This window comes from Typopeltis vanoorti, chromosome 22 (assembly GCF_054136105.1).
Source record: "Typopeltis vanoorti isolate ZY-2024b chromosome 22, IOZ_Tvanoo_1.0, whole genome shotgun sequence".
Lineage (NCBI taxonomy): Eukaryota > Metazoa > Arthropoda > Arachnida > Uropygi > Thelyphonidae > Typopeltis > Typopeltis vanoorti.
The window spans coordinates 52,119,789-52,191,877 of NC_143570.1; positions in this window are offsets into that span (position 1 = coordinate 52,119,789).

Genomic DNA, 72,089 nt, shown 5'->3' on the forward strand with positions numbered 1-72,089 from the left:
GTTCACTAGTTTATTAATGATGCTGATAATGAAGGCGGAGAATAGAAACGCCTTCAGGTAAGAGGGGTCACGATACAGCAAGTATACTTAACAGTCTCCCAAGTACCCACTTTAATTACTTCAAGAAGAAAAGGAACAAAAACATACATGGAAGTAAGAACAAAAAAAAAAAAAAAAATCACGTGACACTCCTTAAAAAATTCGTCATTTTCCTTTGATGCCGAACTTGATGGGTGGAGAGCTTCATTTTCCTCTCCGTATGTCTTCATCAAAGTCTATTAAGGAAGTCGAAGTCAAACGCACTTGCAATGCGATGTTAATTAATGTTTATGAGTAAGATAAACCAAGCATTCAGTGCCAATGAATTATGTGTCGCTTCTTCTTCTAAGCTTTTTTTTTCTTGTTGTTACTTCCCTTACATCCCTCTTGCTATTGATGTCTCCCGCAGTGAGATTTATGGGATACTTTCCCCTTTTTGGTGTTTAATAAGGTAAAGAGGCTACATCAGTTCCCTCAGTGCCGCTAAAAAGTATTTCTTGATCACTTTGTAAGGATTAGAAGTCAAATTGCTCATAATCTGACTGGTGGTGTGAGATCTCAATGATTTAGTTGGATATTAATTATATAAAAACTAAAATCTTGTAACAAAATAATTGGTGTATGAAAATACAGTTTCAATAATTGCGAATATCCTTTTTATTTCAATAAGAATTAATTCTATCTAAATATACATCAATAACAGTTTCTAAAAGCTTTGGTTTGCACTCAACTTTACAAAATGACAGTTATTTAGCTTTGTTCGGCATTTACGAGTTAAACGTGGAATTATTTTAATGTGTTGGTACTGCTTCAATTCTCTGATGATTTCACTATTTGTACGTCATCTTTTGAAATGGAATGAAAAGTTCCGGTTGACTAAAAGTGCTCAGTGTTTCATGATTACTTCAAAGTATATGAAGGACAACGGGGAGTCTTGTATCATTAATGAGTGCAGGAAACCAGCCACTTCTGCATTAGTTTGATAGCTTATTTGGCCTAGCTTCCTGCATTAGTAACACCTTCCTTTCGACTGCTAAAACGTCACCAACCTACAGAATACAAGGAAATAGGTGCGTGAGAAATATGAAGGTTAGCAAGGCAGGTAATTTGATGTTTTCATATAAACATCGAACGGAAAACTGCCTTTTGATGCACTGTGTTGAAGTAATGATCGGGATGGCCCTATAGTTCAGAGACCCTAATTGGAGATGCGACGAATGGATGTGTCATTGATATAGCATCCTATTGGACATGCAGGTCTTGAAATTCAAGGACCGGCCAGACCAGTACACTCAAAGGTGTTTTAATGGATGAAGATAAGGTCCCTGTGTCGATCAGCCAAATTTTTCCACATCAATTTTCAAAAAACTCTGTGGTAACCGCACCTACAGTGATGATGTGGTACAATGTAAGAAGTATCGCATCATTCGCAAGTGATGCATATTTTTCTGCGTTGATCTTCCGGCAATAACTCAAAATTCGAATCGTTACTAGGAGAAATAGCTGCATACCATTACGCATCCACCACTGAGCTCTGCAGTAGGGAAGATGTAGTCGAGTGTTCCCGCATCTGTTATACCAATAAGAAAAATGCATGTGAGTGATTCATCGCCTCAGGAACTCCGACTCTTTACGAATCACTGAAGATGATCTTTAACATCAATATAATCTCCCTGTTGAGTAACATGGTTGTGGTACAAGCTGAGACCGTGCATCTTAACTTCTTAAAAGAACTGGGCGATGGACTGAGTCCTTGACTCTTTATCCCGTCATCTGAATGAAGAAAATCTGTGTGGATGGGGTGTTATTGAGCTAAAAGATCTAGTCATGGCTGGGTAACGGCAATAGCCGAGCTTCCGTTAAAACTTCATTGGCTACAGCATTGCCATCCGTTACCCTGGAAGTTCTAAAAAGGACTCTTCTTCTCCTTTCCCAAGTCACCGTGCATCTTTTTTTCCCGTAGTATTTATCATCTGAAAGTAGCCTCTAAACGACTAGTTTATCGTTTGCATCGCACAATTGAGATTTTTACCCCCCCCCCATGCAACATTCTGTCGATGGGTATTAAGTTTCCACGTCTTCTTTTAGTTTCTTGGCTAAGATAGCATTCGCACATAAAAATAAGGTGATTTAGTAATAAGAGTTAATTTTGGGTTATGCAGCCTTTTACCAATGCCTCGAACGGGTGCATAATTGACATGGCAACCTATGAAAACCCCGAAGTTCTCCAAGTGCGACTGATCGTTTACAGATGTACAGCAATATAGGCCAAGCATGATGGCAAAAATATACACATAAATATGTTTACACAGAAAACGGGGATACCTCAATACTATATATTAATATATACATGTCACATATGGTAGAAATCTATCATATGACATATCAAACGGAATTGCCAAGATGTACTCAACGCGTCCCTCTATCTTTTTCTTAGTGTTATATACTAATTAATTTTTTTTATCATTTACGGAAATAATATTTGTTAGCAGAGCACACAGATGATTATCAAAGTTGATAAGGGTTTAGACAATCCAGTTCTTATTGGATTGCTATCCAATTATTATTACTTTTATTATTGTCATGAAAGATTATTGCTATTAAAATATTCTTATAAAACAAATATTTTTTCTGCAGTCTTCACTTTATAACAGAACTTAAGAAGTACGAAAACGCAAAAAAAAGGCATGCGGCTCAATACAGTGTTAAAAATAATATTCTGTGCTTGTCGCCGAATTATTTGTTGTTTTTTCCTTCCATCAGGAGACATGGCTCCATCTAGGATGGCAACGACATAAACCATGTATTATCCCAGTTTCTACTAAAGAAAGGCGAGATAGTGTTGCTAAAAAAAGTGGGGGGAGGGGCTGATGGGAGGAGAAACCGGAACAACACATGGAAAACCAATCACACAATCGACATCGACTAACTCATGATGGAGATTAAAAAATATACCATCTAACAGTGAAAACATTAACAGATATAATCTATTACTTTTCTTCAAATTTCAAGATATCTACCAGTATTGGCTGCTACCAGCTTACCTTCACCTTCGGACACGATATTTGCCATTAAATAACGATACTGACTGCCGGTCTGGTTGAACCGAGTGATTAGCGCATCCACTCTCCAGCCAAGAAACTGTGGGTTCGAATCCCGCCTAGAGAGTGGTTGTCTTTCACCTTCACATGTTCATTCATTCAAATATGTATACACTTTCCCAAGATGGACTGGGTCACCATGGGAGAAGTAGATCCATCTCTCCCGCAATGTGATAGGCCTTCACTCTGCAGTGGATAAAAATACAGGCTGACCATCCAGTATATTCACTAAGTAAGCTTCCATCATACTTTCTACGTGTAGTTCGGCTGTTTAGAATTATTAAAGCTAGAACTAGAAAAAAAATCGTCTTTCAGTTACGTGTTGTTTGTGTTGTCGGTTGTCTAGCAAACATGTGAGCATGCAGCAGGTTGATGTGTTGTTCTGATGGAAGAAAGACTTTTTTTTTATTCCGTTTCGGCCTCCGTAGGGTAGTTGGAGCACAACACAATACCTGGGCTTCACTTGGAAAGACCAGTTTAGGAGGCGAGAAACTTTATACGAGCTTTTCAACTGAAGATAGCATTTTACAAGCGGATATGGACATCGCGTGGCATTTTTTTTTCCGCTCTCTCTCACAAAAACAAACAAACCGATTGTAGAACTAGAAAGAAATAGACTGTTCCTTCCTTGCATGTGTCTCGCTTCTGATGCGATTCAGATCAAGACCTTCCCATTAAGCCATTCTTCCGATTGTGCTACAAAGATGCCTTTCGCGTACAGTTGCGAAGAAGAGATCACCCGGAATACTAGTCTAATAGTGCTATGGTTTATCCTTATGAGGGAATATCATTAAAATCTTATTAATCTCTGATCACATCTGAGCATGCGTATGAAATATTCATTTGTTGCGGCTTCTAATTCAAATAATATTCTGTTTGTTGATTTCATTTCAGTAATCTACAATTAAAAACAGGTATAGTTAACTTTGCGCCAATGTCTTCACCTTGGTAACATTTTAATTACCGATTCAGTCCCACTATTCTATTTAAAGCATTCCCGACCCCGATGGTCTTCTGTAACTACCAGCGGATATCTTCCAGCAAGAATATAATTAATGATCGTAGATTTCCGAGAATTTTTTTTCTATTTCATCTGGTGACTATAATAAAATCCAAATCGCTTCCCTGTCGTGCCAGTTGCACACTGAAGAGAGCAGTGATGCGTGCCCTAAGACTTCCTCCCCCTCCCTCCATACCTTCCAGTTTACCCTCAACCTGCTCTATTAGGTTGGCTGATTTTCAAGGTTCCTTTCCGACCTTGAGCCCAAGTGAAACAGACTTTCCCACAAGTAGAAGGCGAAGGGTCCGTTAGAGTTGTTTGCATTCCTCTCTGTCAGTGCTGCGTTTCCATCATAAATACGTTAAACGCCTCGACCGGCAACTGTAAAAAAAATAGTTTAAAAAAAATATACTGTCGTTACGCTTAGGAGTTCGCGTATAGAATTAACACAGTTTCTTGCCGAAAGCGGAATCACGAATGGTGTGATGTGTCTATGTCAATAATTTACGATTTTAGATTTACCAATGTATATATGCGAAGCTATTAATATAGGAGATCATTCAAATGCTACGAAAATGTCACAGGAGGATGCAAATGTCTACACTATATAACGGGTATACTTTATTTACAGTGTGAACGATTATGCACACTGGATGGTAAAGAAATATATAAAAATGATTATTATTAGTAAAAACGGAAGAGGAAATGACAGACTAGAAATAGGGAATGATCAAAAAGTGACTCATTTTGTCCACTAACTTTGGTTATTTAAAATTATTAGAGTCAGATCAGTCCGCGAAGCATCACTGTCCAAACTCGCGTGGTATCTCATGATTTGAATTTAAAAAAAAAAAATTTTTTTTTCGTCATTCTTAAACCAGCTTCTGCCTGGATGGAATTTGAACTCTTTCTGTTCAGAAGTGATGGACAGTTGTTGTTTACCATTATCGCTTGCGTACAATATAACAAGGAATGTCATTGGTAAAGAATTAAGAATGACATGCTACGCAGATGAAGTATCATCAGGTGGTAGCTCAGCAGTGAAAGAGGAAGAACACGCGCATTCCTCTTCGCTGGAAAGACCTGAGCCAGAATCCAGTTTAGGACGCGAAAAAACATTTAGATGGCTTCTTTAATTGAATGTGAGTTGAGTTAACCAGTCTCATACGGATGGGGAAGGATTTTATTATTTTTTTATTAGCATATTAGTGCTGTGGATAGTTAGGGATTAGTTAATGAGTGTGTGTTTGACTCTATCCTAGAAGAAACAAGGTTTTTTTTTTTTTTCTCTCTCTCTCTCTTCAAACTATTTCAAATCTCCGATAAGAAAGATGGTGGTCTCATACCCGATGACAACATAAAATATAGGGGAAAGCTTTTACACAGATCGCGTGCCAATATATATTTATCATTGGGTACATAGAAATGGATCTCCCTTCCTTATAAAGGATGTGAAATACCAAGAATTAAACATTAAAGTGTGTGTGTGTGTGTGTGTGTGTGTGTGTGTGTGTGTGTGTGTGTGTGTGTGTGTGTGTGTGTGTGTGTGTGTGTGTGTGTGTGTGTGGTTATGTATTACAGAGAGGAATTATGCTGCCAATTGTTTTTTTCCGGTACTAATATGAACGTATATTCACATAAAATTTATATTAATTTATTAAAATTAAAACCAGTAATCTTTTACATGGAAGATGGCTCATTAGGTGAATTATATTTGATTACAAAACACGTTTAATAGTTATCTTCAGCAACTAAGCACTCGTTGACTCGCTGGATACAAAAGCTACAGATTATTGCAGCTTCGGTTATCGCAAACCAACAAGTTTTTTTTTTTTTTTCATTTTTAATACATTAAATAGGACGAATGCTACTTCATTGCAATTTGCGCTGACCAAAACTTGCCTACCTTTTCCCAATGAAGAAGAAATCTGGAAAGAATTTGAAAAAAGGTGAGATCTTACAGCTAATTTTCTTGATTTTATCATTCATCCATCTATTAATTTTATCATTCATCCATCCGGGAGTTATTAAAAGTTCCTGCAAAACAGCTGTATGTACACAATGATCAGGAACTTCTTTTTTTTTTTTTTTTGTGGCGGAGACTGGAGTTTTACCTTACTGTTCTTTTAACTCTCTGTGTCTATATTTGGAAACACTCGAATCCTCACTATTTGGTGCTATTGTAAGAAAACATTAGCCCAGTTTACTTCAAGCTGCGGTCTCCCACTGCATTTCAGTCAGATATTTGGAATGTTTGACTTATCTACTACAGAAATAGAAGGTTATTTGAATAATGTTGCTCCAAAATAATATTATTAATCCATTTTTATGATCTTACACTGAGACATGAATAAACATGGACAGAATTCTTTTTATTTTTTTCAGTTAAAACAAAGTATTGAGAACATACAGCCGGATAAGCCTGTTTATATAAATAGCGCATTTTCCTTATACATATTAATCTGGTATTTTAGATCAATAGACAAAAAATAGCCTTTTCGATCAATGTAATTTTAAGCCATCGTAGGCTCCGTGGTCAGATGGTTTTGTTTACTTGTCGATTGCTAGTGGAAAGGGATTCGGTTCAGATCCTCTCCTTGACGGTAGGAAGGGAGGAGATATGCTAGGCCGTATTCAAGAAGGACAAAGTCAGCTGATCTTAGACAGACGTATACTTCTCTCATCAACTTGGATTTTTAATTCTAAATTAGATTGCTCGACATGCATCTGTCAAGATTTAGAAACGGACATGAAGAGGACGCCAATTTGAGCTGTGCATGAATGCCTACCTTTTCCCAATAAAGAAATTCAAAAATGCCTTTCCACTTTATATTTCCCTTAACTGAATTTTTTGTGGATCTCATTAAGAAAAAGCAGAGTGACAGCGAGCACGAGAGAAAAACTTCTGTATAACATTAAAATTTCTTCTACAGAACTTTTTTTTTTCATGGATCGATATTTATCCACTTCCTTAAGGTCTGACTTATTAATATTTCATAACATCGGTCTTGCGCGCGCGCGCGCGCACACACACACACACACAAAATATAGGTTGCCACAAATAGTCCCGACCCCTCCTCCTACATTACACAACTGATATTCTTATTGCTGTGTAGTTTACCGTTTCTCAGCATGGTGTGCCCCCTGCCGGTGAATAATTACATTGTGATCGTCTCTTGCTTTTGCAGCCCGGACCCCGACTTTGTCACAACACGGTTCCGGTAACAGTGGCTTTCGTGTCATGAATGGCATGCCGTGCGTGACCCTCTGCCTCAACCCTCGTGTTTACTGGGCCATGTTTCCAGCCCCCTTCAAGGAAATGGGATCCCAGAAAAAAAAAAGTCACGAACCCATTTTGTCTCGATTCACTCCATAAACTTTATTAGCGGAATGACTCTCTTGTCACGCGGTCTTCCTCTCCGAACACTGGGGCACTCCGTATTTAGCGGCAGGAAACACCACTGGCTCGCTCGAACGAGACTGATTGGGGGGGGGGGGGGGCACCACGTGACCAAGAAATTTCTCAGGAAGGCAGACGGCACAGAGTGTGATGAAGTAGCCCCGAACACCGTGAGATCGGAAGGTAGCCGTCCAACCCACTTCTTTGGTCAAGGGATCTTTATACCGCACCAAACACGAGTCACATGACCTGTGACCAATTGGTGCTTTCTTTTCTGTTATTTGGATGTCTTGTTTATTCGGCGATTCCACACGATCTCAGATTTCACTTTTGCACGTCTATTCTCTCCCCTCCCTCCCGACATACTGTTGGACTCTCAGCACGCTCTGACTAAATACTGTTTTTAGTGTTTCTCATACACCACTGTAAAAAACGCTATTAAAAAAAATTCTCTCTTTCGTTCTCTCTCTCTCTTTCGATATATATATATATATATATATCGCAGTTCCGAATAAACTTATAATAGGAATAATACCAAAAATCATGTGAATAAAGGCACAAACATTATATTCATACCCAAACCTATTCAATGGAAGCAAGTGCAATCACCAATACAACGTACTTTTCTTCAAAAACTTGTAAATAACCAACCAGCAAAACGATAAAAACCGACTGTTGTTATTTTCCTAGTTTTGTACTCTTTCCCTCCAGAAAGACTTCATATATTTCTTGATCGATGTTTAAACAAGCTAATGACAGATTTCATTTATTGTTGAGGTGAGGTATTGTTTGAACAACAATCAGTTCTCCCCTTCCAAATTTCTCATCACGTTCATATATTAAAACCAACAGTGGCAATCCAATCCTCTTAATCAAATTATTTACATCCAGTTGGATTATGTTAGAGAATAGGATCCACCAAATTTTACGCATAAAATAATATAAACAAGACTGCCTTTAATGGATTATTTGAAGATAAATAATGACAATAAAAACAACCATAAAAGATGAATTTAAAACCTATGTCTCTACCGATATATTGGTGCATATTTGATTTCTTTTTCGACTTAAAAAAGTGCTCCCTTCTTTCACTCATATAGCATAAGATGACCATACTTCGTGACACTACAAGAAAACACTTTTCATTATATTCTGGTGTCAAGTCTACAAATCACAGACGTCTATTTTATGGCTTCTGCCACTAGGAAACATAATTATGATCATTTATACGCAGTCTCGTGCACATTAAGTTGATAAACACGAGACTCTCATGTTATACTACGTGCAGAATTTCGGGAAAGAATGCATTGTGGCAGTGGAGTAGTCGAATTTTATGTTCTCCGGAAAACCATTTGTTGTGGTGAAGCAAATCACCTTCCCTTTACATTATTTTTTAAACAACCCATAAAATCTAATGATTTTTTCAAATAAAATAAATTTTAAAAAATCTTTAGCGTATACTTTGTTTCTTTTTTTTATCCTTTGGGTGAAGTTTCGTCAACAAGTTACGGCAGTGCTAGTAGAGGCCAGCAATGGCATCGAATTATGGCCATTGCATCCAGTTTACGTGTAGAAATCAAGGTCAAACCAGAGCAGTCCCTGACCAGAGTTGCAAGTAAAATAGCCACCCATGACCTTCGGTGCGGAGGTGATTTTCCACATGGGCGACTACAGCAGGATGTGGAAATAAGATTACACAAAATGCAGGAATTCATTTCTATTTCATTCACAAGCGGACCTGAAAGCCATTCTTTAGAATTGGTATTTAGTGGTAAAGGTTGGTTTCCCAGCAGAATGTTCCCCTCATCTCTTCCCACTTAACCGAACACGGAAAGGCAACGCAGAAATGTTTTATTCTGCATATTTTCCACTTCGTTCTTCTATAGGTATTCGCTTTACTAATTAGTGTGTGATAGAGTTAAGTACGAGAGTACCTAATAGTTCTTTTGTCTTCTGTTAAATGAATGTTTTTATAACGCGTGTTGTCATGGAAACAATAGAGATTGACGACATAAAAACAAAGTGACTTGGAGTAGATTAATTTGCTTTGAAAGTGATTATGTAAGCAATCACAGCCAACAGGAACAGGAGATAAAGAATGCAGAAGTTGATAATACCGTATATACATAATGGGTCTTAATCTACACGCAATTCGGTTTCACCATCTTAACAAATAAGTCATCAGAAGTAAATTCAACATTTTCGTGGTATTTCTTATACCTTTTGTCCTTGGCACGAACATTTATTCATTTTATTTCTTTTTTTTTTTTCTCTCCAACCGCACTCATTACGGTAAAGTATATAAACGATTAAGCAACCGAAAAACTCTCTAAATGACGTCCTTATATTATTACAAGGTAGGTTTTCCTAAAAGAATTAATAGCCGCTACTGTAATGTCTCTTTTTTTTTTTTTTGTTTTGTTTTGTAGATAATTTTATCTCGTACTTTCGCATTAGCAGGAGGTCTGAGTGACCAAATAGCATGCACTAAATAATTGTCATTCCTAACAATGGCGAGCACGTGGTCAAGCCTCAGCGCGTGCAGGTCGTGATAACTGCGAGGCACGTAGATGTTGAAATGCAGATTATTGACTGTGCAGCTACTGTCTGAAGGGACGCGCGCTCTTTTGTACGCTGGCCCACAATGCTTTTTCCAGTAAAAGTGACCGTGTGCGCGCGCGGACGCGTGTTTATTAAACTTGATGCTTCTAACCCGATGCACGTGATTCTGTCGGTAGAAAAAAAAGGGGGGAGCGGCAAGGATAAATCGAGGACTGCGATATTTCATATATATGTCCTTATTAAAGGTTTTCTCCCCCCTATTTAATTCTCCCCTCCCCTTTTTCACCTGCCATAGCTCTTTGACTTGCGTCACAAATTAAGGAAGGGGCCATATTATGTTTTTGTTCTTTATGCTCTGGCCTCGGCCACAAGTATACGGGGCTAATAGTCGGCCGTGGAATTGGATGCTGTCCCCGTTTAGGTGTCTTTGAAACAATAAAAGGAGCTTTCCTTATAGTAGCCACATGAAGTGACCTATTTACCACGAAATGCCTATCATCGGTTTAGTGGACGGCAGATGACAAATTGAACCATACTAACCTGTTTTTTTTTCTTTTTTTTTTCCTCGGGAACTCGGCAAATTAATTCAGATTTCTCGGTTAGTATTGACAGACTGATGAAGTGCTTACGGAAGTTTGCAATACGTGAGTATTGTTTGAAGTGAGAATAAATAAATAAATCTTTGACGTCCGATAGGTGTCACCACTAGACATCACTGCACGATGGCGAAAGAATTTATATACAACAGCAATCTCATCACTCCACGCCACATGATGGTTTGACAGGAATGTTTTGCAATCAGGTTTCATGAAAGCCATATATACAATGATTCTATAAAGGTGGAGGGGGGGGCACAAGTTATTGTAGGTATATATAAACATATGAACAGCCCGAATAATACAATTATATGAGGAAAATTTTTTCTATACAAATAACAAAATGGTGTATAATGAAGAGATGAAAATTCGACGACTGTTTCTATAAAAAGCATTTTTACGATAATTAAAATGAGTGATCTCACGAATTCCAATGCTTAAATAAATGAATTTTAATGCATTTATTTAAGCATTGAAATTCATGGAATTCAATTGTCCCATACTACAGAAATTGCAGCTGACAGCTTCAGTAGCAAAGACGCCTTTTGACTGCAAGAAAACCCGGCTTCGATTCGCGTCCTTGTACGACAGGGATACATGTGTAAAGATTCTACTATCATTAAATGCGCTGATCCCATACGGTCCCCCCCCCCCTCCCCGGAATGCTCTAGTCAGTTTGTATTTTTTTATTAAAAAAAATTGTTTATATTTGCATCTCAAATGCCGAAAAGTGTGGATTAATAATCTCCAATTTTCGGAGGAAAAAAAAAAAAACTTCTCCAATCTCATGTTGGCACAATCATAACATCGGCCATAATCATTACTGTAAAATACTGATTAAAGCGGAATAGTGCATTAATTAACACTCGGGAGGTCGCGGTGATAATTTTGAAACGTAGGATGCGGTATATCCCAGAGATAACATTCATTACTAGTATGTGCTAAAATGCAAAAAAAATAAATAAATAAATAAATAAATAAATAAAATAAAGAATAAACCCTACAAATATAATACATGATGGTACAATTAAGTGAATATTGAATCCAACATTATTTCATAGCCGAATATAGAAACTACAAGAGTTTCGTGCCGAATATATAGAAACTAAAAGTTTCGGCGGATGCAAGCATAAGTAGTGGCATACTGGGCAACTCGGAGCAAAGGTGGAGCATCTGATCTGACAGATAAACACTAATTGTTGACATGAATATTCTTTAACCTATCTATTATCTATATCTCAGTATTTTCCATAAATGTAAAGCACAACCCCATAGAGCAGTGTTTCTCAAAGTGTGGTACGCTAATCCCCGGGGGTACGTGGATAGCCGAAAATCATTAACGCATGGAATCATCATATTTCTCAACAAATAGTGCAGTTCGAGACAACTGGGATAAAAACGGCAGTAACTAATGAATCACATCTCCCCTCCAATCTGCTGTATAGACTAGACACCACCTCTTCGTGAACGTGTTAAAACTACGAAATATATATAGTGAAATATATATATAGTGAATATGTATAGTGAAATATACAGTGAATGTGTTTCAAATATGGAATTCGGTTGAAGAGAATTAACATTTCAACTCAACTGTTGAAATGATAATTTGTCTTTGATTCGCGCGATCTTTTCTTAATACTGTACCAATCATATGTACTTCTTCATAGCTGCTCTACATATCTCAAGTCTTGTAAATTACTCATTGAAATATTGCAAATAATTTGCTTGAAATAATGGGAAAGAAGATGAAGCTATTTGGGTAGATAACTTTGACGATGCACACAAGAAAACTGTTCTCGATGCCAAAAGTAGTGATAGCGAGTAGGAGCTTCTTGGTAAGTCACACACCACTTGCAGTGTTTTTCTGAATACTTTAGTTTTCGAAAATCCCCGCACGTATCTCGGCCACACGATTTTTTAGCGTTAATTTTGGGAAAAAAGTGCGAGTTATATATTCGAGTAAATACGGTAATTTTTTTAGCTTTCAAATTCTTACGTATGGATCATTGGTTAAAGATTGGATTTATAAAACCCACAAAAGAGAGCAATATAGCAAATACAAGAGTAGCTGTAAGCAACAAGAAAACGTTGATATTGCATCTGGATCAAATGAAATTGATGAGTGTATCGTCTGACATCTCTAGAGAACCAACTAGGAAGAGGATGAAAACTCTTCGTAAGTATGAATTACTTGAAATGTGGATTTTCATGGACGGAAATGAAGAGGAACCTATTCCAAATTCTGTTCTATTAAAAATAAATCATATTTTTTGTTTACATGAACATATCAATTCAAATAAAATAGACATTTACAATGAAATATACTTTATTTATTATTTGATAAGGGGGTACTTGGTAATAATAAAAATACAAGAAGGGGTACGTGGATATCTGAAGTTTTGAGAAACACTGCCATAGAGGATATGTATGATAAAAATAAGCCTTTGGCTCTCTATTTCAGTAATACATGATGGTTTATTTATTTTCAGTTCTAATCTAGAAATTATTGAACAAAGAATAAAAAAAAAAAAAAAACTAAACCATACCATACTGACATCTGAGGTCGCAGTATCTCTCAGATAACATTTACTGTCAAATATCATAAACCTTTAAATAATATGTGTTAAACCAAACTGACAGCAAAAAAAATTGCGGAATATCACTCGTAACATATGAATGCACAGCTACTCATGACCTTCAACCTATACAATAGATAGGTTAAAGAATATTCATGTTAACAATTAGTGTTTATCTGTCAGATCAGATGCGACCTCCCGAGTGTTAAATCGGATTTTGGGTTTGAACGTGAAAGCCGTAATTATAATAATACACAGAGACTTATATATCAAATCCTGTTCGGAGTAACTAAATATTTATTATTGTTTTAAAAAATATATAAAATAATGCTTAACTTTGAAACATAAGTTAGATCGTAACCTTTAAAATAATACGCCTTCCAGTCTCTTTTTTTTCCTCAATATACTAATAATACATAATTTGCAGAGAATCAAACTGTTGAGCGATCTCAATTTTTAATTGGATTCTGAAATTTGTGAGCATGATTTGCGGCGCTTAAAGGTTAATGTCAAAAAGGGTGACAAAATTAAATTTTTATAGGTTATGTTTTATTCTAATTCTAACAGAGTTTTTTTTTGCGATAAATAGTGGCAATGTTTTTGAACATTTTTATTTGAAGTGCATCATAACCTTATATAACATGTGTTAAACCAAACTGATAGCAAAAAAAAAAAAGTTAAGCTCTCAACTTGTTTAATGCTTCAAATAGCAAATAACGTTTGCCTACTTGCCATAAAACAATGATGGATATTTATTAATTTTTTACTTTTAGCAAAATTCATTGCCAAGTTGATAGTTTTTTAAACTCTTTTCTTCTTTAATTGCATTCGAAATTTGACTTAAATAATCAATTTCAGGTTTATTTTTTATCAGAAAGAATACGAAGAACAAAGATAGAATAAGGATATCAAATAAGGAATCGGTAAACAGGATATAAACACAAACTAGTTCCTGATATTGGATAAGCTGTTACTATGGCGATAGTTAAAAAAGAAAAATCTTCCGTACTGTTCCTACATTATCGTGTATTTCTCTAAAGGCGCACGCCCTCCCAAAATGAGGCACACGGGGGTCTACTTGTTACCATGGTCACGTGTGTGGCGTAGGAAGACGGAAGCATGGCTCTGGGATGTCCGTTAGAAATTAGCAGCAGAAACTGCAGCTCTGTAAACTGGAATTTCGACGAGAGCGTGTTCAGTGTGTCAATAACGATGCCACTCGATGTGCCACAAGTGCCACCATTAATTATAAAATAATATTTCACTGCTAAAATATGGTTGATAATCCGATAGGAATGTGATATATTATAGGAGCATGCAGTTATTTGAATTCTGTTCGATAACTTCATAAGCGACATCTGGCGGATAAATTAAATTTCCAGGAAATTTATCTTATAGGAGTCAGGTTTTAATTAGATGTCACCGTTACTCCTTAAAGACTTATACTACACTGCCTTACCAAAAATTATCGGTGCATTCTTCACGCAAATTTCTGATTGCATTTTCTCTTCTAATTTATTGAAGACGACTTCATATGTTGATTCGTTGCTCTAAAATGCTTAACGAAATATGAAATCCAGTTCACCCAAATGCTTATCTTGATTAGAATCTCAAAAGCCAAACATCAGAACAAACAAATCACGGTTGATTAAACATACGACCACACCTTTTCAAGAGTTGAAGGGAATTACGTGGATGGCCTTTTCTTTTCTATCTTGCATTTAACAACGCCCCTCTCATTTATCCCCGAGTTCCCCAGGCGGATTTTCCAATGTGTTAATGAACGCCCCCTTAATCTGAGATCTAAAAGTCTGTTAAGATTTTCAGAGTCAAGGATCCCATTACTGACAACAAGTGAGATATTATTCTCACCAGGGTTGCTACCGGTAACAGTGGGAGGTATGATTGTCATCAATGTTTCATGTGATTAATGATGCTACAAGTACTTGTCAGCCCCTTCCCCCCCCCCTCTCCGTAATACACTTGTAGATATTACTTCCATTAGTTGAAGTACAGGTCACAAACCAGATTTCTTCGGAACAGGGAAGTTGATTAGAGCATGCCCTTGACATAACAATATTAAAACCTGCCTCTGGGTTAACACCAAATCCATCAAAAAACTAATGACAAATTTTCCTATCAAATCATTGTTTGAAATGCACGTGTTCTATTGTTGTATCTTAATTGTGAAATTCGTGGTACTGCATACCATGCAATATCGTGAATTCAACTCGCGTACTTCACCATTTCGTTGTTGAGTTTTGTCACTGAATGCCAGGTAGAGAAGTCCTGTCAGCTGATAATCTAAATCATATATTAAAACATCAAAATCAGTATCAGCAAACTCGTTTCAGTGATCCGTAGATAACCCTCGAACATGAGATGAAAATTATTAAGAGAATCAACTGTAACGATTATTTTTATACCATGACTGTAAGGCATATAAAAATACTTCTAGAAATTATAAACTTTGTAGACAATTTATGAAAAGATGAACATTTTTCTCCTTAAACTACGCTGAATGTGATCTGGACAGCCTTTCTTTCACATTGCTTTAGAAACAGGTGACACGCTTCTCATATCAATAATACATCGTCATATGTTGATAGTTGATCGATTACTTCTTCCAGCCATTTGCAATATGCACAGAATTGTTTTATGGTTCTATAGAATATAACGTAATACTTTTCAGAAGAAAAGTATTACGTTATATTCTATATAACTGAAATTTTCAGTTATATATTCTATATAATTGAAAGAATAAATAAATATTAGCAGTAACGTTTGAAGCATCAGCAAAGGGAAAAATTATTGGTCAATAATATCTGCTGAATACCAATGGCAATACAAAACAATGAATCAACAGCAACAATGAAATCTCAATTTTTATGACAACAGTTAAAATCAATATTGTTGAATTTATTATATTTTAATCATTTTTATTACTTTCTCTAGCTACACGCGTATTTATCTTTTCATTATTCCCTCTGTCTCTCACACGCTGTGTCTGTAATTTGCTTCGATGCCCCCCGCCCCTAAGTTTCCTACGTATCAATAGACATTCACCGCAATCTAATAACTCATACGAGCTAACGAAAGCAGAGAAACCAATCAGCTTTATTTCTACTCCGGCATCACCAGTCCCAATGGATTTGGCTATACGAAAGGGTGGGAAACGAAGTTCTTCAAATCGTCATTTTCAGGTACGCAAAGTAATTAAGGTCACCTTGCAATCTATAAATTGAACGACAGAAAAATATATTACACCCGGATGACCGCTAAATCAGAAAGAGAGGAAGAGAGTCTCTCCGAGTGATGTCAGCATGATTGATGACGCTTAATGGTGTTTGAGAAAGGTCCTCTTTATCGCGATGCTCCCAGGTGCTGCTGCATGCACAGGGGCTGGACGCGAGGCATTTATTTTGTAAATAACGAACTCTTTCTGACTTGGTGATAAATGGATGTGTACTCGAAGGTATAATGATGGTACTGCTCGAACTTTAGATTGAATTTCTCACCTACGAAAAGAAAGCTTAAAAGCCTTTCATCTTTGAATTTAAGCCATTGGCAGCTGGTTTAGGAATTTGCATGAATACGTTCGAGTCTCCTCTCTCTCCCTCAAACTAAGCTCTGATTATCCCACTGACAGTTTAGCAAATGAGTGATGATTTACGAGATTGGTGGTTAACAATTCTCCACCGCCACATTGATTTTTAAAAATACATAAAGACGTACAAAGTACGAACAGTTGAAAAGATACCAAACTATTAAGGAAGAAGATTTATACCTATGATGAAGATTTATAAGATTTATGATGAAGTCAATGAAAATGATAGTTAAGAATTCATTGTAGTGTATGGATCTTTTTTTTTGGGGGGGGGATCATTTTCCTAAGAAAAAGAGCGTATCCAGACGCTTTGGGCCCCCTCTTACTCTAATTCAGGAGTTAATTGCTTTCTGATTACAGTGCAGTTTAAAAAATAAATAAATAAACTACGCTAGAGGTGACTGACTACAGTCCCTAAGCCTTGTGTCTACCAAATGTTATGCAGCAATATTCTGTGCCACGATAGCTAAGGCAGGACATTCAACATTAGAATCTGTGAATACAAAGACCACATCCAGAACCACCACTGTGACCATTCAGGACTTTCAGACCATACTTTCTGCCGGATGATGGCCACCTTACTTTACCGAAGCAAAGACAATGACGAAAGGGTCTTCCTCGAATCTGTGGCTGTCTTAAAAAAAAAAAACATTCCCAACTTAAGTTCAGATGCATAAAACTGCCTCATGTTTGGGAAACAGATATTATCAGACCGTCATCCAAATAGCCAAAAGCACTCAATTAAGCCCAGTGGGTGGCGTAATTTGGGACTTTAGGCCTTGCTTTGTTTCTTCGCTTCAGCCTAATTATGCAGTGCCTGAGTAAATTGTATGTTTGCATACTTTCCCCAATAACGACAATTTGACTTTAGCGAAATACAGGAAATAGTAATTAAATTAGTTAGTATATTATCTACGTTGTAATCTTCTTCCTAAAAATATCGGCATGAGTAAGGTAACGTATAAGCTAGAATGTCAGATTAAGGACAAATGATTCTTATTGACCGGTGTGACATTTCACTGCTTAATGGGAAAAAATGACTAAAGTGACATTCAACCTGCTTAGGCTCAAGAACAGGTTCAGAGCCTATTTGGAACCGCATCGAAGGAATTCAGCTCTAAACATTTCGGTTTTAGCGTCCGATTGATATCTAAATTGGACACCATACGTGAATTAATTTTTCTAATCGTTTAATAAGATTATCTTGATGCGAGTTCATTTATTTGCAAAAAAATAAAGTTTAAAAAACTTTTTTTTTCGAGTTTCATTATTAATATCCAAAAAACATTGGCGAGCTGTTCCCTGTAAACTGGAGTACCTGTTTTGGCATTTAAAATGTTAATGAAATAGTAGAATGAGTGATCTCTTCATTCTATCGTTTGAAGTAGTGCAGTGCGGATACAAATGATGGTAAATGACTGAAGGTGTTCTTACCAATAATTTTATCATTATAAGTAATAATTATTCATTATCTCAACATCAGTTTATTTGCATTTTGTTTGTCTTGTGGGATTACTAAATATCGATTTTCTTATCCTTCTTGAATAAAAGTATATATATTTTGAAAAACGAATTACTACTGTAAATCATCGTAAAATCTCAAATACTTATTTTAAATTATTCTGATAGTTTCTATGGGAAGGGAAAAAATATTCTGTTGAGTTCGTGAACCTGCGTTAATATTACGTAATTTTGCTAAGTTCTAAATACGGAGAATATCCTTTCATTCAAAGCCTCCTTTGCTGTAGTAACCCATCCAGAAGAGATGCTGAAGCGAAACACTCGTCTATAATTGCAACGATAATTTTATTCGCTGAGCTTTTTGCTTAATTCACGTTGTGCATGAGAATCGACACGAGATTTGCTGCAAAAAATCTAATGCTGTTCATATTTCCATTACGTTCTAAATAATTATATGAATGAACTTAATTAGGAAGGTAGATAAACAAGATACGTTGAGAGTTGATTGCAGTCGTGCTGCACGTATTAAAATGATGGTAACCTACGCATGTCTTGCTACTGAAACTAAAAAAGTTTCTTTATCCATCTTTAGACGTAGGTGGGCGAATAATTTAGGGATAGTAAATATCCAAATTAGTACACGATGTATACTAACAACTACTAATTTAACCTCTTTATTCAATCCTCTCAAAAAAAAAAAATAAATAAAATAAAATAATAATAATTCAGTCCCATAAAAATAATACAGTGTTACATTATTAAACTTATTAGGTTTTCTTTGGGTCATAGTCAAAGTTAAGAAAAATGAGACTGGAAAAATAAATGAATAAAAAGCATGGGGAAAAAATACAACTTATATGTCATATTTTCTAACAATCTAAATGTGAATTAGAAAAAAAAAAACACACACTTCAACTAAACCATAAAAGAGAATGGCAATTTGCAACAGTATTGCACAAAATAAATCTTATCATGAACTTCAAGATTGTAGGAGGCATTAAAATCCTTTAAGTTTAATCAAAAATACAGAATTTCATAGAGAGAGAGAGAGAGATACTTCGATTCGGTTTCTTTCTCTCTCTCAACAATTATCTCCAACTCTCTACGTATTCTAGAAGATTCAACAATACATTTCCAGCAGTAACAGATTCAACAGCAACAACAATGCTTTTCAACGGCAACAGATTCAACAATGCTTTTCAGCAGCAACAGATTCAACAACATTGCCTTTTCAACAGCAACAAATTCAACAATAATGCTTTTCTACACCTAAAGCTTACCTTCAAAACTAACATTCATAAATATTGTTCATTATTTGCGCATTACATTTCATTTACGCAATTAATACGCTGATATCTCTGAAGCAATTTTTAACCATTATTTCAAGTAACTGAAGCCTCTGGAAGCGACATCATTATAGTAACGAATGGAATGAAATATCCATCGAAGGTAAAGTTATTTATTCCGTCTGTTTTCCATTTATGAACATTAAGTTATTAATCAGTGTCTTTCATCTTAGGTTAGTGACCTCCCCTTTTTTCCCCTTTCGCACCCCTAAGTGCAAAAGAGGAAGTTTCTTTGAGTGCTTCCCTGAATCTCTCCTAACAACTATTTCAGGAACGTAACTACTAAACTGCCGTACTGCGTCATGAAGACATTAACCCGCAACACGAAACACAGCTCTTAATTATCTGAAAATGTCGCACATTAGTCCGTAAATTGGGGACTCAGACGCGCCAATAATGGCCGCTTTCATAGCCTTTGTAGTACTCGGGAATATAAGTGCGAAGCGTGCTACGCATCTCAGTGAGTTGTTTAAAATTCCAACTGTCCCCGTGTCCTACGGTAACTAGCAAAGAATCCGCCGTAGTGCACAGTCGTAAAATACTTTTAGGACTTTTCTCCAATCTATTTTATACGGATGCGGCAAACTTGGGTTTACGATCACCTGGAGGATCCAAGTGGCAAATAAGGAACTTCATTATCGTTGATTTATGGTAAGGCGTATAAAAGATAGATTAACTAACAAGACTATCAGAGACTAATCTTGGTTTATGGCCGAATGCGTACTTTATTGAGATAGGTTACTTTTAACTAGTCATCATCTCCGCAGGTCAGGACTACTGGGAGGAGGTTTGCCCTCGGAATTTATGGCCAGAACTAATGGGAGTAATTCTAATCACATTACTACTATTCTGAAATACTTTCAGAATCGATTTTTTCTTTTTATCAGGTCAATAAATGACGTAGTGACATCTGTGGTCCAGTACTTACACCAAAATAGTAAAGATTGTGTTGTTATTATTATATGATACCTCCAAGACTGACAGTATTTGATCCTCCATCTTCACAATACGCCATCTACCGGCCACTAAGAGTATAATATTTCTGTTCTACATGTTTATAGTACACAGATAGTATGCCATCTGTGTAGTATAAAAATGTGCTAATCATGATCTGGTATGGCTTCACTTACCAGCCTACATGCTGTATGGATCGAATCGCACTGGAGCACGAGCGTAAGTGAATGCCTTGAGCGATCTGAAATATCTTGAAGTAACGTACTGCGGGGCTTCCAGACCAGCAGTACGAAGGTGTAATATAGGTTTACAACCTTTCATTTGTAAAATAAAAACGGGGGATGCCACGAGATTTTGTTTCTCAGTGCAACTTGGAGATATCTGTTTTGCAAAGCAAAGAACAGGGAACAATTTGCCCATTAGTTGAAAAGAGCTGGGTTCGAATCCCGGGAGGAATTTTGTCTTATATGAGGCGGAAGAGATTTTCCTCCAAGCAGCTGGTTTTTCTTCTTCCAGTACAGAAAAACGATTCAAAAGAGTACGCGCAATTAGCAGATATGGCATAGTGGCTCCATAGCTTTCAGTCTTAATTCCACTCAAACTAAAGCTAAAAAAAAATACAATTGACAGCCATAATACAGTGCAGGCTCCTGTCCTTTGCTTAGCAGAGAAAACTGCGACGTAACTCAGCCAGCAGAATCTTGGAATTAATGATTTTAACTAATTCTGACACTTACTAACGACTCCAAAGAAAACTCATTATTATTATAGGGGGATGGGGAAGAAGGGTTCCGAATTCTTAAATGTTGAGAAAAAAGGCATTTATTTATTGGGAAGGAGGGAAGTAACAAGTATTTTTAAAAGGTCGAACATGCTTTAAAAACGGTTTCAAACTAAAAAAAAATCATCATGAAAGTGCTTAAAGAAATTTCATAAATCAGCTAAACATGGGCTGCAGTACAAATCCGTTTCAGTGAATACTGCTTATAATGTAAACTCTGCTTTTGAGAGTTTTATGTGAGTGGTTAATAATGTTGAACACAGGAATACTTTTCGGTTGTAATCAAGCTATTTCTTTATAGTTATGGACCTGCTTTCACAGCTGCGTAAATAACACATCTGTCAATGTAGTGCAGTTCAGAATTGCAACGTGGACTGTATATTCGAGAAATTAGTTATTATAATAACGTTATTTTGAAGATTTCGTACTGCTATGAAACTGTTCCTTGGTCCGATTCACTTTTAATTTATTGCAGTGTGCTTATTTTTGGCTCTTCATTTTCTTTCACTCTTTGCATCCGATCATCTTGTGCTACAGAATTAACATTCTATCAATCACTCTTCGCTTTTCCATTCTTTTTTTTTTTAAATATTATTGCTTACAATTTACGTAATAAAAATTGCCAAAACAATAATAAGACAATAAGAAAAGCATGTGGAATATAAATAACTGTCATTTGGTTTATATTTACCCTTACGTAAGTAAGGGTAAATATAAAGGTTAAACGTTCCATGTATTAATTCTTCTAGCTGTTCTTGTTTTGCTTCCATTACAAGTTGCTAGTAAGGATTACTTAACACTTTTTAATTTTAATAGATTCGATGCTGATTCGGTTATCAAGAATTAATGAGATCCTTAGAGGTTTTGTGGACACACAACACATTAAGATTAAGGATGAACAATCAGAAAAAACATCTGGCAAATGCTTAGGAAGGTAACATCAACAACTCTTATGCCCACAAAAGGCTACAGCTGTTTTTTTATTGCCTTAAATATCTCGAGAGGTAAGAGGTACTGCCCCCCCCGGCAATTTCTCTCCCACTACTTATAACAAATATTTTAGAATAAAGTCGCTGGAATCAACAATTTGTGGAATAGCATTAATCCTCACAATTTCCTAATACTTCCGTCGGTCGTACGTCATTTCTGACCCCTCTAGGGCAAGTGCAATCTCCTAAAAAGGCAACGAAATAACAGCAGTTCCTTTGTTCCTGTCTGTTCGTAACTGACAACAATAATTAAGCCTTATCAGTAAGTTAATGTTGTGGCCATCGCCTTGGGGATTACAAATAGCAAACACGACCACCCCCCTCCTCTCGGCGTATATTAATTCTGATAAGTTGGCTATTACTAAACACGAGACCACGCCAATGTAGCGCACGTTGCTATACCAATCACTCCGAGATATTTCACCGAATGGGCGGCAACGGATCGCTTTTTTGAGTTTATGTGCTGGCAAAGAAATTAGACCGATAGGGGAAGTGTCAGTTAAGGAAAACCTGACAGCTGGAATGAAAAGTTTTTGTTCCCCTTTATCAGATAGGCTATTGTCTATTACTCGGCAACATAAAGATACTCTCAAGTTTTCTCAGAAGACAAAGGGTGACTAACAGTGCCTGTGTAGCCTTGATCACCATTTTAGTGCATGTTAACAGCATCTGGTGGGAGAGAGAGAGAGAGAAAGTAAGAGGAGAAGTGAAAGTAAGTCATAAAAAAGCAAAACAATAATAGAAAAAAAAGTACAGGAAAACAAACTGGCAGTTCGTTGCCAACTCTTTTAAAATATCCCTTAGAGGGCGGTTTGAATTACACGCGCAATGAAATTTTAAATTCTTTTATCATTTTAATTATTTATCTTTTTTTTTTTTTTTAATTTCGTGATCCACAATGGAGTTTAGAATCGTCATTTATAAACGGTTTTTATAACAATTAAAAGAAGATGCCAATGCGACAATAACTGTGAAATCTATGGAGTTAATTTCCATCTCCCGGTGTGAGACCATCATCGCCTTATTAAAAGCCTCCAGTGGCTTAAAAATCTGTGCTTGGTCTCTGAGGCTCGTGAGTTATTTATGATCTCTTAGCCCACATTGAGCCTCCGTAACTCACTCAGTATAAACGAAGCCCTTTGGTCGGAAAGACCTAGGTTCGATTCCCGCCCATGATGAGGAACCTTTATCTGGTCTCTTTCGACTAATGGCGAATGAATATAAGAATGCAAACCATCATTTAAGAGTAAACCAATGAAACCATCTTATAACTTTTACTCCGACAAGTGAGTAATTAAATATTATTATTATTAATGAGGAGAAGTTGGTGCACAAGTGGAAGCAGGGAGCAAATTCTTCCTTGGACTTATCCAAGAGTAATGTGGTGCTATTAAGAGTAGGATCATTGTCAGAAATTATCAGAATATCAATGCAAAATTGACAATCGTGTTTCCTCATACCACATTGTTATTATGGTGCTCCAATGACATATCAAATACTGTTTTAATAGTAACCATGAGCACAATCAGGTATTGTGACAATGATTTTTTAACAATATTTCAGTATAAGTAGTGAGATATTGTTATGAACCAGATTTGAGGCGATGCTCCCAATAAGGTAGCAGGATGCACCACAATCCTGAAAAATCGCTACGAAACGAATCATATATTTCACGTCACATCATAACAGTATCAATTAAATCTAGTGTTTAATGAAATGTTAGGGTAACTTAAAAATGGCCAATTATCTGAACAAAAACTTAAAAGCGAATTGCATCAGCCAATTTTTATTTTTTTTTAATTTTTTTTTTTTTTTTTTTACATTACGTGATTGATTTTACAAAAATATAAACTGACGACCTAGGTTAAATTATACAAGTCAAAAATATGGTTAACTATGGAGTAACTAAAATCGAAACCCCCCACAAAACAGCCGAATGTTAAAACGAAGAATCGTTTAATATTTGGAATTTTTCTTTCTTTCTCCCCCCCCCCCCTATGTAATGTGTGTAAATTTCTCTGCCAATTTTTGATTAAGTCGGAATGAAAATCACATTTTCTGCAATGAAAGAGGATTTAAAATAAATAATTAAAATAAAAATGCCATTTCAGAGAAGTTTTTCAACTCGTCAGATGTAATTAGGAAACTCATTTCAATAATCACAAATTATTTTTAATTAGAGTTTCGGTGAGTGTGGCTAAAAAGAAGCAGGTAATTACTGATGTCATTTTGGCAACAGCTGAATTAATAAATAGTAAAAAATAAAATAATAATAACAGCCGTAACTAAGTAGGATGTGGCAGATGACCTTCATCGTCCAATGAAACATCACCACCCTGCTTATTGTGCATCTGAAGTGGCTGTGCTATGTTTGGTCCCCAGAGCTGGGGGGGGGGGGGGTCCTTGCTTCTGTGTCGATATCATCTAACGTGCAGTGTGCCAGTGCGTATGTTTGCCATTCCCCTCCCATCTTAGATGGTAGCAATAAAGCAGTTCCTGAGGTTGGGTACCAGATAGTATACGCTAATGAACCTGATAGTAACGCGTTTTAGAAGCTTCCCGATCAGTTAGCGCATAATCTCGTTGACAGTTCGTGTTTAAAGGGTGGGCTACGTTATAGCATTTAGAGTGGATGCTTTTTGCATGGACGGCATGGCTAAGAATCTATCTCTCCTCCCGCAGTATGTTCCCCTCCGAAGTACTAACACAACACTAAATCCAAAATAGATAAAGTCACTGCGGTTAAAAAAATAATAATAAAATCTCTTCAGAATTAAAAAGAGGTCAAAAACATTACGAAACAAATCGCTTCCACATTCACTTCATCATGTTCGTAGTATGAACTCCAACTTAAATTATGTGCACCATTACCTACAGACATTAAACCATCATCTGTTTTTGACCGAAATCTAAATTACTGCGACAAAAACCACAGTCTGTCTCAACTGTCCAGCCTTTAGTCTGCATAATCCCTACCACCAAACGGGTGATACTTTTGCTTTTGTTGGTTCTGATATTCCTTGCCACAGTATGTCTAATCCTGAATCCCTTTTTTGGACCTTCTATGAATTAAAGATTTCCTTGGATAGTCGTTTCATTAATCTTTATCGCTACTCCGAGTCTAAGAATATTCTGGCCTCATTGATTCCTTATCTTCGAAGCACGACTTCCTGCCATCCGACTACATAATCTGATTCTGAAGTCATCTTGACTTCAGACCAGAACTCTAACTGGTTCCCTCTTTCCAGTTCCACTGGAAATATATGCTGTAAGCAATAATCTAAAGTTGTTCATCTACCAACCAGGATACCCAACACTCAGGATCTTTCTCAACCAGTTCTCCTTCCAAGCACATCATTGAGGTGACCTTTTGGTCACTCAGATCATAACCTCATACAAATTTCATCTGTAATGGAATGTCCTCCCCTCAGCCATTCGCAACCTCGCAGTGGCGCACTAAGAGGGGGCAAGGGGCTCTGGCATCCCTAAAGAAAAATTAAAAAAAAAATGTAAAAAAAAATTTCCAAAATTTTTTTCCTAATTAAATTAATTTTTTTTATTTATGTTGTGTTGTGTCTTCTATTTCTATACTACTTATAAATTATCGTTCGAATACTCTGTAGCTCTTGGGGATCACGGATGCTGTGAACGCAAGGCGAATGAAGTAGTGCTCGGGCAGACCGAGTGCTACTTCGTTTGTCCTAGCCGGGCCAGACATCAACGGGTATCATTGTAGATGCCCAGTCATAGGTCGTATGTGATGCTCATGTGTATTCTCAAATCTTCTACCTCAACTCCCCCCCCCCCCAGATTGAATCCTGAGTGCGCCATTGCAACCTCGCATCCAGTAGCATTACAACCACACTAAGTGGTAAGATTTGCGCCTAACTTTCCATGGTCAGACTATTATTTCCGTTCTCCAGATCGGTACTTGTGCTCATGTTACAGAAATTATCCGTATTGGAATGAAAGCCTTCCATTCCCTACTCTTTTCAAAATTCCCACCAAATATCCCCATGGTTTACAAAAAGTATGCCAGGACAGTCCAAGAAAAAAATATAAAAAAAAAAGCTTATTGTAAGCGGCTTGAAACAAATTCCAGCTTCATTTATAATCTACACTGCTACTCGCAAAACAACCACTAATACAGCCAAGTCTAATTCTGATAGGGCTCAGCGTAGAAAGCTCAGGTCGCTCACAAAAGCTGTAGGATGCAACGTTTGTCCACCTGCGATTCCAGCTCTTGGTCACACCAATGAGATGCATCATCTAAAGATAAAGCTCATCTCCTGACATCCTTTTCATCTAACGCCTACATACATGCCAATCAACCAAAGCAAATCATCTCGATATTTACGTGGAAAATTTCCCAAACTGACGATCCCTCACATTTCCTCCAGCTAGTCTCAAAGATAGTCAATTTTCACATTATTCTCCACTGCAGAGGGCAACAAAACTGACATACATCATGCCCCACATTTTATTTAACTTAAATAACTCACGCAACAGCCGCTCGACACCCTTTTACTGTTTAAATGCTGACTTTCCGAACCTGATACTCCCATTCATCTTTCATTCCGTCTACCTCGGTTCAGTGGAACAGCCTTCCCTCATAGCGTATTCTTCAAACACTACTTTTCACGAATTCCGCCCCCCCGCCCCAGCATTGATCTACCATAGAACTTAGGGCTTCTCGTGTGCGAGATTGATAAATAAATAAATAGATAAATAATGCCATTTATTTCCCACGTGTATTTTAGTATGCCTCCCGGTATACGCAATCAGAACTAATTTTCTCCAACAGGAATTTTGTTCGATTCATCATCGGACCATCAATTAAACAAAACTATTACAGACACAAATGAAATTTTTCTCTTAGGCTTGTATTGCCAACGATACAGTTTGAATATACAATGCCGATAGATCAGTTCAATTATGAAACTGAATTCGAACTACTGATAATCAGATCCGAGTTTATTAGAAACAAATGACACAAATTGTATTTAAACGAAAGTTTATATATTTTGATTAACTTCACTTTGAAAAACTATTACCGTAATTGTCAAGTACAGTGTTTGTTATGGTTAATTGATAATAAATAAATACAATATAATTGTGTTACCAAAAGAACAGGACCGCTGGTCATATCTTAAGTGAGCTCATTCCTTTTTTTTTTTTTAATGCTTAGGTATGTTTATGAACAAATACAATGGAATGGAAAATTCATGTAAGTACGTAGTTTAACAAAAGAATGATGAGGCATATCTTGTAATGATTTTATTATTTGAAACAAATTGTATCAATGTTGTATAATACGTGGAGATTTACGGGTTTTTTTTAGAGTACACTCATCCTTAGGAGAGGATGTGGAAGAGAAATAGCTTGGCTGTTCTCTGCTGCATCTTCTCCCAAAGGCAACAATCGGAAATGAAGTATTTTAAGTATGATACTCCAACAATTAGCTGATTGTTGACAATCAGCTAATTACTAGCGTATCGTCCTTATTTAGCCAGCTTATCAAACCAACTAAATATAGCTTGTCCTGATATGTAGCTCAAGATCAGAAAAGTTAGCAGTTGATATTCCATTCACGAATTTTATGTTTCTATCAGGCGAGCAAGTTTATGAATCTCCTCCCTTAGCATACCTACGGCTAGAAAACAGCAGTGGGCAAAACCCAAAGACTTATTTTTACTCGTGTACAGATATTTTGCATGCCTGTCTCTGCACGGCTCACTCAACTTTAATTACCATTAAGGTCATTGTTGTCATTGGCTCTACGGAAGCCTTCCAAGTCCACTTTTATGCCAACACCAGCCATTACTAATGATTTACTGTCCCACCCTAGAGGGATATCCGAGTAACAAGATTTATGGGCTACTGATTTAGATGTACAGTCGGCCAATCCCTTCATTACTGACCGCACAGAATTATTTTGGAGACTCTTGAATGGCAGTAAACAAGAATAGTGCCAGCGTCCATGTGTAATGAGCCATTTGAAAATAGACAACTTTTTTTTTTTTTGCAATGAATGCATCGATGCCCACTTTGAATGCATATCAGATGTGACATCTGATATCAAGTCTTTTTTATTGTTATGCTCGTGGCAAAAGTACTTATCATAAAACTCGGATGCGTATTATCGTGAAATTATTATCAACAATGGAATACTCACAATCTTAGAAATCATAGATTGAGAACGCTCGCTGCGCCATCTGTTGGAAACTTCATAAAGTTGCACTTTTTCTGGTATGTAAATTATGCCTATTTTAATCTCGGATTTAATTTTATTGCTATGTTATTTATACAATTGGTCTGTGTGCGCCCTCTATCGGCAATTTCTCTCTCTTTTTTCTCCTGTTGTCTTAATGAAGTATAAGTATGTGAAGGATATTTCGGAATCATAAAATGCTGATCCTAAATACTTCATCCTTAAAGAATAATACTCAATAGTAACGCAATCTTCTGAACTTTCTTTTTTTCCTCGGTGGATTCAAATGTCATACTGGGTTCGATTTCATTGTGCTCGATCTGGCAACTTCCTGCTCAACTTGAGTTACATTCAACTATCTTCTATCAAACTTAGAGCAAGTTTTAAGGAAAACAAGAAAGAAAAATAAAACCAACTCTTTAATATGTGGTTGCAGCTGCGTGATTTGAGGAATGGGGACAATGTGAAAGGTCGAATGTAGAAAATCTAGATTAATCCTTAAAATACAAGTCGGAAAAGTGCATGCACGAGTGCAGTCTAACGACCCCCATGGCGCACAAAAAAATGCTATATGACCTTAAAGAAAACATGTGACTAATTGAAATTAACAACGTCTTGAGCAATCGGGAACATCACAGAATTTGAGTTTTTTTTTTTAATCTTCGCTACAAACCTTTCGCATATCTCCTCAAAAAAGCCTTCAACTAGTTGACCCTCGTGGGTGGCAGGGCAATGCTGAGGCCACCTACGTAGTTAGGGTGAGCAAAAGCGGCAAGCAGGGTAAGGGGGTCAACACCCGGACCTTTCCACGCTATGCTAATTTCATGTCACCAGAAATGACAGCCTCGAAACCAGGTACCTCCCATTTCACTAAACCACCTCATGACAAGCGTGCCGCACTTTCTTTGGCACGCCTGGAGGAAGGGGGATGTTGAGTTGGGGGGATGGGGTGATAAGGCAGCTTTCATCTCGGTCGTCTGACCTGTGGGTTTCATGAAGTGAGGCGTTAATAAGCACCTCATTTACCGCTGATACATTGTTAATGATTCCAATTGGGGGGGACGCACTCGAAACGTCATCGTGCGCTAATTACCCGGATGCTTTATGGATACAGTAGCAGTATTTGAAATACATCTAATTTAGAGAAATACGACGAAAACAAAGCATCTGTTCTTCAAGGAGGGTCATATTGGCATCATAGAATGTCCTTTTTCATTTCGGTTGTTTGAATATCTTCGAGAAAAAAAAAAAAAAAAAAGTCAGTGTACGTCAAGAGTTGAATGTTCTTCAGACGACCCAGCACTGCACATCCGAGTCTTATGAACCAAACGAGTATTCCAATGCCAGTATTCTTGGTATGTTCTAGAGATATTTACTTTGCTTGCGCGCATGCACACCGTGATCCTGCTTTCTTTCTTTAGCGATGCTTAATGGGAAGAACACTGTTTTCTATGATGACAGTTCAAATGTTATCCTCTCAGCTACCATTCATACACTCATCTGTTTGATGATCAATTTATACAGCTTCTGAATTCGTACGTTAGCTCCATACAAAGGCTGCATAACTACAGCACATCGGTGCCGTGGGAAGGTCAAGAGGAAATCAAACTTTTCATACTAAAAGGAGCCGTGCAGTTGGCCACAGAGGAAGTATTTAAGTAGTAGGTTTCAGTAGTTAGATGAGAGATGATTTTTATCTCCCGATGTGAAACCACTTTCCTTACTGGAGGCCTGAAATTTCCGGATTATGTAATGGTACCAAGCCACAGTATTAATGTGCTATTGGTTTAAACCGTTCGTGGATAAAAATAAAGACAGAGAGAAGGTGAAAGTGCAAGAGAACGAACATTTTCACCTTATCTCCCTTTTCTCGAGTTTTAGTGGTTTTTTTCTTTCTTTCTATTATTTAATGTTAAAATACTGCAAACTTGTTCCATTTAATAAGTGAAGATGTATAAATTGTCAAAATTCGTCGAGCTTGTATTCAAATTACACATGGTCAAAGTTGTGGTAGCGGTCAACAATGGCAGAAACTTCAATGACGTCACCATTGCTGAGAACCAGTAAGGTGAGTCCTGAAGTGTAATAAATGTCCCAAGGATCTATTGGCGGAAGAAAATTACAGAATTTGTTGAAAACGTCTTAGAAATCTGCGCTCTTTACTTGTTCCAGCCTTTCTGAATCAACCCAAAATGACGAATGGAAATGTCTTCACTGCAGGGAAAAGAAAGAAATACAGTCGTAAACAGCAGGGGATAAATTAACAGCGCATGCCATTTTACCAGAGGCCAAACCGAACTAGACGAGGAGCTTTAACAGAAATTGATGTGCGCCTGCTGCTTTGATCTCTTCATTACTTAAACTGTAAAAGAAACTGCAACAGACTGCCTAATTATTTCTTGTTCAAGAACTTTTCGAAAAAAGAAAAAAAAAAAGAAAAGAAAAAGAAAACTAGATACGACGACTTTGTCAAGCATAGTAATTTTACAGTGGAGTAAGTCTTACAAACTACTGTACGACATTAAAAGTGGTGTCAGCTTACAAACGACACTGTCTAATGAAAGCGATCTTTGAAATGCGCCAAGGATTTCAATTTTTAAAATTATAATATGAAGGAACAACACAAAGACGAGCTTGTCAAAAATGGCGTCACTGAAATCGTAACTACCGAAAATCTGATCACACTATTTTTTTTTTTTTTTTTTTTTTTTGTATATTGCTCCCACCCACGATAGGTTATTTGCAAACTCATAATACGTTTAGAAATGTGGGTGGGTTAAGAATTTTTTTTTCTAGTTTATTTATTCATTATATTTTTAATTTATTTTTACATAGTCCGGAAACCCTGCTCAGAGGCCAAACATTTAACTTTTTAGGTCCCTCCAATAAGCGCGGGGTTCTCTGCGAGGAAATTCATCTCCCACTGGGAAAAAAATCACAAACATCCATGCTCACAGCGGGATTCGAACCCGCAGCCTGTCCGAGGGAAGAACCACTCGGCCAACCAGTCCGGCAGCCCTTTTAGCACCCCCTTTGCAGCCTAATGACAATCAGTCGCAAATCAGCTGCCCCCCCCAAAAAAAAAAAACTTGTCATGATTCGTCTAACAAGCAAGTCCACAAGAGAATCTCATAAATACCAGTTGCCACGGACTTGCACGTATTCTAAGAGAGAGAGAGAGAGAGATGTATGGATCAAAAATGCAAAAATCTTGTTTATAAAGTGAGATTCAAAGACTACTACCACAGCCAACGCGAAGGACTTTTAACCACATCAAAAAAGAAGGCAACGTACAACTTAAATGAACTCGGATCATTAGAAGGAATTCATAATGCCAAAATACTTGCCGTCATCCTTGACTAGCAAGTCACGTGCATGAAAGCAGCTCATAAACATTAAAAGCATTCGAAACACTGGCTAGTGTTAGAGGCCTATCTGAAGAACCACACTGAGTTATTGACATTGTAAGTCCTAACTGAAGTATGTGTGCTACTAATGACGAAGCAACTAGCTACTGACTCTCAGACTTTTAAATACATATTTGCTGCCGGAAAAAAAAAAAGTGCTAAATACTAATATTTTTTAAAGAAACTAGCTGTAAATTTCATCATATAAAATATTTATATTTTATATGATGTCCTGATATGCCTGTATAACCTGACGTCGTCAGTAGTATCATCTATGGAAGAAATAGTTCGAAATACTATCACAGAATCTTGTATAGATTGTTGAAACATACGACTCCGACTAGTTATGCAGCGGCAATCATTAAAATGTAAATCGGAATTCCGCGGCTGTAAACTTGCATAATCCTTGCTATGTCAGAATCTGAAAAAACAGTACGAAAAAGTAACAGAAAGTAATAGCTAAACTAGACATTAGAAAAACCAAGAAAAAAGGAAATATATATTAGCACTGACTAGGCAAAAATGCCATGTAAATCTGGTCGCTACTGGCTTCATCATGAATTCCATTACCCTAAACACTTATAAGAAACAATCAATGATATTCAGAGACCCACTGAGTCAGCCCGTCTACAATAATTACATAACAACTCAACATCGGCCTCTAACATGTCACAAGGCACATCAGTAAGGTGAACTCTGTTGCACAGGTTGAAACAACAGACACCTTGCAGTTAACCCGATGCAGTTATGAATTAGAATAGCCACATAAAATACCTATAAAACAAACTCCAGATAATATCAAGCAAGCTCTCTTAATACGTGAAAGATCACATAATATGCAAGGCATTACGTGGGAACATATTAAGGTATGCTATAACAACGTTCTGTGCAGACTATGGAGCTAAACTATTAATAGCCAAACATCTGCATTGTTAAACTAAAACCTTACAATGATACTAACTTACAGAACCGCCAGACCAAGCACCATAAGAAAACTTCACACAACCAACTACATCACATATAAATGCAACAATCACTATGGAGATATTCATGTACATCCAGATTATGTTCAAGGCCATATTCGTATTATTGGAAAACAAACCTTCAACCTACACTATAATATAAGACCTTAAGATCATATTCTGAAACAAAAATGTGCACTTTACATACCTTAAGATTAATGAGATACAGCATAATAGTTCAGGCTTTTCAATTTAGCAACACATTGTTGGATCCTACTTCGTCTTAATCTGTACTTCGGATCCGACATGATTACAATTACGATGTTCTTATCCAAAAAAATAGTTGCTAGTTAATTTCTAATTCAAATATAGAGAAAATTTATATTTAAAGACTGCGCCACTCTTTATCTGAATTAGTTCAAGAATTGAAGAAAAATCAACCCTCAACTATTTCTCCTTAATATATATACTGGCCGAGTATATTTGACTTACTTAATTTACCCGCATTGGTTCGAATATTTTATGAATGGTGTAGTAAAAGAGATTCAGGCAAAATACAACTTTAGATAAACAAAAACAAATATTTAATTTTAAAATCACAAATTATACACTCAAGATTAAATCGCTAATTAAGTTATTAGAAACACTTCAGCCTTTCCTATAATACTGTCATACAAACTCAGACAATGGTAAATTTGTCATCTCTGATATAGTCTTCTCACAGTTCCTTAAGTTCCAAAATACAATAAAATCGCAGTAACACACCTCTTCACAAACAAACACTTTTAAATTTTCACTTCAGTTAATCTTCGCGAGAGTTACTGTTAACATAAGGAAATTCTAGGATGAAACTCACACACTTCTCTGTACAGAAATATTAAGATTGGAATAATCTTACCGTTAATCTTCTTCTTCCTTCATCAACATACACACAAACACTGTTTATAACTGTAAACACTTTTAACAATAAGCGGCACTCATTAAAATAAATCTTCTAGCATTAACTGAATTAATTCACGGGCACAATACATATAATCAGACGTTCTTGTATGAAGCATTACTGATTACTACTGAGTACAATAATTCTTAACTTGGAGTTTTATATGCACAGTTGTTCATTCCTCCGGCATTCAATTAATTCTTTAGGCACTATAATTCTAATTACAGCTAACGGTAAACTCCAATTTTACAGCCTGTACTATTCTCTAGTAACTTCGTACTTTGCTTGAAGGTTCCGTATGCCTTTGAAGGGTCGGCCCTGGAATTATATCTCAACTCAAGTATTGCTAGTCTATTTAGTAGTCACTCAGCTGCTTCCGTAGCTATAATTGTTATTCTACAACTTATTAGCTAACGCCTCTCGACTAGTAGAATTTATTTAGCTGCTCGAGTGACTTGCCGACTCGCTATTATCGCACTGTGATGCCCGATTCCAACCTAATGCCAATCTCTCTCTAATAAATCTCTAATCTCCTAATTAATTAATAATTCCAGCGTTCGTCGCTTATATATTTGTTTTTTTTTCCCCCTAAATTGCTCACGTGATTTCTTTCTAAAACTCTTTTCAATAAACATCACGTGGTGTTCCAAAACGTGCTCGCTCACTTACGTACGTTTCCATGACAACAAAACAAAATATAATAAAATTGAGCTATTGCATAACGTTAAACTTTCACAAACAGGAATAAATAGACAATATTTACATTTCAATAAATGCACAGTTAAAATATTGAATATAAATTCTTATAATATTAACATATTAAAATAGCTTAATAATATTTAATACAGTCTTATCACTATTAATACATATATCTTTGATTAAATAATTAGATATTAGACAAAGTTAAAGTAGTTATATGAATATTAAATTGTAAAATAAGTTGTTTACATTAAATATTTACAATTGTAGCCTTTGTGATGGAAGATCATGTTGGATTCTGAAGCAAATAATAATTACTTTAATCTCTACATAATCAGAATCCAACAACATCATCATATTCCATTATCTGTGCGTGTGTGCGCGCGCTTCCCATAACAATGATATGGTATATATCAAATATATTACTAACACGGCTGCAAAAACAATAAATAATATGTTCCACAGATAAGCTTAACACAAGTTTTGAGGGTGCATCTTATTACATTATACCTCCTCCAGGATCAATATAATAAAAATTAAAAGATTTCATTTATTGCAACTATGGTATAGAAAATATAGTTATTCTTCACGCATAATATAGAGGACCATTTTAGTGCAGTGTTCCCTCTAAGCTGCGAGGTATGCTGACCACGCACGAGACTGAAATACCCTCTCACATATGTAGGAATAATGTGTAATATAAAATACGATAATAATATGTAGGAATAACGTTTGACTGACTGATAAAAATATTTGGCACAAGTATAATAATATTGTAATGATAAAAAAATAATAATCTAGTTGTTGGTGCAGGATGAACAAATGCAAAGAGTAAGAAACAACAAACAGGTCACTACTATTTCCTGTTTACTTTAATTACCAGTTATGCTATGAGAAAGAACTCGATCAATAAATAAACTGTCGACTTCGAATATATTACTGCAATGATTTGGGGGGGGGGGCTTTCGATGTTTTTAAGAAAATGATCTAGCTCGACAGATATTGACGAAATTTGAAATGTTTACCAACGTTTGTTAATTTAGAAAAAAAAGTTCCACTTGAATTTGGCCATTTTTAATGAGAAAACTTTCTTGTTATTATTCCTTCACTCCTCTTTTACCTTGCGGTGTCGAGGATTTCTATTCACTTAACCGCTACCGTCTCGAGGATAAAGTGGTTAGCCCTATGCCTTCCGGTGTGTCCTATGTCTGCAGATGTGTGTTCACGGGCGTGTTTGCCTGTTCTGGGGGAAAATAAACCCGAGTTTCTGGGTGAAAAATACCTCTACCTCCGTATGAGACCAGCTAAATCACCTTTAGTCGAAAGAAAAAACTCCCTTTTTCTCAGAGGCTCTAAGAAAACTTTCGACAAAACAAAAATAACACACTCTGCACTACTGCGCTATATTAGTTGCTTTGGTTACAATAAAAGACTACTGTTACTGAACATCGTGTTAATGACTGTTCGATTATTGTCATTTTATAGTACAAAAGTGGATATGCCCGTTAATAAGCAATGTTTGTTCAAATTTTTACACCTTTATGATTAGAGGAACGCAACAATCACTGATTGGACATTTTTACATTTCAGATTATCTAAACATATAAAAATCATAGTCAGTGTTATTTATGTGCCATTATTTTCGTTCCCCGTCTTTTGAGAATTTCGCTAAAAAAAGACATAATACGCGACAAAAGACATTCACTGTGTTATAAATTATTGCTGTATTACTCATTTCCGTCGTACAGCTAACCGGAAAAAACACAGCATTGTGTATGTTTTTATGTCTGAAAATCACATTAATTTTAAAGGTTGGTTTGACAATTTTGGGTGAATTTTCCTGGTGGGAAATCCCCTACCATTAATTATCGAATGAAAAGCGCGAAACAAAAGTCCACATCCCCCCCCCCCCCTCATTCCGCCATCGACCCTATTTGAACAACAGACGTTCTTCAGTCGTTAAATCCATTCTTTACCACCAGGTGTAGGTCCAGAAGGAACCTCTGGGCTGACACACCACTTATCTTTGAAATATTGTAAACTATATGATTTTCAAGACTTCTGTAGGTTATATATGTCTAAAACTATTAACTGACTTAAACACCGAGAAAAAATACAAGAAATTTAACAAGGTTTCACTACTAGTTTCATCGGAAATGCCGACTTACAACCGAAACAACTACTAAAGCCATGGAGTTCGTTTAAATAAATGTGTTCGGGGGAGGAAAAACTCCATCACATGCCTAATGAGTACGGCTAACTCATTGGTATATTAATGTACAGCTCTGTGTTTATATCGTACTTTATATGCTGCATGATAACAGTATTTTTATTGCCTTTTTCTTGTGCTTTTCCATTTTTCTCCTTATATAACCCCAAGTTTAGCTCATCTATATCAGTAGTTCCTGAAGGAACCCAGTGACATGGTCGTTTCTAGGGAGGATTTTAGAAATCTGTGGGGATGTTTCATTTGTCACGCCGATGACGGAAGTGTTACAGCCATCTGGTGGGCATATTTGAGTAAAAATAGATGGCGTATGCTAGTACTGTATAACACAAAATACTTTTATATATTTTTGCTTATTATTTCTTCCTTATTATGAGATATACTTATTGATTATATTTATATTTTCCCAATTTTTTAAACTATTTCGACAGATGCGCATTAAATAGCATATATTAATATAATACAGTTATACACGATCTTCTTTTTCGACAAACAAAAAAAAAATCTTCAACATTCATAAATAGGATAGGCCATCAACATTATTAAAAACGTTGTGCTCAAAAACGGATATAAATAATTACTAATTAAAATACATATGGCAACTCCTGCTTAGCAATGAGTTGTCAATGAAATCAAGAGATTAGACGAGACCAAAAAAAAAAAAAAAATCACTTCCCTCCTTATATGAGCCTTCACGGCTCAATTGCTATGGACGATGGTCGAAAAAAGCCTAGGTTCAAATCCCGTACAGGAAGTGAGGAACTTTTAATAAGGTTTTTCAACACACGCACTTAGTAGCGTGTTGAAACTTTCCTACGTTTCCAGTTAGGAAGGAAAAAAGCAGCAGATGACATTTTCGCATTGTTGACTGCTGCCATTGTTAGGCGCTAACATAACAAATGAAAAATATCAGGAAATTTTATTGTTAGATTTTTACTTAGAAAACATGAGACTGTTTTCAAAGCACAGGGAACTCAACTATATTTTGATAGGTTGTATTAATCGATGAATATCATCTGAGTTGATGTTACCAGTTAAATTTCTGACATATAAGCATGATTGATATAAGTAAACATGCCAATAATATCGCAAATAAATACAGAACGTGAGTATTTTATTGAATCAACAATTCACTGCTATCTAGGGATGGTTGTAGTTCAAAAAAAGAAAACATGAAGTAATAATTTTATTGTTGTCATTCTCATACATTCTTCCACTAGGAAATACCATCAAAATACCGTTCAATATAAATACCTCTAATTAATTTCAGTAGCATCTCCTCTCTTCTTTAAGAGTAGATTTTGCGATAAAAAAAAAAAAACATCTAAATCTTCGAGATGAGAGACAGCACCAAAAAAAAAAAAAAAAAAAGTCGGTCCATTACATAAAATTCATTAGTAACTCGCGGTTAAGTTCCGCATGCTTTATGTGGAGAGTCCCTAGATGACACGTTAACTTCTATCGCTTCCTTTTATTCCCCCCCCCCTCATTTCTCTTTATCGTAATGTGCGTTTAGTTCGTTAGTGATTAATTGTTAGTTCCAGAAAGTGGGTACATTAATTAGGTAGACGACACACATTAGAGCCAGATAATGGGGAGTGAAAAGTGTACTTCAAAGATAGCTGAGAGGGGAACAAAAGCGAAGAAATATGGTGCGCACAATTCATGCACGACATGCGGGATAATTAGTACGTAATTCTTTAAGGAACTGTGTCGTTATTTCTTCTACGTATACACAACAACTAATCTTAAATCATCATTATATGTTCTAGAGATATCGGCATTTATAACAACCTGCACTTCGTGTCTTTTATAATGACACCTGCAAGAATAAAGAAAAAACATTGTAAAAGCTGCGTAAGAAACTTGCATCTGTGTGGCAGCTTTTGTACTCCGGGGAAAAAAATTAATAATAATAATGAATACTCTCACTTGAGGCAATTTTCTCTGGGAAATCCCTGAATTGAGCATTTGCAATTATAACAGAGGTCATCATAGAAGTAAACGTCTCGTGACTCGCAGGAAAATTCAACCATTTGTGCCATTTAAGAATGAATGGGAGCGCCACAGATCACTTGTTCATTCCTTAAAAAAAACTATCACGTCTGTCAGTATTTTCGTTAATTTTTACTGCTTTCCTAGGTTTCCAGTTAGGAAGGAAAAAAGCAGCAGACGACATTTTCGCATTGTTGATTGCTGCTGCCATTGTTAGGCGTTAACACAACAATGGTAAAATATCAGGAAAGTTTGTTGTTAGATTTTTATTCTGCATTAATTTAACGTTACAATTAACTAATATTGCATACTGTTTTCATTTTTAGTCAAATTGTAGTTTTTATTACGTTTGAAATATTTGCTTGGTGTTCTCATCTTTAGGATTACTGTCAATAGTCGACTGTATGCCACTAGTTTAGTATCTGCATTTTCTTCTAATATCTCCTTGTACTAGAACGTTTCAAGAAGCGTAAAATTTATTTTACTGCGTGCAAAATTAACGTCATCTTTCAGATTTTCCTTCAAATGAAAAATTTACTCTTTTATTTCCCCGTCGCTTAAGTAGCCAAAATTTTACATAAAACAACACTTGAATACCTTCTATGATGTAGACACCAGACAATTTTTACTCAGGATCGTCTTGAGTAACCCTCCCAACTGATTTAGCCATAGGGTCTGATCTGATTTTCCCTTTCAGTCGTTTCCGACCGTAGGTGACTTTGTAAATATTGCCCACAAAGTATTCCTGGTGAGATTTTTACAGGGTAGTTCACCACTGCTTTCCCCTACCCCCCAATTTTTTTTTATCAGGGCTCAGGACCGTCATATGGCTGGGACGTATTCATGTGTGTTCACGGGGCCGGTTTGCCTGTTCTGAGGGACGAAAAATCCGAGTTTCCGGGTGAAAAACCCCCAACCCCCGTATGAGACCAGATAACTCACCTTTAGTCGAAAGAGACCAAATAAAGGTTCCTCAGGTCACTGATGAGAATCGAACCCAGGTCTTTCCGACCAAAGGGCTTCGTCTATACTGACTGAGCTACGGAGGCTCTAGGCATAGGGTGGATACCGTTAATCTTACGATGAATTTGGTTAACATCAGAACAGGTTGGTGACCATCCACAATGGCAGTAAGCGTCAAATGTGTGTGATGGCACTTCTAAACGAGCGACACACCTCCAAGTTTCTGAGCAAGTTGCTAACAGATAGGCCAAAGGGTTAATTATAATATGCATGGGAGATTATTGTGGAATTCCCACAGAAAACCTAGATTTCTTTAAAATATTTCATTAAAAATATGATGAGTGACATGTACTCTAAATGTATATCTCCCATAGGAAGTGAGAGAGTAAAAACCTAGTAACGTGGAATTCAAATTCCAGATTTTATTCACGCTTATTCAACAGTAATTACTACCCCCCCCCCCCAGCCCGATATTCTTCTCTCCACCGACTATAATATTATGTTAAACACATGGCAATAAACAACACCTTTCAAGGCATATTACAAACCCGGAAGTTCAAATGCGCCACATTCTTCTAGTTGTTGTCTGTTAGTTTTTATGGAGCTCGATACCAAGAAATCTGTAATTAAATAGCGAAATGTCAATAAGTATGTTTTACACAACAACGCGATTCAATGTTGTCTTAATGGTATTACTGTACAAGCATGTGTACCGTAATTCAGGGTCTAATTATTACCGCATGAGGTGGTAGTTAGGAGTACCAAACTCATGCATATGCAAAGAGGAGTAGGTGCGAAATTACACAGCATCATTAGATTTCCAAGATAGATAACGAACAAGTTAATATTCGTCTTGTCAGAGGGTTTGCCGAAGTATTGAGTGCAGCGAAGTGCGATTGACATGATGACAGACCAAAGGCCATATCGCGTTTGGTGAGTCCTGGCCAATTTACTGCGCCTATCATTAGAGCCCAGAAGGATCGAGTCGGCATGGTGAGTTGTTTGTTTAATTGCTGTAAATGAAGCCATTACATACATGAACGACAGGCTATTAGAGACTTATTATTGTCATTATCTCTTCTTATTCCATCTGTCGGTAGAGTGTGCTCATAGGGGGGAGGGGGAGGAAGGAAATGCAATTAGCGATGACACTGTTCTGTGCCAAGTGTGGTTTAACTGCTAGCACTGCTGCAGGCAATCTTCGAATGGATCGTGGCTAACCCAAATTGGATGCAACAGTTTTTATTCCAGTTCGAGGAGAAAGCATTAAAATGGCGCGAGGTCTTGGGTGGTCCCTTGTACCTGGTGTGGTAATTACTGGGAGATCATAGCAGAAGAAGTGAAGTTTTTTTTATAATTTTTTTATCGGCATGTAACTCAATAATGTGCAAAATGAATTAAGCTGTGAGGACAATCTGATTCTTTTCTGTGACGAAAAAAATTTGTCATTCTTCTAATCACATGACACAAAATTGTGGTCAAAATGGCACTTATAGAATGCAGATGTTGTTGATGCCGAACTGACAATTCAGTTAACACGTGATAAGAGAAGATGACAATGTGACCAAGTCATACTATACCCTTTTGGAACGCATGCGTATCAAATTTTGTCCATTCTTTAATTGTGAGTTCAGTACGATTGCACTAACTGATCTGGAAGAGCTCTGTAAGATGGATCCGCAAGGTTGTTATTATTATTAAGCTCTTGGCAAAATCTTCGTATAGCAAACCATCATTGCACCCAAACAGACTTCTACAATTCATTTTAATATTAAACTCAACTGATTTTTGTTGTTATCATTGTAGTCGAGTTAAAAAGAAAAAGCATATTCCAACTGTAGATGTGACATGCTTAATGGATGCTACATTAGAAAAATATTGTATCCAGCAAAGTTGTTGGCATACTCATAACGTAGTGGTCTAATCCAGTGATATCTCCGGAAAGTGGCTCAACTCTTTGGGTTCAGGTATCCGTGTTCAGGTACACGGATACCTGAACATACTCAGTTCATAATTTTTAAATACTTGCATTTTTTTTTTTTTTTAATTCCCTCAGTGAAATCTATAACTCACATTGCTGGTCCCACCAGCACAATAGTTTTGTACTGGTGATCGCAATGTCAGTTGTAATAAGCGCGAATTAAAAAGAAGCCATTTCAATAATAAAGAAACATAAAAAGTTCTTTATTGTTGCTTATGTTTCTTGACTGTTACTTTATATGTACACAAATTAATTTGTTTTTACCGAAGAATTATATTTCTAATTAAATATTAAAGAAAACTTTGAACAGTACTCGGTACATGTCTTTCGCTGTAACCGATGGATTTTCTACAAATATGCGATGTAACCTTAGATTCTTTGAAAACGATTCCAGGAAGGCGATATTGCCAATAAAACCATTTATGACTGCTCGACGCAACCAGTTCTTGAATTCTTTGGGAGTACGTTGAAGCGAGAATGTTATGCCAGTTAACTGCGTAGTTTCTCTTGTCAATATTGTCTGCTTCATAGACGAAGGGAATGTTTTTGGAGGGGAAAATCCTTCTACTTCTATTTTAGCCCGAATACATCCCCCTTTATGTCAAAAGCAAACCAACTGGAATACCGATTCTCAGTGTAACTTTTCCTACAGTTGAGATATTCATAAAATCATAATTCAGCTAATAACTCCCCTTTAAGGGGAGAAAAAACTCAGTAGTATTGCTGCTAATGAATGTCGGCAAACAAAAAAAAAAAAAAAAAAAAAAAAAAAAAAAAAAAAAAAAAATGACGTCATTAATTTAAAATGTTAATTAGTGTGTTGCACGCGACCGACGAGGCAACGAGCATAGTATATAATCCTTGATGACCGCATGTTCTTCTGATCCCTTTACCTGTTTTTCCGGTGTATGAAAGCCTACCATCACCCTATGAGACCAACGAACTCACCATCAGCTGAAAATATGACAATGATTCTTCGCATCCTAGACAGAATTCGAGCCCGAAATCAGCATTTAGACCAAGGACCGTCCTTTCTATTGCATCACAAGAGTTAGCATGGCCAATCAATTCTAATTCTCACTGGTTGAATGCTAATTATAACAGGAAATAGTTTTAAACCAAATTGTACTAACAAATTGAGTGCGAGTACCATCGTCCTTATTGATGAATCTGTTTTATCAGAAGAACGTATAAATGATTATACACATTCGACCGTTGAAGTTTAGCTGGCCGCGCGAGTCCGAAGGACTTCTTGAGCTACACTGTGGAGACATCGGCCATAGTCTATTTAAAATATACTCGTACGAATACGACTCGTGATGTATACTTTTTGTGCATAGATACAAGTTGACTCTTTTCTGTAATCAATTCGGCAAACTCACTTTGTTGATGAGTACACTAGTTTCGCCAAAGTACTACATTTATCTTTGCGATAATCACAATATTTCTTTGGTTAAACTTTTTTCGAGTATTTGTTAATAAAAAGTTCAACCCGGCTGATAACAAGTTAAGACTGGATCAGATAAATTGTTCATTTATTCAAATTCTCTTATTATCCAATAAGAACAATGGCTAATAAAAACGCATTTTGCTAATTTAGGCAAGAATGTGTATACATTATTACCTAATTGTATACCGCTTATTATTCAATGCAAACACACGCAATATTTTTAACCTTATCGTTTTCCTTTATCTTCGATATTTGCATTCCTTAATCATGAAAACAAAATACCAGCATGTCATACATTTTTAACATCTCCAAGATTTAAAAAAAAAAAATAATAATAATAATAAAATCTGGTTTGAATCGTTGTTCAAGCAATAAAATATGGCCGACTTTCTTCAATTTCAGGTTAATAACAATAAGAAAGTTATAAGACAAACAATGCATTTGTCATACGTAATAGATAAAAGTATAGATTTCCTCTCTCTTTCTCTCTCTCTCTCTCTAGCAATTGCTTTTTTAAAGATATCAAAAGAGATTGAACATGGGAAGGGGGGGGGGTGAATAAAAATCCCAATCATACCTTAATAACCGGTTTAGCAGCAATAAAGTTACGAGAAAACCCATAAAACAGCTCAATGTAAAAATTTAAAATAGCCCCTTTAGCCCTAAGGGATTTTTGAAAGACACGCCCATTACGGATTCCCCTAAAGCTAATCAATCGGGGAAACGAATATTTAGTAAAATAATGACATGTTTAGACGATTATCTGCGTAATATTCTGAAAGCAAGCTTTTTCATACTTGGATAAATTTCCCAACAAGGCTATAAAATATTTTTGTTTGATACGGAACCCCGTCATTGCTTTCTCTCCGTATCCGGAGGGCTCTGAATAATGGTTTACCGTGACGAGTGAAAACGCTAAACTCACCATATAAGATATTTATATACGAGGGAAGAATTATTTTTTGACAAGCAACAAATGATGGTAGAACATCCCAAGTAATTTTTATAACATTACAAGTACTATAATGAGAAAGCCATCGGATCACTTAACATGATGACAATTCCAGATACGTTCGCTAATGACCTCTGTTATATAAGTTACACCTGTCGATAGTAGGCACAGATAATTTATTCAGCTTCATGTGTCCATTTACTGTTCGCATATTAAGATTCGTGTGTACACTAATAACAGTAATTGTATAAAATAAACAACTATAAAGAAAGTACACCCCCCCCCCCTTGCGGCAATAAAACTGTCGCTCCGTCAACAAAATGTAATCCGCTTTTTTTGTTCTCGTCTGAAAATCAATCTTTGCCTTTTTATTCCATATATGGTACTGTATTCCTAGGTCGTGCTGGCTACAATCCAGGGTTGCCAGATTGGCCATTTCATGGCCAAATTTCAAAAATTTGGCACTTTTTTGAATTCTAGGGGGCCACGAAAAAATCAGTTTGGCCATTTAGGCAAATATGGCCACTAATTTGGCCATTTTTACAAAGATTTCAAATTATATGCATTATTTACTTAGTTTAATATTGTTGTTGCATTGTAAGGCTAGCTGTTGGTATCCCTTTACGCGGCGTTTGGTTGGCGGTGACGCGCTTGATGCAAATTGACTGTTACTGAAAATATTTGTTCGATGACGTCATAATGAGCCTTTGGTAGCTGGCTTATAGTTTGTTACTATGACTCCCTCAATAACACCAAGCACGCTTGAGCTTCATTCCGTACTTGTATAAAACAAGTACACAAAGCTCCCGCTCGCTATTGTTGCTATAAACTTGATCCAGTTCTGTTGATAAATACCACCAAACACGATGCAGCTTCGTTTTGTACTCGTATAAAACACGTACGCAACAGCCATACCAGCTTGGGTCCATGTCTGTTTTGGTCGTCTCTAGTTAGTTACGATGTAGACTTTGTGTTGCAAGTGTTGTTCCGTTGCCTGGCATTTGGTGCTCTTTGGTGATAGATTTATCTCATAAGCTTTCATACCGGAATATTTTGCATAAACTTTACCCACATTGTGACAATATGCAAGTAATATGTTCAATTTCGTAAGAATGGTAATTAAGTGATTTTAGTATAATTAATGAATAATTTTTTTAATATCGTTTATAAACTCGATCTTTATCTCGCTTATATTTTTGTTATTTTTCCTTTACCAGATTGGTGTTTGCTGTGCCAGATTAGTATTTGTACTACAAATTTTGTAGTACTATTATCTATAATTTGTTTTTTGTTTCTTTATTTTCTGAATTGAGATATTTTGTTTTTTTTCAAGCTCTTTAAAATGCCTAAGTATACAAAAGTGATAATAGAGGTGGAAGAAAATATAAAAAAGAGCGGGAAGTAAAATATTTGTGGCTGAAATCTTCTGATGATGGACAACACGCATATTGCAAAACTAACGTGCTGCCAAAACTTTATAACATATCCGTTAACGAAAAATCAAAGAAACACCAATATAAATCTCCCAGTACATCACAAACAACTCTAGATAAAGTTATCAAATCGTGCATGAATGACCAGGAAAAGCAAGCAGAAATAGAACTTAGCCTTGCAATAGCATGTCATTCCTCAATTCGTGCTGTAGATCATATAGGTGAAGTAGTTAAGAAACATTGGTGGCATTAAACTGCACAGAACCAAATGTATTGCAATTATAAATTTTTATGCAATGAAACAAATAAAATTCACTCAGCTTTCTTGGGTCTTATACCTGTTGTAGAGACAACAGCAGAGGTTTTATTTAATAAAATTTCAGAAGTGTTAGCTTCCTATAATCAAACTCTTAAGAACTGTATTGGGTTTGCTAGTGATGGTGCTGCTTCTATGGTTGGAAGTAACAATTCCCTGTGGACTAGGATTAGAAATGAAAATCCGAACTGTATTCAAATGAAGTGCATTTGCCACTCTCTGGCAATTTGTATACAGCATGCATTTTAAAAGCTGCCATCCAATGTTGGATTCATTTTGACTGAAATTCCTTCGTGGTTTTCAAATAGCAATAGGAGAAGAGAAGATTTTAAGGCTCTTTTTAAAGTGATGAATTCAGCAGTTGAAGATGACCAGGAACGAGATGCACCCCTTTCATTTATGAAATTGTCCAAGACAAGGTGGTTAGTGAGAGGTAAAGTCTTCAATAATATACTGCTAAATTGGGAAGAATTAATTGCCTACTTCACCCGCTGTGAACAATCAGGATAAAAGGTATAAGGCATGGTTGATAAAAGAGATGTTATGAGGATGAATTATTTTTTACTTTGTATTTGCTACTCCCGTTGTTCAAGAGTTCGAGAGGCTTAATATTTTGTTCCAGCGAACCTATGCTGACCCTTACGATCTTGCCAAAGAACTGCGCACACACAGAGATAGTCTTTATCAAAGGCTGTACAACGAAGATGGAACATGCAAAATAGTAGAAAATGTAGACTTTGGAATTTAATTTGATCAAGAAATTAGGACTTGATCAGCTTTAGCACTTTTCCTAATATGAAACAAGAAAGTAATAAAATAAAGTCTGTGAAATTTAGGTGCCAAGCCATGCTTCAAGAATCGTTGAATCAAGTGAACAAGCGGCTCCCTGAGTCAGCTGATATATTTAAAGTTCTGTCACTTTTAAATCCTACTGTTATTCTAAGCCAAATAGAAAAGGGAAAATTTTCTGATCTGCCAGTTTTTCACCTAATAAACGATGTTGATGTAGTCGAAGGCCGATACAGAAAAAATTAGCCTTGTTGCGTGGAATGAAGAAGAAAACTTCAAACAAGATGGAATCCCTAAGGAAGCTTTAGAATTTTGGCAAGCAGTATCCAAACACAATAATTTTAAAGAACTGTCGAATTATGCCCTAACATTCCTTATCGTGCCAATAAGTAATGCAATAGTTGAACGAATTTTTTCTTATGTAACATCTATCAAAACTAAACCCAGAAACAGGATGCAAATTAAATGCTACAAATGCACAACCCTTTACGACTCGACTGCAGGAAAAGAAGAACAAGCTATTCAATATCTTGAGGAAGCGCTGTCAAATTAACAGCTGAGTTTCACTGTAAGTATTTTAAGTTTAATTTAAAAGTATTTTTTGATGATATGTAATCGAATATATAGGCATAATTTATGCACACTTCATTGTTGGTATGTTAATTCACACAATTCAATCATTTTATGTCTTTGGCCATATTTTTGGCCTAATACTTTTCCAAAGTGGCCATTTTGGGCCATATTTTCTTTAACTTTTGACCATAAGCTGTTGTGTTCATCTGGCAACCCTGATACAATCTACAATTCAGTAATAGATTTCACTGAGTCGACTTCACACATTTTTCATTTTGGATTTATTAATAAAGACTTTGAAACTTAGAGTAGTTTAGCTATCAGTTTGGAGTACCAATAAAAAGGCGTCTATACTTTCTTAGTTGAATTAAGGATAGAATACTCACAGAGTCCACTTAAGATCGGTTGAAATTGGGACAGGAGCAACTCGATCTATGGGCTAGTGATAAGACTATTAACTTATTGTGTATTCGCCGGACAAGCTGCCTATTTTTAGGGATAATAAAACCTGCGTTTCTGGAAGGAGAAACCCTATCACCTCTGCATGAGACTGTCTACCTCACCTTCAGATGAAAAGTCTCTATAAATAAAGGTTTTCGTATCCTAAGTTCGAACCCAGGTCTTCTCAACCAAAGGGCATAATCATTATCCATATAGTAACCAAGTAACTCACGATGCAATAGTGTTAGCACAACTGTTCGCATCGTTAATACTAAAATACGCATGCGCATCAGTACAATTTATTTCTCCGGATTGATATGGAGGTGTGTGGCTAACTAGATCGGAGTTCGTTCGTCTCTGATACAGACTCCGTACTCATTTATTTCACAATGCGATCCAAATAAGTTGACATAGAAGCAGTTTTAATTGTTATCGGTTGCAGGAAATGCAAGTACTAGATTGAAGAAACCCAAATTACCTCCGTAATGATCACACATCCTTTATAAAACACAGTTTTTTCAGTCTCGGTGAAAGTAGCGGTCGAGTCTTGATCTGCTGATCAGATTATTGCAAAAGCCCATAGATTTAGAAGAAGTTCAGGTTTGTAGGTTAAAAATCATCTGGATTTTTTTCTTTTGTTTTGTCGCGTGTCCCCCTTCTTGTGCGTTTAATCTGAGACTTTATTGCTATTCAATGCGACCCCGGTTGCATTTCATGCCGGAGGCGAAAAACTAGCAACGAGAACTGCAATAATGGCAGTTCACTTCCAACAACAATGATAAACTTTTATTGCCAGACTTATTAAAGTTTTTCTGCAATTGTCATTAAGAAGTCCTGTGATTGTTACGTAGATAAAGGAAGGCATCAAAGTCTTGCATTCAGAGAAATTGCTTTTATCAAACTGAACCCTTTTCCCCATTCTCATTTCTTTACACACTGTTACGAAAGAACGGGGGAAGGGAAAAGGTTTAAGATTTAAAAAAAAAAAATAAACTCTCGAACGATTTCTTAGTGTGATATTTTTAACGGTTAGTGTTCACTGCTTGGCAAAGTAAAAATTAGTACACGATGTACACTGGGACGTATACATCGTGTACTAATGCACTTTCGGCCATTGGATACGTTCTGTAGAGCTTAAAAGAAGTACTGTGATAAGCAATATAGCACTGAGCTCCTGCCTTCCCTCTGGTCAGTAGTTTCAAATCAAGGACGGCAAAACACAACTATCACGGTGTGACAGTATCATTTCAATCTCTGAACATTACACCGTGCTACTCGCACACGCACACCCATCCCTCAACTTTGTCAATATCAATCTAATCTAACACTGCTCAACTCAATTCCTGCATGTTCATTGAAGACTGCGAACGAATCACTTCCTTGAAATTGATAAGACTAAAGCTTAATAATCTTACAGGTAAACTAAACAGTTCCTATTTGCTAGTGTTATCTGCTTCCGGATAATTATTCTGAAACTGATGAAGTCAGGTTATCGGCCTTAATTCCACACAAGCCCAGGTGGAAAGTTATATAAACACCTCCGTGACAACACTGATAAGTAACCTTGTTAACCACTGCGTGGTCGACTAAGAGTTACAGTAGGCAACTCTCATAGAGGAAGGTGAAAGAGCGTATTTTATTATCGTTTATATCTCTCCTCTTCAAATATAACCACTCGTCTTACGAATAGGCTGAGTAATTTGTTATGAAGCTGTACTAGAAATTAGTAAATTACGTGATACAGGTTACAGATGTTGTATTGTTTGCTTATGACTACAACACATCGGAATGTCATTGTTGAAACAGTATTGTTGGCAAAAGCAGCTGCGTAGACAAATATCGCGTTTGTTACAACAGACAGGTGAATATCAATACAAAATATCACTGTTGCTATGACAACAGTGGCGCACAAGAATATCATTGTTGGAAGAGATGTAATTGGTGCGCTAATTGAAACAGTAAAAATGTATTTAATACAAACATTGGTTTCAAAAGTCTCCTATTGTTTTTTCCTTTTCCATGTGTAGTTTCGCTAAGGATGACCACTGTGAATAGACATTACCTCATATTTCCTCACTTAAAAACTATGCCAGAGTACAGAAAAACAGCAAATTCCTATTGAGAATCGTTTAACCTCTGTCTGTATAAGTAGAAGTTATCCAATTACATCTAAACTCGCTTCTTGACAGTTTTACTTCAATCTTTCCTGTGCGTGATATACAGCTGCCGTCTCCATGACCCATGAATGAGCCAAATATTAACCTCTTAGACAGATATATACGGCAGACAGCAGTACTACTTCCTCGCATCACTGATCATAAAAGAGAGTACAGGGAGGAAGGAGGGGAAAAGAAGGAAGAAGAAAAAAAAACACACTAAGAAACAAGAACGCGTTTGTCATGTTCGTCACGTGCACCAATGGAACGTGTGTCACCTGTAGGCTCGTGCCTTGAGGATAACCCGGAGTCTGAGGTTATTAGGTATTAAGGATTCCGTTGTTGACGTGCAGCCTTGCACACACAGAAGTGTAGTGGTTCTCCGGACGCCTACGGTGACAGAATCTCATTAGGGATGATAATTCCTTTTTCCCGACGCTGCTCCCTCAGGATGCTGGCTTGTTTTCTTTGAAGGCGCCTAGTTTCTTCGAGGCATTAGAATTTTTTTTTTTTTTTTTTTGGTTTCTTACCCGCTATCCTACGCCCACTAAGCCGTTGCGTTTATTTTGTTGCTATTGTTTTTCAGATGTTATTACACATACACGTTCAGACCGCCCCCTTCTCTCTCTGTCGCTATAATATTATCTATTTCTTGTTTCTATTTCTTGTTTATATTTCTTTGCAACTTCCCAGAGATCTCGCCAGTGTCTGCATTGCATTGATACTTTTTTTTCTTCTATTTTCTGACTGTCTCTCTTTCTAAATTGCATTTTTGTAAGGAAACGATGTGTGTGATGAGAAGGCTGGAAATATTCAGATGGCCTGGTTAGCTGAGTGACGTCATCTCTTTCCAAACTAACAAGATGTACGACGGAGAAGAGACACCAGTCTTTTTATTAGAGTCCTTACGTTGCTTGAAAGCTTCTTTGAAGTCACTTCAGATCACTTGACGTTGGTGGGCTAATGTGCGATAGGCTTGCATTTTTTTTTTTTTTTTTTTTAAGAAGTCGATGACATCTAGAACCCTCGAGCCATATGATGTGGAAGCACTTCAGTACCTGCTACTATTCATTCAAATTTGCATATTTTACATTACATTCATGGGCATGTTATGTTAATAATTCAAAACTATCCTCGATTTTACAAGGTCGACTAACGGACAAACTGAAACACACATTTTTTTTTTTTTTTTTTTTCTGTGGCTCCAATCCACGAAAGGTTACTTGTGGGTGGGCTAAGTTTTTTTTTCTATTTTTACCAAATATACATTTTTTAACTGATTTTTACCTGTTTCTGGGAAACCGTGCTCCAGAGACAAACATGGAACCTTTACAAGTAACTTCATACGGTGTCAGCAGATTTATATGGACTTAGAAAGCTTTGGACTCTCTCGAGCTGATGTTATTCTCTTTGCGTGCCTTGCAGGTACACTGACAGCATGGACGACTTACCAGAGAGTGGCTTCTCGAATCCCAGGGTCTGAAGTTGGATAGGACAGGATATTGTAGGCCTCTTCTAGTACTACATCTGGGACCATGGTAGGACTAGAAGCGGGACCATTTGGGACCATTTCAACTTCACACTGAAAATAAAATTTCCAAGAGGGGAGGTGGTCTTACAATGGACGATGAAATTCATCTCCCACCTAAGTATGGCTTTGTTATAGAGCATGTGAATGTAATGTTGCTGCTGACATCAAGATTACTCCTCATTAAGTTCCAACCTTGACAAGTGGACTGCCTGAGCAATTCCTCTTGGCTTGGCTAATGCAACTACTAAGCTAAGCTTGCAGTGTCCATAGAATTTCTTGCTGCAGTGAATTTTCTCAGAATTCAATTATTTTTTTCTAAGAATTTTCATTTTATTTGGAGCTTCCAAAATGTGAAATACTTAACTGGGAGTTCATCAGTGTTGAAGAAGTTACGTTCCTCTAGTTTAAACCGGCACAAGACCGTTCAATGTCCATATTGGAATACTAATAACACTGCAGAATCCTGTACAAAATTTCAACGAAAACGAATTTCTTCATAAACATTGCATTAAAAAACTGCTGCCGATTGGGAAAAGCAATATTCATCAGCTGTAACGTAATATCAGTTAATGTTAACATTGATTGATGCTACGTAACATTTTACGATAAACCACCTCAATTCCCAAAAGAAAGCAAAGTTGAGTTTCTTTACGCTATGACAAAGACAGACAAATATTCAGAGATATTCCAAATAGTCGGAGTATGTACCCTCCCCCCCCCCCACTGTTAAATGTCCGTATTTCCTTTTTTTTTTTTTTTCCAGTAATAAAATTTCTTTTATGACACTGGATGAAATAATAAATGGGTACACTTTTCTATATAATCTCTGTATAGGTATTGTATAATTCAATAATCTGTAGCACGATATAAATTAATCCCAGGGCATACATTAATCATTATAATATTAAACAGTATATAATGAACTTTAATTTAAATGTAACGAGTATTATTGTTTGTGTATGCGCTTTGTGTATGTAAACGAATGACAGCGTGTGTTAATATTCGCTTTAACGATGCTTGGTTATAACGCCACAAAAATTGCTGTCCACATTCCGAACTTTATATTATTATACCTTATTCTCTTCGTCCACTCACTTGCCAGCGTGTTCTATAGGATGACGGGAAGCAGTGGTGAATTGATCCAGGCGCGAATTCATCACTTGAACATTCATCACTTCGCCACGTTCAGAAGTGATGTAACTATTTACACAGCATACTCTGCACACGTGCCAAGAAGAAGTCATACGATGTTATATCCAGTGATGCGGGGCATAGGAAAACCACTTGGCTTATTCTTGAATATTCCGTCAGAACATCGGGTATGAAACTCCTCCGCATCCGTTTCAGACTGGTTAACTCACCTACAGTTCCGATCAGGAGAACATCTAAATGCAAAAAATAATATCACAGGAATTCTCATTAATCTGAAGTAGCTGCACCTGATTAACACGCCGAGGAATGGGGCCAAAAGGGTTATGGTGAACCGGCACAAAATAAGTAATATTTATATGCACAATCGGAAATTTTCATTTCCCTATAAAAGAATGTTGTAGGCGATTTTTTTTTTTTTTCCCTCACTAAAAACAAGCCAGCAACTCATACTTAATGCTTCGAGCTCATAAAGACCGCAGCAAGGTAGATACTGTGTGTAATTATGGATGCACGTTTTCATATTTCATAAACCTAATAATGCACATTCAATCAGCTTAAAAAGGCTCCTTGGAATTGGCTTACTCGCTCGCTTCACTGTTTCTTAATAGATTCTTAGCCGGTCCATTTTTTTTTTTTTTTTTTTGTCAATCATCCATTCATCTCCTTGTTTCGTCTCCTATTTCCTAACAAAATCATGTTAAACACTTGTCAACAAAGTTGCCTACATACTAGATTACATACACAGAGCTCTTTCTCTCGCCACGATGCAACTGAATTGCAACAACGCCTCTCGTGTTAAAAATGAGAAGTTTCCTCTGCGAACAGTTTTTTTTATTTTTATTTTTATAGTATTTATCTCATTCCAGAAAGAAGCTGTTTGTTTATCTTCTTTCTGAAAACAAAGCTGCTATTTACATTTACGCAATTTTAATTTTTTGTTAATAAAAAATGTGTTATGGAAAAGCTTAATTTCATTAAGAAATTATCAACCTCCGCAGCTCAGTCGGTATAGACGAAGTCCTTTGGTCGGAAAGACCTAGGTTCGATTCCCGTCAGTGACGTGAGGAACCTTTATCTGATCTTTTTCGACTAATGGAGTTAGCCGGTGTGGTGGTAGAGGGTTTTTTCCACTCGAAAACTCAGGCTTTTTGTCCCCCAGAACAGGCAAACCGGTCCCGTTAACACACAGACAAAAAAATATACTTAATCCCTCATTAAGAGGGACTCAACCCTCCCAAGAGGATGGGGGGAGAAAGGGGGAATCCCATACGAATAATAATAATATTATTATTAACAAATTTGAAGCAACAAAATTGTCGAAACCACCATAGGACACCAATGCACTTCGGACGAAGCTCTTCCGCTGGTTTTAGGTGAAGTAGAATTGCCAGATCATTTGCTATTTATTTCAAAAGTTGCATCTTGCGTTATTGAGAAGTCAGTACTTGTCAAATGTGATTACAATTCGTACCCTTTACGATGTGACTTTATTTTAAAAACATGGCAGGCTTTAAGTGCCAGTGCATATATCTTAGTATCTGCTTTAAACTATGGAAACTTAACCAGAAACATTCTGTTAATACTTGCTTTTGGAAAAGGAAACAGTGCTCGTTCTGAAGTGTATGCCCATTTTTTTAAATTTCTTTTTTCAACAATCATCAAATTGTACAAACGCAAATTCGTTTTTAATGAATGAAACTATGAACTTCTATTTCTACTTGTTCTGTTCTGCGGTGTCTATGGGAGGACATATAGAGAAAACGACTCGTGAAGTGACACACTGGAGATTGATGTCTCTACCATGACAATACTCCTGCTCATTGAGCTTTCTCTGCGCGGTAATTGCCAAAATTGGCGACTGTTATTCATACTCATCTTACTTCTGAACTTATTCTGGGCGCCGTATCTCCTCCTTTCACGCCTCCTGATGTTTTTTTTTTTCAATTTTTCTGTTTCTAGATCGAGAAGCTTTTCTGTTTTTGATCCATTATCTCTCATTCTGTTAAACAACTTTCTTTTAAGTGACCTTCTGCTCAAAATTCAAGAAATAATATAGCAAAGGAGAAAAACGACGAAGACAATCCCGCCAATTCCTCCTTCTTCTTACTCGGAGAACGTGTTGAATAGAAGATAGTAAAAATATCAAAGTATGTCGCTCTTCATTCTCCAACAGTAAAAGAATTTGAAGTATTCAGTTTTACCAGTAAAGAGAATCGAAAACAATATGTATTTTTTTTTAGTATAAAAATTTTATTATTATACTGAAACTGTTCAAAATCTGCATCTATTTGAACACGGAAGTGCAATCTTGCACAAACCAAAAGCGACAAATAAAATATTAACTCTTACATTCAACTTGACTACTCCAAACAAAAAAAAAAGGACCGATGTTATCTTCAACTTGATTGAAGTATCAGGGAAGTAAGACCTCCCACTTTTTTTAACTCAGGAAGTTTTAAATCAAAGAGTGTTTTTTTCACGTCTGTTTTCCATGAACTCCCCCTCCCCCCCCCCTACTATCCCTAAACAGGTGACCCAACAGATAGGCTTATAGCGGCACTGTGATCACACGTGTCGTTTCACGGACCTCAGATTAGACCTCTTATCAACCCCAAGCGATCTGTTTTCTATAAGGAAAAATTCAACCTTCCATAAATCAGTCTGACGCTGAAATTGTTCTCTCAGGATGGCTTCTTTGTTTCGGGCGTCGTATCCCCTCCTTTCACGCCTCCTGACAAATGGCACAGTCACTGGGACTGAATAGACAGCACATATCTTCCAATAGCTTTCACCGATACTGCAGTTTTGGCATTCTTGTTTGCGTTGTCGACTGGTTTGTTGAACGAGTGCGTTTTTGTTTGATTAAAAATATAAATTTCGATACAGAAGCAAATACCAACAATGAATATTAAATGCAACAATGAAACTGGAGAATCACACAACAGATGTTTTAAAGAATCGAACAGACGCAAGAATTGGATGACTTATTGTCCAATAGATGGCTTATTGTTCAATAAATCGACATATTCACTTCGTAAGCTAGAAATAGCGATGTCTGGTATTGGATATGATCCGAGTGGTATCCAGGGTTTTGATCTTTTGCCCATCCTTTACTCCAGCACATCAATAATCAAAAATTATCAATTTATAGCAAATCTTATTCATAATTTGGCTGAAGTATTTGCAATTCTTGCCATGCATGCACAAGCGATCAAAGACTGGACATCTTGAATTTCTTAGGAATTAAGATTTATGGCTATTTTAGACTAGCATCGCTATTTCTTCTGTCCTCCCAACTTCTAAGCCACCACCCAATGCAATGCTGTGTGGTCTTACCTCTCGCGTATACGCGATATTTATTAAACGAGTAAAATGAATCAACGGTAGAGGGCGCTTCGAACGAACTTTCATTTCATGACTAGTTTAATAAGGTTGTGGTTTGTGTTAAGAATTTTAGTGTGGCTGCATTACTTTTCTGTAAGCTCCATTGTTTTCTGCCATCATTAGTTTATGTCAGCAAAGCTAGTATTACCTGGCTGTGTTGGAAGATCGCCGAGGGAGGTATTTTGTCAGCTCGCTCTCCTACTGTGCTCCCTGAATTATTACCCAAAGCATTAAAGGGAATATTATGCAAGATTAGAATAATGGAAGTTTACTACTAATAGAGGGGATCGCTTTTAACCACTCGCACTACCTTAAAATTACCACGCATACAAATAAGTATGCATCTGGAAAGTGGGGGGGGGGAACCTGCAAACAATGAAGAGGGTTATAAAAAATACTCTGTTTGAGAAAACCAAGTCACGAACGCTTAAAGTTTTGTAATTAATATCCTTTCTTGCCTAATAGATGAAATAAAATGTTACACGTCACGTGTGCGATCAGCAACATTCGAGCTTTGACACAATATGAATTGACAAAGGCGACTTTATTTTTAAACAATGAAATTGATGACTTCACAAATTGTTAATAAACAAAGAGGTCAGACATCTTCAAACAATTAAATTTCACTCTTTAACAATGAATTGTTCTATTGCATTGTTTAATGATGAGCAATCAACAATATATACAATGTTTTAGAAGGAGAGTTAAAACGCAAGGGAGATTTGCTATCAAATGCCCTGCAGATACCATCATATCTTTTGTTTTATATCGTTTTTATGGCCTAGATAACTGGTTTAGTGACCCATCAGTCTTTTAATAGAGGTTTATCGTCTGCTAAATCCATATATAGCTGAGGTACCCCAAGTTGTCGATCCCACAAAGCGATTTTAAGGTAGCTCTCGCTTTGTTTGTAAAATTGCAGAATTGTAAAATTGACTAACACAGTAAGATTCGAATATTTCAATGCTCGAAACTGTCCGTGTGAGGAAACTTAAACTCTTTTTAAGTTTCCTCACACGGACTACTTGCCTTGTCATGACTGGTTATACCATATATTGTACACTAGATTGCCTTCGGTATTATATTATATGATAATAGGTCAGAATATTGTAATATATTCGGTATCGGAGGCTCCTAATAGAATAATATACGTCTATTGTTTGACATTTAATTTATGTTCTTTCTTAACAATGTGGATTGCACAGTATTGTTTTATTTATTGTATTACTATTTGTTTCAGATCGTTAACAATGTTCAGGATAGGCAATATATAAAAAAATTCTGCCTATTCCAGACATTGTTAATAATTTGTGGAATAGGCAGCATCGTTTTTGTAATATTTCATTTTCTCACATTGTTAACAATGTCTGGAATAGGCAGCATTGTTTTATTTATTGTAATTCTGTAGTTTCGCAAATTGCTAACAATGTGTGGCATAGGCAGTACTGTGTACAAGCAGATACGTAGTTATGCCTCAAATGAATTATTGAAAAATAGAAAAATGGGACTGTTTTGTAAAATACCACCGTAAGATGATCTATTAGTTGTCCAAACGAGACCAAGTTTATTAAGTAACTAATTTCTTTCTTTACCTTTCGTGGAGATCTTTATTTAGTTTCGCAATTAATTTTCCAAAATTAAGCACTTTTTTTCCCGATTCTACAAGGAAACAATGGTCGACCCTAAAACACAATTTGCTAACAACAAAAAGAATTCAAGATACCCTAGAAAAAAAAGCGGTGTGTTTGAGTGTTAGTTCGTGTATTTAAAATAGCCGATTCTGTTCACGTTTCGACCGTTGGTTCTGGCTATTGACTGTTCCGTCATTCAACCAAACCAATGATAAATAACTTTGTTTTTACCAATAACAGCTAGCAGACTGTACGGAACAGTTTTGATCTCATTAAATTAGGCCAACTAATTGTATCACTGTCCGCACTGTGGGGAGGGAGGGAGGGGGGGGACAGGATAATGGGAAAGACGTGTCCTCTAAAAACATTTTACTTGAAACATTAAGAAATGTGAAGAACTAATCACAATATTATTCGCTTTCGTATCAAATGTGTTGAGACCCCCGTAAGTGCCGGGAGGACTTTTTTCTTCTTTCCTGCACGGTTCTTAATTTCGACATCTTTTAAGAGATTAAATAGCAGTTCCAATGAGATGATTAATGGTTACGCTGCATAAGTGAAGGAAATAAAATGCTAATCAACCTGAGAACCTACTGATGTCGTGTCAGCTCAAGTTATTCTAAGATTCGGAGATTGGTTAGCCATGGAGATTGTCCTTAACATTATTTATGTTCTCTTGCGTAAGGGATTCCTCCCCCCCTTAATTGCTTACTTGAATTAAGTAAATTAGATTTTATTATTAAAGCAATTTGTTAATGAAACAGACTTTATTTTGCATCAACTTACAATTGATTTCGTGATTGAATTAAAAGCTTTGTTCTTTCTCTTATAAATATTACGTATGATGAGAAGAATCTCTGAAAAACGCGGCCATCTTTAAAATAATAAAAACATCTGCGAACGAAAAGAGAAAATCTTGGTGCCACCGAAGCCTGCTTCCGTCCCCTGAACTGCGAAGTCATATGATAATCCATCCATCGATCTTTATTACTGTGTCTAGCGTGATACAATATAAGTACAGTTATTATTATGACAGTGTTAGTAGAGGCAGTCATAATAATTAGCAAAGAACAGTGACAGGATAATACACTGAATCTACATGATAACCGCAGTAAAGTATTTTCAAGGTTAAGGAAACTTCAAGTATCTGGATAATCACCGGTGATCTCACGGCTCCTTTTTTAAGCAATCTGATCTTAATTAAATGTAGACAAGTTTTTAGAAAGTCCCTATTGCATTCCTTTTAAGCGTAAGCATGTATCAACCCCGCTCAGTCAGAAGGATTTCATCGAAACTTTGTATTATTATATTTTTAATGTGACGTCCCCCCCTCCCCCGAAAAAACTTGAAATCTATACATTAGAGTGCCGTGGGCGAGCTAAAGCTGTAACATCTGGAAACCGTGCACCACAGAACCAACACGAAATATTTACAACTCCCCAATAAGCAGTGGTAGTCTCACACCTCGTGATAAAAATCATCTCTCACCTGAAAACAGTCACATCTACAGTGAAATTCAAACTAGCCTATTAGATGACGAGCAGAGATGGTGCACACTCAACAAACTGCATGTGGTATATGCCATATCTGCCAAAATTTGTTGAGTCATCTGTATTTTGTTTTTTATCGCGACATACTTAAGAAAAATGTCTGGAGATTCAATTACAGTGATAACGAATACACAAGAATGCTACTGCGATTAAAGATATCTTTTATTTTGTTTATTTTTTTTTAGATTGTCCTCGCATCCTTAGCATGTCTGATAGGGAAACCGGTCTGAAAACATGCAGTCGATCAGTTCAAGTTCAAAGGTTATGCCCAAGAAGCTAAGGGCCCTAAGAGAAGTATCAACTGCAAATAACATTCTTCTGGTTTATCTTTTCAGAAGGGGGACACACACTGCCACGTCCGTATGTGACCTTAATATATACAACAAAAAATGTAAAACCACTTCGGCGACAGTTGAGGGTTCTGGTAAATTTGTGGTTATATGCAATCTATCTCCACTTATTCGATTGCTCCTTCAAGAAAATAATCATTTCGTTATTAGCAGGATCCAAGTGCTGTCCTACACTGGTCACAATTATTGGTATACATGGACAACACTGATACCGGCACCAGTGCAAGCTGGTCCTTTAATTCTCACTAATACCACCACCGTTTTGGTAGCTTCTCCCAGTGTATTGAGTGTCCACTCTCCAACCAGAGTCTGTGGGTTGGGTTGAATTTCTTGCGAATGTCTTCAGACGAGAAATGGATTTCATCATCCGTAGTAAAACCGCTATTTGCTTATTGGAGACCTGAAGTGGTTTGAAAAAAATCATGTTTGGCGTCTAGAGCACAGTTCTCAGATAGCTTCCAGCTTGCGATACTAAATTTAAAGTAAGTGAAATTTTACGATGAGCATCTAAATAATAATTCGGTCTTAAATTAAATCGTCGAGCATATAGTGACGTCACTAATTCAAGCAACAACTGAACCGACGGTTGTTTTGGCTAGTGTGTTGGAGGAACTTGATCTCTACCATGTTTTAACATTTAATTTTGCATCTAGTTTTATATAAGTGTTTTTACTAAAAATCGTTCAATTTAAGTCAAAAGTCAAACCTCCATAGATTTTAGCAAGATCCCAAATGTCAAATTTCATTTTAATTCGTCAAGCTTTAAATCGGAACTTATAAGGGCTTGTGCATTGCTGCGACATTATAATAAAGAGATACACGTAGCATATCTTTCGTCATGTGATATAATAAAAGAAAAAAAAATTGTAATGATCCCCTGTCCTCCCCTAATTGATGTCTGTACGTTGCTAACGGAGTGCGTTTTAAGACATAGGAATTCAAGTTGCAAATTAATCGTTTTTTTTTGTTTTGTTTTGTTTTTAATATACCGTAGACATGCAGTTTGTGAAACAAAAAAGGAACCCCAGAAGCTCGTGCGGTCTCAATATTATAAATGTTCACGTAATGGAGTTTCCATGAAGGGTCGATACCCACTCAGGAAAGCATTTATTTCGGTGTAGGAAGTAATAGCACACGCGAATCGTCAATGGTCAACCCAATCATAGAAAGTGCGACACTCGAGTGTCATAGGTCGGCGGGAGAAGGGAATGCATAAACTGGCGTTTACTGAGAACGCTGAAAGGAAGTGCTGTGATCGTTTTAGAATTAACGCTAAAGCTATTTTTATAACGCTTGTATGGATCGGGATGGAAAGAATGATTTGTTTCCAGCTTAGCTCGCCCCCTCCCCTCCCCATCTCCAACGCTCAAGGAACTGTTTCGTGATTCTTGTTTATTTATTAGTTTCTGGTCATTACAGGCGCACGTGATACACATAAAAGAAAAGAATATCCTCATTCTGATACACTAAAATCACTTTCGGATACGTTGTCTTCTTTCCAGGATTTAATTTTCATTATGAATATCTTCTTCATCTTCAACTACAATTGACCATTTCGTCATTTGCAGTTCAACTGCTACAGAGACAATGCGCATGAAATAATGAGCAGGATCATGATAATGGATGTTTTTCTTTTTTGATTGACTATAAGAGTAAATCGAACAGTCATGCCAACATTTTTGGTATTTGTGTATTTCAAAATATTCATTAACAATAAAAATACTTGCCCTCCTACATGCATATCTCCCCACTAAACAAAAAAAAAAAAAAAAAAGTTAAACCAATGCATATAATCTTTAAGTTGTCAGCCATTTTTTAATATACCCAGAATGCTTATTTCATATTCACCCACAATGTACACATTTCGGTGTTTTAAGTTGCAGCCTATTTTCGTAACTATCAGACTCATTTTGTAAGCAGCTTTTGGAATTTCCAAATTGGGAAATTTTGTCGTATATATATTATGAAGCGTTTAAGCATTTTATTGGAGTAAAGATCATGCCGTCTTGAAATTGTTCCTCGTGACGATGAAACATTGGATTGATCTTAAAGAAAAAAAATTCCCCAGCAAACCTGCACTGACTTACAAGAAAAGCCATCAAGATTACCTCACTGTCTTCTGATTGCTTGCAGGAAACCAGTTCAGTGTATGAAAAGCACCACAAATATGCTGTCTATATATAGCCGGAAGAGTCGCTATCAGGCGATTGATAGCCGTAGCCTCTATTCGATCTATAAAGGGTTGTCTAGTTGTGTGTGTGTGGGGGGGGGGGGATGGAAACTGTCGGGCTTGAAATTACGTGGATCTTATTGAGTAGTTTCTAATTAAGGACAGTGTGTGAACCTTTGGGATTTAATATGCGTTAGTCATTTAGTCCATCGGGGGTAAAGAATATTAATAAGTTTCTCTGGATTAAAGAACATACCAGTCCCGGCCTGTTGATAATTTACAAGCCTACTGCGCATTCGCTACCGCGGATGGGCAAGAATTAGTTAATCGTGATGGCGATCGTGTTTCAAGGTTTACTATCAAATAACGTAAGTGGGTTTAATATCGCGTGTTTTCTAAGCAAATCCCACAAGCCCACAAATAATTAATAATTGCTTTTCAATTAATGGAAGACAGCAGATTCGCACACGCCTACAAAACTTATCATTTGAATTTTTCTTCCGTAAGACAGGCAAATTGGCCAGAAGAACACACGCAATTTACATAACGCATTGAACTGATAGCCTTAGTTGCTTCTTCCATAATACAAAACCATCCAAACGAACGAATCATTAATAGCGACGTTTAAGATGGACATCGTGTTCTCACGGCAATTGTTCTGTTCTTCGCCCGTTTCATTTTTTACGGCCTGTCTCATTAAAGCTTTATTTAAGTGAGAGTTGTATTTACCTGTAGAAACTACCATCGTTGTCATGAAAAATGACGGCATCACTGCAATTTCCCAACGCTGGTCTCTCTCCGCAAGGACATATTGGCTTTCTTTGTTAAATAGGATGGCTAATAGGAGAGAAAAAAAAGAACAAAACTGCGTACAACAGGCCATCAGGTGTTTAGTGACGTGTTTACCTCCCCCCCCTCTTCAGAGGTCCCAGGAATGAAACAATAGTGCGAACCTCCATTTTAGCAATAATCGCCGCTTCGCAGGTGTGTTTAAAATTCAAACTAAGCGATGGCCTTCGCTATAAGTGCCGATTAGTTACTTGCCTTGCTCTTGAGGTGTTCAAGACATCGGAAGGAAAGTAAAAATGCAAAACCGAGAACTGCGTGTCGCTTCGCTTTATCTAACATTCTTACAAGCCCTTTATCGTGCAATCACTGATACGGGCACGGCTTGATGAATGGGTGTACGGTGCAAAGGTCATAAATGCAAGCAGTCCATACTAACTTACGACTTTTCGTCTTTGCATTCACAGCTAACAAAAGAAAGACTGGATATTGCAATAAAGGTCCAAAGACATAAAAATTACTAAGTTTCTAGGGGATGGTGGGGGGGGTAAAATTTTCAATATCTGTGCAATATCTTATAATAATAGGATAAGTGCAAAGTGTCGGTTCAAACGAGCCTAGCCAGTCCACTTATTCCCACCTTCCTTCCCCTCCTTCCAATATGGACGGATACATTGTTTAAAGATAGCTATTGACGAAATGTTATTAAATATTTCTTGATATCGTAGGGATTTTAATTGTACTGGTAAAGAGCATGATAGGTTCAACAAATATATTCATTGGATTGTACATATCATAGCAACATTTTTTTTTTGTTGTTGTTACAGACACCCACCACCAGGGGCACGTTGAAAATTAATAGCACTCGGTACTGCAAGTAATTAAAGTTGTTAATTGTTGCGTCAAGCATGCTGTGTCATATCTAAACGAGTGTGCGCCTGTCAATTTCAGAGCGGACGTTTCAACAATAAACCACCTTTGTAACTTAATTAACGAAAACTTAGCTGGCGCCACGAGTCTTTCACGTATTAGATCACCCCAACAAAGACTTTGCAATGAATAATGAACACAAACTGTTTTGTGCGTTAGATTAAGGTAAAACTGCTCGATAACGCGGGTAAACTTTGTTTCAATTTACTTTTATACATTAATAACACGATTTTTAAAAAGGTAAGGTCATAATTAGTAATGATAGCGAATGTCTATAGTATTTAAAAAAAGTGCTACAATTTTTCGTTTTATACGGTACAATTTAGACTTAAGAATTAAAAAATAAAATAACAACAATATTTGCATGTTGTATTAAAAAGCTACGTAGGTAATCTTCACCACCCATTAATATGAGTTTTGTATCCATTAGTAGCTTTTTTAATGTCACACCCGCTATTCAATTGTTAGTGAGTTATTTACTGAGGTATCGATGTAACAAACAAGCGCGTGCAATTTTTAGATGTAATAATTAAACTGTGAAACAATATCATATTCTGTCGATTTAAATGATCTATTATTGTAAGCATATAAATGGTCCACTAGCAAAGATACGTACTACTGTACATGTATTTTTATTAACGTAAATGGTTACGTTAATAGGAGACAATTCAAACATCGCTATATACTGTATACTCTATTATTACTGTACAATTGATTAAAGATAAAGTATTTATGTTTTATAACGAGCTTTATTATCCGTAAATATTTAGTTAACTGTTGCAGAATCTAATACTATTTTTTGCACAGATGTCAATTCACCCGATTTTCATTGTACAGACACTTTTACAGAACCAAACTACCGTGTGAATCGAGGGTTAATGTACAGTATCGCAACTACACGTTATCCGACAATTTAAGAGCATCGACATGAAAATATTTTGGTGAAAAAAAAAAAGTGCTTTCATCATACTAAATATCAGTCTATTTTTAAAATGATCATCTAAATTACAAATCCGATTCGTCATACAATTAAGACATTGTACTTTTCACATATGCAATACATTATTTTTTTATGTCGATGTTATTTACATAAAGGCCCTTAGACCTCAAACATTAATTTATTAAATTTAAATAAAGAACAATATTAATAAGGGGAAGTTCAATGACAGTGTTTCTAGATGGGTGCCGCTACGCAGAGTTTATAAACCAATGGATTAAAGACAAAGATACCAGAGATTTAACCAAAATAAGGGTAATTAAATACAACTTTTCGAACAAGTGACTAAAGATATTTTAAACAAGCAGTAAAAGTCATTGGGAGAACTTCGCGACGCTGTAATAAGAAACTCGCAGAGAAGATGAAAAATGCGAATCATCCCTTCCATAGATACATTCTATAAATAAGGATAAACACGGTAAGATGAGGATTCGGTCAAAAAAAGCAGTCCAAAAATGGTAATTCCACGTATAAAAGGTCGGAAACCTGTAACACTTGAGAGCGAGGTCAAGCTAGTGAAAATCAAATTATAAAAGATAAACATAAGTAACCGACACATTCCAATGAATAAAATTTTTGCCATTTGGGGTTGAATTGCTTTTAATTTCAAAGATCGCAGGAAAAAAACTGTGCAATACTAGTCATTATTGAACACATTTTAGCACACGATTGCAATTTGCATAGAGTAGAAACACAATTTCAATTTAAAAAAAAATTAATGAAACGAATTAAGATTTTTTTTTAAGCCTTAGACGGAGCTCTGCGTCAAGAAGACGGTTTATGGCTCAGTAGATGCACGCACCAATGATGAAATAATCGCCGAGGATCGTTCATTTAACACACGAATGATTCCGAATTTTTGGCAGAGGATTCCGACTACATGGTTCGAACTATTTGCATTTAAACTTTTAATGCAAATAGTTCGAACCACGGTGAGGGAACTCGATCGTGCCGTCAACCAGACGACGCCCTAGAGCACAATCACAAACATCTAAACCCATGGTAGGCATTCCAACTCGCAGTTTGTGAATGGACAGTACGAAAGCCTTCAACAGAGGCTAACCAGGCCGTCATCTGCTACTGAAGAAAATAATTTAGAAATTAAGAAAAGAAAACAAAAAATGAAAAAAAGAAAATAAAGAAGTGCTCAATATTCACATGGGTATCATTTCGCCAGTTCTCTCCTCCTACCCTTTTTTTCAGCGTTAGGGGAATTCCCAACTCAAGTTTCCCACACTGGAGAATTAAAAACGTGGTCGGTATAATCTTTGCTGACGTCATCGCACTGACCAGTGAACCGTGTTTGTTATCCAAGTCTGAAATTTGTAGTTGCAAAATGACTTGCCGATTTTCACAATCGGAAATTATCCAACAGCAGAATCGCATTACTCAAAGCAAATTACAACACTGTCGTCTCATTAGGTCGTTTCATGGCAGTTAAAAATAATAGAAAAAAAAAAATGGAATAAATAAGAAAAAAAAATAAAGCGCCTTCTTCAAAATGAGCCCTTTGTTCAGAGGATTTTTCCTCGTTGACAGTACTTGACCTGTAGAAATGTTTTGCAAGTTACGGTTGGACAGTCGAAGACAAAATTGACGAATAAAGTGACTATCATTGCGTGTGTGTTTTATAGTCCGGAAACATTTCTTGGAACTCCAACAACCCTCGTAGCCTTGGACGATATTCTCTTTGTGTTTATTCTGTGTACAAAAAAATGTAAATCATTTGTTTGCAACTGCAGATCAGGCTGTTTATACCCCTCCCCCTAATCTCACCATCGTCACAGAAAAATGTGTAACTTAATTCCCACTAAGCACGCGATTATACAAATAAAAAATATATATATTAATTAGAGCGGTGTCTTGGCTATTTTAACATGACCTACCAAACACAATTACTTTTTATTTTTATTATTTTTCCCCACATTCTGCTTATACATCCTACACGTTAGTGCAATGAATTAAGTGAATTTTGTGTAAAGAAAAAAAAAAAAAAAAAAAAAAAAAACGTTAGGCTTTCAATGAATGCTCAGTGAAGCTCAGACAATCGTACATCTGGTATCAGTTTTTTTTTTTTTTTTTTTTTTTTTGCCAACTTAACCATGTACCTACGTAGTTCCCACAAGCCTTACGCAGATGAGAATAATTGTTGATTTTGACTTAGTTCCTATGCTGAAGAGCGAATGAGTAATGATGGTTACAATTTCTTAATCTTCTTTCGAATCACACAAAGCTTTTAACTCTGAAGCTGCCTTCTAATGTATGGAGTACTTCAGAATATCAACGATCAACTGACTCAGTTCTTAACAGGAAAAGATCTTCATGAAAAAGTCACAAGAATCACACGTTGCCATATTCATGAATATGGGGCCTTATCCCTTAGCTACTGCACAGCCCCGTGTGAAACAGTTGCTACAAGCAAATAGCTCGAAGATTATAAATTGCCTAATGATACTAGATAAACAACATTAAGTTCATTGAATGTATTAATAATAATTCATTATTATTGTTGTTTGGCGGAGTGCGGCTTAGTTCACTGGTGCTAGCTGGCACATTTGCGTAATACTTGGCCTGGTACATACAAATTACACATGCAGGGAAGAAATTATTGATTTATGAAGAAAATGTAATGTTTTTTGTATGCTTCGGAACGTGACTAAAATGCCTCTATCATTGTTCTTAGAGAGGTAAAAAAATGGCCCAATCAGTGCGTACGTGTGCGTATATTCAAGTAAGAAAATTCTACCACAAGACACTCCAATTAGCAGCTGTCAGCGATAAATTTTCATTGTCTAATAGCTCGCTGGAAGGGGCTACCTTTTGCTGGTCTTTTTAAAAGAACACTCACACTGGCATTAAGAATAAATCTGTAAACGTTCTTTGGATCTAAAGTCTATCATTACTCGATGAATTATTGACTCGAAGGTTGTAATCTTTTGCTTCCTTTCACTTATTATTAAGCAACAAAATTAACAGACTCATTTTCTCCTGTTTAGCTTGTCTTATTTCTTTATTTCATCTTAATACCATCGTCAGGTGAGTAACATTTCATTGCGTGATATTAATACAGGTGGTAGTCATACAATGTAGACCTTTAAAAAAAAATTAAATTTATTTCCCTTTCTCTCAGTTGAATTTTATAATATCAACTCATTAACAACGTGCAGTAACATTTTAAAATGTTATCCTTCTTTAGAGGAACTTCTGGAGTAGTTCCAAGGTAAAAATGAACACTGAAAATCAATATTGCCTAATTTTGTAGCTATGTGTCAAGGTCAAGTCTTTATATTGAAGTATAAATGAATTTTCATACTAATTTTATAAATTGGTTGTATATTTTTACTATTATGAATTATATTTTATGTCTATTTGTTAGTATATGCTACATGTGTGTTGAAAAGTATGCAAAAAATTCACAGAAAACAATTCAACGAAAAAAAAAAAAGACAATTAATCGAATAAACAATTAACGGAAAAATAATTTATCTAAAAAGCAATTCATCTAAGGGTAATTCCCCGAAAGAAAAAAAAAATTCGATCGACAATTCATCGAAAAAAAAAATTTGCGTTTTCGGTCAATTGTTGTTCGATGAATTTTCATAGAACCGTATTAAAAGGCAGGCATGTGATACAGCAACAATGCAAATGACAATGAAGTTAACAATGCATGCTAAATATGGCTTCAAATTAAGTTGTACGGGAATTTTTTTTTAAAAGAAACAACAGCTAACATTTTGTACAGTTGAAAATGTAAAATAAATTGACAATAGCTAAAAATGATGTCAATGACTTTTTAATACGGAAAAAAGTTCCTTACTGATCGTGTGATTCATTTTTAGTATATAAAAGATATTTTTAGAATAGTATGCTTCCACATACGAAAAAGAAATCCTTCGGTCATTATAATTACCATATTTTATGCGAATTCCACCAATAAAGACTGTAAAATCTTTAGTACATTTCGTAACTGCGGGGGGGGGGGCGCTAAGGGGTAGATAATCTAAACCTTTTTTTTTTTTTTGAGACCAAACATGGTATTTTTTTAAATCAATTCTGACCTCTAATAAAAAAAAGGGGGGGGGGAGTATAGAACAGCTTATACATAATACTGTACAGCCTAAGGGAAGAAAAACTCATAATTTGTACATCAAAATAACTTCATGTTAAGAATTTGATTTGTCAGTTGTTCGTTGCTGTTTCCGGGATGTTCTTGAATTATTAAAAATAGCTGCAAACTCCAGTAGACTCTCGGAAGAAATTTAACTTATTAATTTAACTTATTAGACCTTATTAGATCTCTCAACTCACCAGAACTGAATTACAGTGCCAACTATAGAACGTTCCTAAATAACAAGTGATATCATGCACGCTCTATGCATGTATTGTACGCGCTCTGTTCTTTGTTTAATATAATTGGAATCGGTTGCTTATAGTTTGTAACAGTTTTTTACTTTTTAGTGCCTTACATCAGTTATATACCCTGAAGATGCCAACAGATTAGTTGGTGAAACTAGTTAGTATAACATAGTTAGTTATTATATGCACTTGATCAATATAAAAGTCATTCCAGAGCTTTAATGGTCAAGAAAATTAAACGTTTTTTTTTTTCCAACTCTGATTTCAATAGAAAAGAGAAGTTGCTACAACCGAACGCTTATAGACAAAGTGATGGCCACTGAAGTTTCTGATTTTAAGTCCGTAGAGTTCACTGGAGCTATTTACAATCTGAGCCACATTAAGACATTACTTCAGGGTTTCATAAAAACCACCGGCTCCCACCAATCTGAAATCCCCCCTTCCTCCCCAATGATATGGATTTTGGTAGGGAAAGTATATAAGAAGAATCGTGTTGCAATTCTGTACTTATCTCTCTATTAGAAAGAGAATTTTAAGAGATAAGACAGTACGAAAACTATAAGAAAAAATTATCTTAGGTGTTCTCAACAAGGAAATAAAAGCTAGAAAAACAACAAACACAATCTGAACGGATATGTGCAATTACACGCCGACAGTTAAAACCCAACCTTCGCATTTCCCTACCCCACCCTCTCTATTCCTGCGATGTTCTAATCGACTACTGATTGATATCAATGGCAATGCTATGACAAGGATGATTAGATAATATAGTTAATTCCTATGGATGGATAATCAACTTGGGGGCTTCTGCTTATTTTGTGTTCTTGGGGATCATCTGTCATCATTTATAAAATTATACCATGCAATTAAAGCGCAATCAATATAAAAAGATAGAAATGTGTAACTAATATATGTGAACGTAAATCGATTATTACCAAGTCGTATTCCTGTCTTGTTGGTAATAAAGATGTTCGTGAAAACAAGCTATAAGATTGACTGCTTCGTTTTCGTGGCCTGTCAAGAACAGATTTTTTTTTTTCTTCCCCTGTGTCCACGCAATTCTTATTTACGTACACCTGGGTTAGGTTCAAGAAAAAAAAAAAAAAAAAACATATTTTGAGCACGCGCTCTTAAGTGAAGTTGAAGAAAATGTTAAGCACCTTTGTTTCTTCAATTCCGAATGAATCCTATTTATATCGCTTTCTCAAGTTATTTTTTAAAAAAATATATTTATTTCTGATTACGTTACGTGCCAAGAGAATGCCCGTTTACGTACCACTGGCTCAGAAGTCTTTCCCTTAGTGCAGAAGGGGAGGCACAACGATGAGATATGATTTTGATTATAACAGGGTTGAAGTGATAGAATGAAAACCTGTTTGGCGTCATAGAAATTATTAAATTTTATATATTACATTTTTTTTTTCGTTTTTACTTTTTTTATTTGTTTTTTTTTTTACTTGTTTTATGCGAGCAGAATGACAAATGAAAATGATTCGTTCTGTCTATTCTTTTTCTAAGTAAAAACTGGTGCAAAAGAAAACAGTTGTGATTACCGTCATCCTTTTCGTCTCATCCCTCCTCCTCCTGTTGTCTACAGGATTTTTGGGTTTTTTTTTAAACATTTTCTCGACCACCTGTCATTTCCTCTTGTGCTTTTGACCTATACCGGATGTACCTCACTGGCGACCAGTTCACAGCTCTAAAATTTTTTTTTTTTTTTTTTTTAATTCAAAATTGAAGTTTACATTCGTCTTGTTAATACCGCTTGATCGGCTTTAATAAACAGTCTTGGTGGACTTCGTCACGTGTCTGGAACATATCTGATATGATATACAATGCATAAATTCTTCCTTTTATCATTTATAAAATACCAACGAAAGCATTCCTAACTATTGCTGCATGGGAAAAAAAAAGATAAAAATGGTAGTTTGTAACTGGATTATTACCAGTTTTATTATTAAATGCATTTGATGAATACACATAAATTTATGTTATAGGTGATTGACAAGAAAATTCCCCAGGACATTTTTACAGACTAGATTAATAAATATTTACATTTCTCCTATGGGTGTATTTAGGAAATCCTCAGGCCAACATCATGAACGGATCTCCCACTTCGAAAATCCACCTACAGGTGGCAGTGGGCGTGAACACGCACGGTTAATTGTAGGTGATATACCAACCTTAGAAGTTTAGCCCTCTGATTTATTTATTGTGTCAAAAAAGTAGGTCTTACAGGCTTAACCCACCAAACGCCTTGAAACAGTACTTTGCTTTTTCTAAGAGAAGATATTTTTAAAACTGCTTTAAGTTGACCTTTAACGAAAAGAAAGATATTAGTCACTACCAGCTATTCACATAAATAACAGTAGCTTGAGTAAAAAGAGTATTAGATTTTTTTTTTTTTTTTTTGGCCAGATGAGTGAAGCAAGAATGCTTTTCATATTCCCCGTTATCTGTAGAAGAAAATGTATGGATGGGGTATTATAGGGCTATAAGCTCTGATCATGGCAGGAAGGTAAGAGCAACAACCGAGCCGCAGTTAAAACTTCATTGGTAACAGCAATGCCATCCATCACCCTCCCTGGGTACCCATTTTAGTCGCCTCGTACGACATGCATGGGCTGCAGTAGGGCGATTTTTAAGTAAAGCCCTTTCTAAAAATTAAGACGATCCCCGGACCACTCCCTACGAGTGGTCAAAAGATCGTTCAACTCAGCGTTGGTTCCACTCAGTGACGGGCCTCCCCACCACTGAGCAAAACCGCTCATATTCCAGGGAAAAGCATCCACATCTCCACCGACAAGGCCCCTCACGAGCCACGCCGGAAAACACCCTCCCCAGAGACGCAAAATGCTCTGTCAGGGCAAATCTCCGAAATCTAAGCCCCCCCCCCCTCACCGAAAACAAAATTCTGGAAGAAACCTAAGAGAGCGAAACTCTGCTTCCCATTTTAGTCACCTCTTACGACATGCATGGGCTACAGTACAGCTATTCTTATCCCGGTCACCATGTGAGCAATATTCTAGTACTCACATTGGGTGAGTTTTAGAATCTTGATTACAATATGATTTAAATCAGTATTCTAACGATTTCAAATGGTGTCTGAAAGATAATTTATTTAGAAATAAATAAATTAAAGCATATTATAAGGTTAGTCGACTAATATAATGTCTATTATAATACTTTCTCAATAATTTAAAATGGTTTGTGATAAAATTTATTTAAAAAGAAAGTAATGCCTATTATAATGCTAAACTCTCTCTTTGTATGACGCTACTTTTCTGGAATGTGATCAGTTTTAATAAACGAAAGAAATTATTTCTACACAAGAATAAAGGGGGG